Here is a 72,089-nt window from a genome sequence, read left to right as displayed (position 1 = left end):
GCACTCCCGGGCCACAGCAGAGAGCTGGCCTGGAAGAGGGGCAACCGGGACAGAATCCGGCACTCCAACAGGGACTAGAACCCGGTGTGCCTGCGCCGCAAGGCAGAGCATTAACCAAGTGAACTGCGGCGCCGGCCACTGATGTTTTATAATTTTCATTGTAGAGGTAATTCACTTTTTTGATTAAATTTATTCCTCATGTTTATTTCGACGGCTATTGTGATTAGGATTTCTTATTAAATTTCTCTTTTGGTGAATTCATTATTAGCATGTGAAAAAGCTACTGATTTTGTATGTTTATTTTGTAAATTACCACTTCATTAAATTGTTTTTAGTGAAGTGCTTGGTTTTTCTGATTTATACAGTGCAGGAAGATTTTAATTACACTCCCAGTCCTCATTAACTTTGACAACCCACCAACTCTAGCATTATAAAAAGCACCTCTCCCACCAACCTATGTAGGTTCAACTGGAACTACAGAAGTATAAAATACTGTAGAGGAGAAAGGTAAAAACTCTTAAGAGGGAAACATTCAGTTATCTGATTTTGCCCTATGATTTGCTAAAAATCAGTATCAGCCATTTTCATTTTAACAATTACTGGACGGGGGAAATATTTCTATGCTTTTTTAAAAGATTTATTCATTTATTTGAAAGGTACAGTTACAGGGAGGGAGGGAGGGAGAGAGAGATGGAGACAGAGAGAGAGAGAGAGAGAGAGAGTTTTGGGCTGGGACAGGCTGAAACCTGGAGCCTGGAACTCCATCCAGGTCTCCCACGTAGGTGTAGGGTACAAGGATTTACGCTATCTTCTGCTGGTGTCCAAGGTGTATTAGGGGGAAATGGATCAGAAGCGGAGCATCTGGTACTTGAACCAGCACTCGTATGGAATGCTGGCATTGTGATGGTGGCTTAACCCACTGTGCCTCAAGGCCGTCCCTAGAGGAAAATATTTCTATCATGGCTTTTTATCTGCTCACAGCTTCACCAGATAGTTTGGAAATTGAGGCAGATCCTAAAAGACAGGCATTCTCATAGTATTTCTTTGTCTGTTAAGGTCTTCATATGTTACTAAGACTTTCTCAATTGTGAAAAAAATGTTCTAATCACTTCAAAACACTTCTAAGATGTAAGATTTCATGTAAGAACCAATATGCCTTCTATGTGATACTGACAACAATCCCTGATTCTCATTACAAATGCCAGACATGAAAGAGAAAAGACTTGTGCTAGGTTATTTTTGCATATTCCCTCCTAAAATTCTAAAAAAACTATATCTGTATGAAGAATAAGTGGTGAAGAAGAAAAAAACAAGTGTGAATATGAAACTTTGGTATAAGCTTGGAATAAGAAAGTCACAGCACAATTTGCTCAAGACCCTGTTTTTCCGTGGACACTGAAGAGTTATTTTTCTCCGTTTATTGTTATTTGCATCTTTACTGATCTGCCATCAATTGAGTTTATCTTAAGCACTGCTATGATACATTTCAAATGTGTCCTCTCCAAAATTCAGGTGTTGCCGAAGTGATTATATTAAGAAGAGGAGACTTTAAGAGGTGATTAGGCTTGGCTTGCTGCTCCCTTACTGATGGGATTAAGGTCCTTCAAAAGAGTCCCATGCAGACACGTCAGCTAGCTCTTCCACCTCCTTTGGTTTCTGCTGCCTGGCTGGAGGACCATCTGGCCTGCAGGCTACATATGGCCTGCAAAATCATTTGGTCTGTCCTGCCAAGGTAACTTCAGGCAGGACTCAAAATTTCATAAACCTATAGCAGGCTAATTTTTAAGTTGATAATTTTGTATAGCCTGAAAATGATGTTATAAATATCCAAATAACCCTTTGGCAGAAAAAAAGTTCCCCCATCCCTTTATAGCAACATATAACAGTCTAAGATACCTCTATTTTATTTTATTCTGAGTTTATTTTGTGAGTAACCGTGTACCATGTAGAATGAAGATTCCATTCTATTGAGTTTCCCTGGGGTTATCTTGTTGCAAAGGTATTTAAAGGCAGTAATTCAGTGCAATAGAAATGACCTTGATTTGAAGTCAAAAGACTCGTGCTCTTTTTCTAAGCTCTGCCTCTCACGAAGTGGATCCAAGTGTGAAAATTAAGAGCAAATATGAAATTAGCAACATCAATGGATGCTACTGCTTGTTGTGCCCTAACCGCTGACCAGCCTGTACTCATGAAATGCCAACCTCAGCAACTAACTTTCTATTTTAAATTCTACAAGTTAGTACATTCTTCTCTCTCTTGTACTTAACTACAAGCCAATAAGCATTAAAAATAATAATAGAAGTATGCAATTGGGACCAAACAGTTGTGGGCAAAGATGTGTGTACCTGCTTTGGTGATGTGTTTTAGTTGAAATGGTCCTGACATCCAGGCTCAGAGGCAAATGACACCTTGCCAATGTTCTCTGACTCAAAGGAACTACAGCCAATTTCAAAAAGGAATGTGTTTAGGCTGTTCTACTCTAGTGAGCAGTTCATTAGATTTGATATGACTGTGAGAATTAGGCTATGACTTTGCTGGACATTTTTTATAAGACAAACTGCATCCTTGCCAAACCTTGACACATAGATGACATTTACCTAGAGAATTCTTAAATTGATTGAGCTCAGGTTTTTTAATTTTTTTTTACTTTTGGTCACTTTCTTCTATGTATTTATATTTCAAATTTATCTTACATGAATAATTTTTCCTTTGTAAGGGAAAAAGATTTGTTTTAGACAGTGAGCAAATACCGAGTGTAGCACTACCTGTCTCATGCTGATGGGCATCTCTAGAGTGAATGTACACGAAATCCATTGCTGCCTGCTGTTAGAGTCTGAGAAGTAGATGTGTATAACGCTTAACTCAGTCAGGTTTGTAGGAAATGTAGCATTATTCTTTCTATAACTGAACTTAAATTATATTCTGTGATTCCTGTTCTCCTGGGTAGTGAGAATGTAATTTCCATTTAGGAACTTTTCCCATCCTCTCTTTTTACCCATCCAGGGAATTTATCATACAATAATGTGTGGGACAAGGGAACTGGACTTTGCTGCCATATATTTAGTTAATTTCATTGTGATCATGGGTAATCATAACAATATTTTACTTATTTTATTTTATTTTATTTTATGTCAGAGTTACAGAGAGCAAAAGGCAGAGGGAGAAAGAGAAAGAGAAAGAGAGAGAGAGAGAGAGAGAGAGAGAGAAAGAATGAGACTTCCACCTGTTGGATCACTCCGCAAATGGCTGGGGCAGGCCAAAGCCAGGAGCCAGAAGCCAGGAGCTAGGATCTCCTTCCAGGTCTCCCACACGGGTTCAGGGGTCCAAGGATTTGGGCCATCTTCTACTGCTTTCCAGGTACATTAGCAGGGAGCTGGATCAGAAGTGGAGCAGCCGGGACTCAAACCAGCACATATGTGGGACACCAGTGCTACAGGCAGCAGCTTTACCCTTACTCCACAGTGCCGGCCCATAACAGGATATTTTTTAAATGTATAAAAATCAAAATGGCACAGGTGAACTTGGTCAGAATGAAGGACAGCTAATTAGTGAACAAGCACATACTGAGGAATTTGCCCATCTGGTCTTCAAGTGTTGATTCACCCAAACCGCAGTCACATGTTTTATCCACCGAGGAAAACCTCTGCAGGGTTCTGAGCCATTTTCAGGTGCTTTCCAGATGCACGAAGCGCATCATGATCTGCCTGTGCCACTCTTGGTCGCGAGGACTCTTTCTTCTCAGCTCATCTGTTCGTCTCATCGTGTATGCACCTCTCTGGATTCAACTCTAGAACTGTGTGGGAGGGGAAGAAGCTTATCTTGCTCTTCAGTACCCCCTTTTTGTCAAGGTTGAAACTGCATTTGGATCAGGTTCTAGATAAGAATTCAGGACTAGGAGCACAGACAATATTTGGAAATCTATCTCAGTGTCTAACTTCGTTATTTTATATTCTACTCTCTCCTTACTCCCCAATCTAACAATTTTTATTTAATTGAGATAACTATAGACTGCAATCTCATGTATCTTCCACAAATTGATTAGGGCAATGTTTTTATGGCCTGAGTTGTTTAAGGCTCTTAGACTTTGGCTTTTAATGATCAAGAGTTATTTTTCTGCTGTTTTGTTTTTTCGTAACTGATGAGGTGGCAGATGCTGCTGACTGAACGAGACAGCATATGCATATGAAGAATACCAAGCATGGCAAACATATTGGCTACCCTGAGTTTCAATATTTTTCTACTGTATCTGCTCAGGCATCTGACCCACCTGTCAAGTCCACACACGCACATCTCAAGAACAAGAGACCTCCTTCCTCTCTGAAAATCCACCCATGCTTTGGTTTGCTGTATCAGAATGTGACCTGCTATTATGATTTAAAATCTGCATGAATAACTTCCACAGAGGCAGACCTTTTCTCTGAGCATATTAAAATGAAAAGAAAAGAAAGCATTACTTCAGTGCTGCAGGATCACCCCTCTGCAGGTCTCCCTCATAGGGTCTCTCCGGTTCACCACCTTAACTTGCTGCCCCGTGCTGCCGGAAGAAAACCCACACCAGTCTCTGGTTGAGTAAGCTGACTTCTTGAAATCACAGCGCTTTCTGTAGCTGTTTTGCCACTCAAATTCCAATTAGCATGTCTATGCAGTACAACTCTTAATCAGTATGCCTTATCCTCCAGTGAGGTATTTCAAATGCAACAGTACGTGTTTGAAGAATATAATGTAATATGATCTAATTATATTGGCCATTACTATGAGGTTCTGCAAGACTTTACATAGTCTGGTTTTACACCTCTACAGCTTCAGCTCACATGCACTTCATGTGTGTTGTCTTCATCCTGGACACCACCTTCCTCTTCTTTCAATTTCTCTTCACCATGCTTCCTCTTAATATGGAGTGTGTGCTTTGCTGTACCCATGCCCAGAAATAATTTTTATTCTCTGCTTTTTCCAATGCTACTCACATCCAAAATTTAAGTTAAATGATACAAACTTGGGGGAATTTTCCATAGTTCCTAGTTCCTTCACAAGATCTTTCCTCTCTCTCTCTCTTTCCCTCTCTCTCTCTCAAATCACTGGTATACATTTCTCTTTGATCATTTGTTTCCCCTATTTTATCCTTAGGGTTTATCAGAGAGCTGTAATTGGAAGACACTGCACAAATGAATGAAGGAATAAAAAAATCATACCTTTATTTAAAGCTACACCCAAGCTTACCATTTCCGGAAAACCTTACCGCTTCTCTCCTTCCTGTTTTTATCTCTACACATTTCCTTTCCTCTTTAATTTCAGCACCTGCTTCCAGCAAGCACTAGAATCAAACACATAAATAAATGTGTAGGTTTCTTTTTCCTTCCTTAAGACTGGTTACCAGCTTTGGGGAAGTTTACTCTGTGGAGTCAGCTAGACCTTGTTTAATGAGCAACATGAAATCTGCAAGGGTATTCCATTTCCTGTGATTGGGGTTAAAGATTAAAAAGATGGGCTGCAAAGATCCAATCAAAACAACAAGAAAATACAAAACCCAGAGGTATCTTTTTTAGTAAATGCTATTTATTCTTCTTTGTCATATTTATAGTATATCTTGACATTGTAATAACACAGTAGTTAATAGGGAAAATTGTGACTCACTATCCTATGGAATAATATAGAACATTACTCAGATTGACAGAATGTTCTCAAAGGTCAATAATCACAATGCCTGCTCTTGTTCATGTTTTCTGCCTTAACTGTAGTCTATCTTCAGATTAAATATCATTATAAATCTGTTTACATACAAAATTTCCTCAGATGTAGTTCACTAGATAGCAGAAAAAATTGTTGAAATATATCTCCATTTTTCATGGGAATTATATATGCTAATTTAAGCACCCAAGGCAGACTTCAACAAATTTTTGATTAAATTTTATAAGTGATGATGTTTTCTCAGTGTAATTTGTTTTCAACAACTTATTCAGAAACTTAAGAGCAACTATTCAAGGAATATTTATTCCAACCGGTTGTCTCTAGAAAGACATGCTGGTGGCACGATTTAAAAAATTTTTTAAAATATTTATTTATTTATTGGAAAGGCAGAGTTACAGCGAAGCAGAGGCAGAGAGAGAGAGAGAGAGAGAGAGGTCTTCCATCCACTGGTTAACTCTCCAAATGGCTGCAATGGTGAGAGCTTGGCCTGACTGAAGCCCGAAGCCAGGCGTTTCCTCCAGGTCTCCTATGTGAGGGCAGGGGCCCAAGCACTTGGGTCATCTTCTGCTGCTTTCCCATGCCATAGCAGAGAGCTAGATCAGAAGTGGAGCAGCCAGGACTCGAACCACTGCCCAAATGGGATGTTGGCACTGCAGGTGATGGCTTTACTGGCTATGCCATAGTGCTAGGCTCATAATTTTAAAAAATTTTAATTTTAATATTTTTTTTGAGAAGCAAAGAAAGATTGACACAGATAGGGAGAGCAAGTTCCCAGCTGTTGGCTCATTCCCCAAATGCTCACAATGGCCAGGACTGGACTGGGTCAAAATCAGGAGCCAAGAACTCAATCTCCCATGTGAATCACTTGAGGCATCACCTGTCTCCCAGGGCCTGCATTAGCAGTGAGCAGAAGTCCGGAGTCAGCTTTAGGAACTGAACTGAAGCACTCCAATATGGCAGGTAGATGAATTAACTACTAGTGTGAACAACTACCTTTGTGGAACAATTTAAAATGATAACATTGTTCTTTTGATTATAAAAAAAGGAATGAAAAAAAAAACAAAGCATTTATGATTATAAAGTGGATGCAATTTAGACATGAACAGTTTTCTATCTAACCAACCCAAACTTTGTTTTCCAGAGCTACAATTAAATTTGATAAGCTAAGGAGCAAGATATATTTATACGAAATGACTTAATGTAAGCTAAAAAATTCATTTATTCAAAATTTAACAAAAGTAAATAAATGAAAGATATCTTATTTGTGATGCAAATCACAAATGCTATATATTTTGCAAATATTTTGTTTTATAGCATAACCAAGAATCACATAAAATTAAGAACATGAAAACTATCCCATAAATAATTCAATTACAAAAAAATGAGTTAAAAAGACATGAAAGTGCCATCTAATGCACTGTTCAGTTTAATCTTTTTCCAAAACAGGTCATTTCAGAGAGAAAAGCTTTTTTGGTAGTTTATATTTTTTTTTACTTATTTGACAGGCAGAGTTAGTGGTTTATATTTTTAATTAGCCAAACATATATGACACTTGCATAAGTTACATAAAGCAATTTATCCAATAATATTATTCAGTGAAAATTTAAGAATGATACTATTGAAAGCAAGACAGTTTGGCTTCAAAATATTATTTCTGATATTTGTCTTTTTTTCTGAAGCAATCTATAAAGGCAGATTGTTATAAATTATGGATCTTTTTAAAAAAATTTGTCCAGCCACTGGTTCACTCCCCAAATGACTGCAATAGCTGGAACTGGGCTGATATGAAGCCAGGAAATAAGAGCTGTTCTGGGTTTCCCACGTGGGTGCAGGGACCCAAGGACTTGGACCATCTTCTACTGCTTTCCCAGGCCATAGCAGAGAACTGGATCGGAAGTGGAGTGGCCGGGACTCGAGCCAGCGCCCATATGTGATGCTTGTGCTGCAGATGGTGGCTCTACCTGGGCCAGTGCCAGACAGTGCCAGCTCCTACCATACTGTTTTTCACCAGCAATGTATTAGTGATCTAGTTTCTCCAAATCTCTGAAAGCATTTGCTATTGTCGCTATTTTTTATTTTAGCCATTCCTGTAAGTATTGTAGAAATATCTTGTAGTTTTTACTCTGACTTTCTTAATGGCTAATTATTTAAGCATTATCCATCTATATATACTGTTTAGAGAAATATGTGCTCACTTCTTTTGCCCATATTCTAAGTGGATTTTTTTAAACATTTATCTTTTGTTTCTTTGAAAGTCAGAGTTACATGTAGAGAAGAGGAGACACACAGAGAGGAGAGATAGATTTTCCATCCTCTGGTTAACTTCCCAGTTGGCCACAACAGCCATGGATGGGCTGGGCTGATGCAGGAACCTGAAACTCCATCTGTGTCTCCCAGGAGGACAGCAGGGATCCAAGATCTTGGCCATCTTTCTCTACTTTCCAAGAAGCCTTAGCAGGGAGTTGAATTGGAAGCGCAGCAGGTGGGAATCAAACTGGTGTTCACATCAGATGTTGGCATTGCAGGCATCAGCTTAACCTGCTGTGACACAGTACCAGCCCCAAAATGGATACTTTATCTGTTGAATTTTGAGAGTCCTTTCTATATTTTAGACAATATTCTTTATCAGATGTATGCTTTTCAAATATATTTGCATAGTCTGTAGGTTACCTTTTCGTCCTCTCAACTAGATTATTTTACAGACCAAATGTTTTGTATAACAAACGGTTTGTCAATTTTTCCTTTTATGGATAGTGCTTTTGGTGTCAAATTGAAGTCTGTGACTCATCCTAGGTTCCAAAAATTTTTTCTTATTGTTTTTACATGTTATATAATTTTATATTTTAGATTTAAATCTGCCATCTTTTTTGAATAAGTTTCATTAAACAATATAATGTCAGCTCCCACATATGCACACAAGCACAGACCCAAACACTAAAAACCATAATTCTATGTAAACAAAGTGGAAGAAATGTTAATATCTAATGTGTTTACATATGATTAATGATTGTTTAACTATAAAATCTTGCTTTTTTTGGCCTGACGCTGTTTAATTTAATTGGTTTTCTTTTTTTCAATATTTATTGTTTATTAATTTTTGAGATAAAAATCTTAAAAGATTTATTTATTTGAAAGGCAGAGTTATAGACAGAGAGGGAGAGACACAAACAGAGATAGGGAGAGACAGAAACAGAGACAGGGAGAGAGAGAGATCTTCTACCCCCTGGTTCATTCCCCAAATGGCCACAACTGCTAGCACTGAGCCAGTTGAAGTCAGGAACCTGAAATTCCATCCTGGTCTCCATGAGGGTGGCAGGGACCAAGTACTTGGGGCTATCTTCAGCTTCTTTCCCAGGCACATTAGCAGGGAGCTGTATGGGAAATGAAGCAGCCAGGACTTGAATGGGTGCCCTTATGTGATGTGGATATGCCAAGTGTGGTCTAAACCACTGTACTACAGTGCTGGCCCTAAGATAACATATTTCCAGTTTAAATTATATGCAAAGGCTTACTGCTCCATTAAATAAAGAGTCCAACAAACAAAAAGTAAAAAGACTGCAGTTGAGCTGTAAAATTGTTAAGAGCTACATACAATAAAAAAATGAAAAATTTTCAACTTCATTATAAAAGTCAATTTTAAATAATCACAAACTCACTAAAACTATACTGATACAGAATTTCTATCAATTTGAAAAAGATTTTAAAAACAAGTCTTAAGCACTGTGTTTGCTGCCAGAGTGATAAATATAGGCATTTTTGGTTTTGCTTTTCCATTTTTAAAATTTTTTAAGGTTTACATTTTTCATGTATTTCATATATATGGCTTTAAGAACATAGTGTTACTTCCCATCCTACTCTCCTTCCCACCAATTTTCCCACCTTTCCTCCACCCTCTTTTATTCCCTGTTAAGTTTTACAATGATCTACTTTCAGCTTACTGTATACTCATAAGGTTAATCCTACACTGAGTAAAGTGTTCAACAAATAGTAAGAAGAAAAAAAAAATAGTGTCCCTCAATAGAAGAGACAAGGGTTGTAAACAGTTATTGAATCTCAAAAATGTCAATTTCATTCCTATACATTACATTTTTTGTATTCTATTAGTTACCATAGATCAGGGAAAACATATGGTAATTATCTTTTTGGGACTGGCTTCTTTCATTAAATATAGTGGTTTCCAGTTGCATCCATTTTGTTGCAAAATACAGAGTTTCACTCTTTTTAATGGCTTAGTAGTATTACTCTCTCTCTCTTTCTTTCTCTCTCTCTCAATATATATATATACATATATATATATATTTCACAATTTGTTTATCCAGTCATCAGTTGGTGCACATCTGGGTTGATTCTATATCTGAGCTATTGTGAATTGAGCTGCAATAAATATGGGAATACAGATAGCTCTTTCATGTGCTGATTTTATTTTGTTTGGGTATATTATCAGAAGTGAGATTGTTGGATCATATGTTATATCTATTTTATCCTTCTGAGGTATCTCCATACTGTCTTTATGGGAGACTTTTGATTGCTGCTTCCATCTCATTGCTTGTTATATGCCTATTTAGATTTTCAATATTTTCTTGATTTAATCTTGGTAGGTTTATGTATACAGGAATTTATTTCCAGCTTGTTGGCATTTAGCTTCTCATAGTAGCTTCTTATGATCATTTGCATTTCACTGATAGCAGTTCTAATATCTCCTTTTTATTTTTATTTTCATTTTTTGCAGTATTTCTCTCTTTTTATTTGTTATTCTTGCTAAAGGTTTGTCTACTTTGCTTATCTTCTTAAAAAACAGCTTTTTATTGGCATTTGTTTAGTTTGTTTTTTAGTTTCTTTTTTTTAGACTTATTTTATTTATTTGAAAGACAGGGTTACAGAGAGAGGTAGAGCCAGAGAGAGAGAGAGAGGTCTTCCATCCACTGGTTCACTTCCCAAATGTCTGCAATGACTAGAGCTGAGCTGACCAGAAGCCAGGAGTCGGGAGCTTCTTCTGGGTCTCCCACATGGGTGCAGGGGTCCAAGGACTTGAGCCATCATCTACTGCTCTCCCAGGCCATAGCAGAGAGCTAGATTGGAAGTGGAGCAGCCAGGACTTGAACCGGCGCCCATATGGGATGCTGCGCTGCAGACTGGGGCTTTAACCCACTGCGTCACAGTGCCAGCCCCTGTTTGTTAGTTTAAATTTCATTTATTTCTGTCTTGATACTCAATACGTCTCACCTAGTGCTAATTTAGGGTTTGGTTTGTTTTTGATTTTCTAAGTGTTTTAGATGAATCATTAGATCATATATTTGAGAGCTTTTTATTTTTTTAATGCAAGCACTTAATGATATAAACTTACATCTTAATACTGCTTTTGCTGTATCCCACAGATTTTTTTATGTTGTGTTTTTAGTTCTGTTTTAAGGCTTTTTTTTTTTAATTTACTTTTTAATTTCTTCAATGATTCATTGGTTGTTTGGTAGTGTGTTGTTTAATTTCCACGAGTTTATAAGTGTTCTATAGTTCTTATTGATTTCTTGTTTTGATCCTTTGTAGCCTGAGAAGACATATGGTATGATTTCAATCTCTTTAAATTTACTGAGACTTTATTTGTGGCTTAATACATAGCCTGTCCTAGAAAATGTTCCTTGTGCTGATGAAAAAGAAGAATGCGTGTTCTGTAGGTTTTGGTGAAATGTTCTTTCTTTAAGTGTCTATTAGGTCCACTTGCTCAATAATGTGGTTCAATTCTGATGATGTTTTTAAATTTTCTTTCTAGATAATCTGTCCATTGATGACAGTGGGATATTGAAGTCTCTCACTATTATTGTGTTTGAAACCATCTCTCCCTTTAGATAGAACAATCTTTGCTGTATTTATATGGATGGTCTTGTTTTGGGTGCATATATATTTGTTAATGTTACATATTCTTGTTGAATTGGTCCTTTTATCAAAATATAATATCCTTCTTTGTCTCTTTTGACAGTTTTTGATTTAAAGCCTGTTTTATCTGATATTAGTATACTTATTTATGCTCATTTTGGGTTCCTATTATCCTGATATAGACTTTTTAAATCGTTCACTGTTAGACTATGCATATCTTTACTTGTGAAGTGAGTTTTTTGTAGGATTTTTATACATTCAGCCAACAAAATTCTTTTGGCTGGGAAATATAAGACATTTATATTTAAGGTTAGTATTGGTAGATAAGAACTAACACTTATCATTTTGTTGATTGGTTTTATTTTGTCTGTTACTGATTTTGGTAGTGTCATGTTTTCATGATATTTACTCCTAATATTAACTCCTTTCAGAATTTCTTGTAAGGCTGATTTGCTGGTAGCAAATTCTCTGTTTTTCCTTTCCTTTATTTATTTTTTCTTTTTTTAACTTTTATTTAGTAAATATAAATTTCCAAAGTACAGTTTATGGATTACAATGGCTTTCCCCCTCCATAACTTCCCTCCCACTCGTACCCCTCCCATCTTCTGCTCCCTCTCCCATTCCATTCACATCAAGATTCATTTTCAATTCTCTTTATATACAGAAGATCAATTTAGTATATATTAAGTAAGGATTTCATCAGTTTGCACCCACACAGAAACACAAAGTGTAAAACACTGTTTGAGTACTAGTTATAGCATTACTTCACATTGGACAACACATTAAGGACAGATGCCACATGAGAAGTAAGTACATAGTGACTCCTGGTGTTGACTTAACAATTTGACACTCTTGTTTATGGCGTCAGTAATCTCCCTAGGCTCTAGTCGTGAGTTGTCAAGGCTATGGAAGCCTTTCGAGTTAGCTGACTTCTATCTTTTCCTATCTGGGAATTACCTTACTTCTCCTTCAGTTCTAAAGAATAGCTTAATTACATATAATAACCTGAATTGGAATTTTTTTTATTTTAAGACCTTGAATATTTCATCCCGCTTGTACTCTGATTTTCTTTATATGTAACTTGATGCTTTTCTTTTATTGCTTTTACAGTTTTCTCCTTGTCCTTCACTTCAGTATTTTGAATACAGTATGTCTTAGAGAAAATCTGTTATTTTGTATGGTTTGGGTCCTTAGAGCTTCCCAGAACTCGATGTCCGTGTCTCTCTCAAAGTTTGGTAAGTTTTTGACTATTATTGCATTTAGTAGGTTCTCAATGTGTTTTTACTTTCCTTCTCCTTCTGAAAATCTATAATATGAGCACGTGGTCGCTTAATAGTGTCTCACTATTGCACAGCTTTCTTTATTCTAATTGTTTTTATTTTTTTCTGATTGGGTTAAATTTTAAGTCTCATCCTCTAGACCAAATCTTTACTCCAGTTGATCTATTCTGCTGTTGAAGTTTTTTATTTTATTTTTTATTTCACTGATTGAAGATTTAAGTTCAAAAATTTCTTTCAGATACTTTTTAACTTATGGATTTCCATCCCCTTAGTGAATTTCTCGTTAATGCCACCTATTGTTTTCCTCACTCCTTTCAGCCATCTATCTGTATCCTAATACATCACATTGAATATCCTTACAATCACTAGTTTGAATTCCATTTCAGACATTTCATAGATTTTATTCAGATGAGGATCTATTTCTGGAGAAGGATTGTGTTCTTTTTTAATGGGTCATGCTGTCTTGCTTTTTCATGTTTTCTGTGTTCCTATATTGTAGTCTGCTTATCTGCTATAATAGTCCTTTCTTCTTTATGGAGTAGGTTTTGCTGGTAAAAAGCTTATTGTTTACATGCAATGCAAGGTATCACTTGGCTTGTTGCTTTGACTTTGATTCTAGGTGATCCCAGAAGTGAATTACTTCTTTTTGCTTTAATCAATGTCATCAGTGTGTATAAGCAACACAGTGGCCTAGTTTGCAGCAGCTCTTGGGGGTAGAAGTACAACTTTAAGGTGGATGCAGTGAGGTTACTACCCAGGTTTCCCAAGGTGAGAGTTACTCATTCAGCTGCCTAAAACTGAGCAATTCAGATCGATTTCTCCAGATACCCAAGTGAGAGCAAGTTATTCCAGAGATTGCAATACCAACATCAACATTCCCAGCTCTACAAGTCCTACATGGACCTGACACCAGTTCTTACACAGCACGCGTGGTGATGCTGGGGTTCTTGCCTGGGGCGCTCAGCACCCTGTCCTAACAGGTGCAGGGAAACTTCCTCAGGTAATATCCTCTCAGATTTTTTTAAGGGCTGATTCTTGTGATAGCCCCAAGAAGCGGGGGTGCCTCTTTATAGATAGCTGAAGTGTGCAAGTCCAGGGTCCTCATGGGGTCTCTACTGACACCACAATAAGATAAATGGTGTGAACGCAGCACCATACTGATGAAAATCCCACCTCACTATTTGGCCTTCATTGATACCACTGTGGAGGTTTGGGGATACATCATTACAGACAGGTGAATTTGGAAGTCTGGGCTCCCATATTGACTTTGTTTGCCTGGGTAGGAGTAGGGCCACAGTTTTCTCTATGGTGTTTGACTAGAACAGGGAGGTTTTTGTCTAAAGTTTTCTACCATGCTGGGTCTCTCCTTTCCTGGTCCTTCAGCTGGACAGAAAGCACTTTTGTCTGTACTCATTGCATTTACATGTTGCTGGTTTTTTCAGTTCCAGGTCTGGGATATGTAATGCAAAGAATCCTAGGGAACTGACTTTTTTTGTTTGTTTGTTTCTGAGGATTCTGTATCTCCAAGGCAGAAATATTTCATGCTATACCAGCATTGGTAGTCTGAGTGAGATTTACCCTGGTCACCCTATTAGGTTCCCTTTAGAAGCACTTTACACATATACAGATCCCTGTTCTAATATTGCAACAGAATATTCGTACACATTCTTTTTCCCCCTGCATTCTTCTACCTTTCCCATTCTAGATCCAATACTAAGTATATGGTTTTCTCAATAATCCCAAGATGTTTTAAAAACTGAATCTCGGCCGGCACCGCGGCTCACTAGGCTAATCCTCCGCCTTGCGGAGCCAGCACACGGGGTTCTAGTCCCGGTTGGGGCGCTGGATTCTGTCCTGGTTGCCCCTCTTCCAGGCCAGCTCTCTGCTGTGGCCAGGGAGTTCAGTGGAGGATGGCTCAAGTACTTGGGCCCTGCACCCCATGGGAGACCAGGAGAAGCACCTGGCTCCTGCCATTGGATCAGCATGGTGTGCCAGCCACAGCGCTCCGGCAGCGGCGGCCATTGGAGGGTGAACCAACAGCAAAGGAAGACCTTTCTCTCTGTCTCTCTCTCTCACTGTCCACTATGCCTGTCAAAAAAAAAAAAAAAAAAAAACTGAATCTGAGTTGTTCCAGTGAATTGTCATCAGACCTTGGTTTGACAAAAGTCTTACAATTGATCATATTCCAGGCCAGTTGCTATGGAGTACTCTTGGTTCAGTCAAGGGCCACCTCTGACAAATAAATTGCCTTAGGGAAGTGCCCTCAACAACATCCAGTGGACAACGCAGAACCCTGACCCCCTCCCCAAATCTTCTCTTAATATACTAGATAACTCTTTGGATTTATGACTGGTTTTGTTTGTATAAAAATAAAATTCTGGGGTACGCATTTGTTACAGCAGTCAGGATGCCACTTGTGACATCTGCGTGCCATTTTGGAGTGCCTGAATTTGCACCTTGGTTCTATTCAAGAGTCCAACATGAAATGCACACCCTTGGAGGTAGCAGGAAGTGACTAGTTTCCTTCCATCCACATGGGAGGCAGGATTGAGTTCTCAGCTCCCTGGCATTTGGAATGTGAACCAGTGGAACAGAGATCTCTCCCTCTCTCCCTCTCTCCTTCTGTTCCCTCTAAAATTAAATAAATAAATAAATAAGCCAATAATTTAATACTGCTTTCTTTAACTGTTACATTTGCATACAAGCTACTCAGCTAACACCTCAGAAAATAGAACCTGAATCATGGGTCAATATTTATCAACAAAAATCTGGTTTTGACATTCTGGGTAGGAAATAACTTAGCTCCTTGAAGAACCTAAGACTCTATGCAATAAGTAGTAAAGAGTTTGATTTAACTCAACTTTTATTTTTGAAATAAAGTTCAACTTCAATATAGAACTAGGGTTTTCCTCTTGGGTTCAATGTGTTGTCAGAAAAGTGACAAAGCCCTTGGCTTTGAAGCATATCCTGGAGGGACCTCATAAGACCCTTGAGAGTTTTTGTAGGTAGGGGAATTCCATGTCTCTGTTATTATGGCTCCACTACAGTGCTTTTCTGAGCTGTCTTCGAAGCACATAAAAGCAAAGAATGTCAGGGTCATGCCTAGCATGACAGGTAAGAGAATGGTTCAGAATTCAGGTGGATTTTTGATTTTTGATAGAAATTGTTTCCCTGGCCCTACTTAGAAACAACAGTTTCTAACACAGAGGACATATTTAAGTTCATTGTATACTCTCTCACTTTTTATATAACATGATAAATACATTATAAACAAACTGTTCAGTGACAAGTAGCTTTTAAAACACAAGAAAAAATAAGAAAATAATATTAAGCATATTTCCTTCCCTAAAACATTTCTGTCATATCCAACAGCTGATTGTTATGATGTCGTTTTTTGGACTTGTTTTTGTCATAACTAGAGAAGAAAGGAAAAATTGATTATGAATAAATGTGATGAAATTATATCATATTACTAAAGCCCAAAGGCCAGTAATTTGAGTATATTTAATTTTGGAGAAGTGGTGAAATTTCAAATTTCAACAGGATCTTTTGTTTTCTCTCTTCTTCCAAATCATTTCCTTTTTCTTACTGAACATGAGGTATTGATTATTAAGCAAATCTTCATTTAGTTTTCATTGAGCACCTCCAAAAGTTGGTGACACATGAGCAGGTGTTCTTAAGCAAAATGCACCTAGAGAGAGCTAAGCCTTTTCTGTTTGTCTACTTTATGGAACATTCCTTTATAATTGGGTAAGCTTTTAATCCCTCTGATTAGAGCACATTACCCAAATTGAAGGAATGCAGATTAAACAGCATATCTGAACTAGATGAATTACCTGCTGATGAGAACAGAATGACAAGCAATTACTATGCTTTTTCATTTTTATTTGTCCAATTTTCTTTCCTTGTTTAATTATCTTGGATAGAAAATAAAGCCAGTGAAATTTTCAAGACAGAAATTTATATCATTTTAGGTAGCTAATATTAAAAAACAACAGCCAAATAAAATAATCAGAACACAATGTCAACATTTAAAAGGTCAAGCTGTATTGGTCTATGAATATCTAGTGTACCTACTATCAGAGCCATGTGAACCACAGTGAATCTGGGGCAGTTACTCAACAAAAGCTCCGAAAGGGTTCATGCCACATGTATTTGCCTTTCCCCCTTCCTTCTGGCTTTAAGCACACCTCAGGGCTATAAATTCCTGAGAAATTAAACACAAGTTGTCCAGCAGCCTGCATCAGAGTAGAAAGTGACTGCCAACTGCCGCTTTGGAGGGACCTGTGGCTTCTTTGATATCATTCAGCCACACAGAAGAGACGGGGCTACGCTAGCTCTGGTGCGTCTGAGAGCTGAGACTATGATTCATGATCCATTCCTCTTCATCACTCCAGTATCTACTACGGTGACTGCCACATTGTAGGCAAGCTATTAAATTTTGGGAAAAGCAAATAGAGGTAGGAAATAAATTAGCTTTTTCATTCCATATTATAATACTTTTTTCTCTTCTGATGCCTTTCACTCATCAAGGAAGGTTACTTAATATAAATGCTAGTGTAAAATTAAAGGCTGGAAAGTAAGACTTTGGTAAGAAAGCACTAGGAATGATTTATTTCTGCCTGTTCATTTGAGATGGTGTTTCCAAGTGACCAGATTATCGGAAAATAGGTATTTGCTGACAGTAATAGGTAACATTATTAAAACACTAACAACTCTTGGGGCCGGTACTGTGACTCACTTGGTTAATCCTCTGCCTGCAGTGCCGGCACCCCATATGGGTCCTGGGTTCTAGTCCCACTTGCTCTTCTTCCAGTCCAGCTCTCTGCTGTGGCCCGGAAAGGCAGTGGAGGATGGCCCAAGTGCTTGGGTCCCTGTACCTGCATGGGAGACCAGGAGGAGGCACGTGGCTCCTGGCTTCAGATTGACACAGCACCAGCCATGGCAGCCATTTGGGGGGTGAACCAATGGAAGGAAGACCTTTCTCTTTGTCTCTGTCTATAACTCTACCTGTCAAATAAAATAATAAAAAAAATTAACAACTCTCATTCTTAAATTTCTTATTTGTACAGTCCAAAAGAGGACCGACATTCAAACAAGAAAAGGTAAAGTGAAGCAATTATTCAAAATACTAACTCACCATTATTATATAGGAGGCATGAATTAGCCTATGACACTGTAGTACCAGAAAATTTAGATTACTTTATTTGTGTAAGTCAAGTTAATTCTCGTCCTGCTGTCACTGGTTGAGGTGTTGTGAAATTCAAGTATGAGTGTGTTTTAGGAGACCACCTCCCTCCTCAAAGGCAGGCTTGCGTTGCCCAGAACATGAGGCTCCTGCCATCCTCACAGCTCCCTCTGCCTTATGTGCTGATCATCTTGTCCCACAGGGGTCTTTCTCAGCATTCTGACATAAAGGCATTGAACACTGGGTATAAAAGCTGCCTCCGTGGATATTTCACAGCCCACCTCCAATTTGAGAACCTAGTATAAATGGGCCATATATATCTGGCCCTTGGAGATAGTCCTGAACACTCATTATATCCCCATACTTAAAATATCTCTCAATGCTCCTCCTCCATTTCCCCCTCCCCTTTCTCCCTCCTCCCCTTCCTCTCTCCCTCTCCTTCTCACTCACCCACCCACCTACCTTCAGAATATCAAGATTTGCTTTTTCCATCCCAGCACCAATGTCTCCCTCCTTGTCCTCCTGTAATTCCACTCCCAGAGAAACATCTGAAGACAGAGAAATGTCCTGGGGTAAAGTCAGAGGGACTTGATATTTTATTTTAGAGTGCCAAGTACCTTGAAACAAAGGGACTTAGAAGACTTAGAAGTGCTTTAAAGGCTTCCTGGGATAAGGAAGTAAAAATGTCCTCACCCCACCAGAGTAGCAACTGCCAAGCACTAACATTGTAATAAATTATTTAACTATTATTGCTGGGACTTCATATAGAAAGTGTTTCTTGGCCAAGATTTCACCAACAGATTCCAGTCATAAAAAAGACTTATAACATTGTGACCTTTCTAGTAAATTTACCATGACTCAGACCCAAGCCCTTTTGTGTTCAGAGTCAGGGCTTGAATGCTGAATCAGGGACAGAAGCCCATGGGATTGTAATTAAGGGATCAAAGTGTCCACCAATTGTTTTAAAATTGGACACTAGACCAGATTCTTCTTTGAACCTGATCAGTAAATTCTCTCCCTGTGGACAATCTGTAAAAGGAAATCAAATGATGATGTCACTTCATGAGCATGAAGTCAGATCAAAGGCAGGCCAGGCATTTCTTAACCTCATGCGTCAGTTTCAGTAACAGGGAAATGATAAACCCAGAACCTGGACCTGGGTCAGAAAGAGAAGTCTCTGAAAGTGTCTCTGTGAGAGATGCCCACTCTCCACGATTATACCATTTTTTTGGTTTTAATGCTCATCTAACTCCGCCTCCCTTTTGATGGACATTATGTGTATATGGGAGCCGGTTTGAGTCCCAGCTGCTCCACTTCCAATCCAGCTCCTTGCTAATGCACCTGGGAAAGCATCAGAGGTCTACCCAAGTGCTTGGGCCCCTGCACCTATATGGGAGACCCAGATGAAGCTCCTGGCTCCTAGCTCCTGGCTTCAGCTTGGCCCAGACCCAGACACTGTGGCCATTTGGGGAGTGAACCAGCAGATGGAAGAACTCTCTCTCTCTCTCTCTCTGCTTTTCAAATAAATAAAAATAAATCTTAAAAAAACTAAAATAAATAAAAATTAAAAAGACAGTGAAGACTCCATCTTGTGTATACATTTCATGAATGCATCTCCCTTTTCTCTCCTCCTCTTTCAAAGATAAATATAACTCAGAATCTGTTGTTACAACTTCCTTTCATTTCTATGTATTTTTACTGCTTATATATGTATCTATAAGTAACATATAGAAGAGTTCCATGTGTTTTAATAATCTATAAATTTATACTTTTGTTGCATATTTATTTCTCTGTATCATTTTTGCATACATCCATATTGATAAGTGTAGCTCTAATTTATTCATTTTCATTGCTGTGCTTATTACAGTATATGAACAAAATAGAGCATTTGTATTTTCAAGGAATATAAAACACTCAGTAAAGGTATCAAATTAGATTTTATTCTGAGGACTGTAGTAGGAGAGAGAGACTCCAGTGTGAGTGGAATTCAACTAATACAAAGGTGATTGAGATTTTTAAAGGAATATGGGAATTTTTTAAAGACTACACATAAAGTAAGGGGGAAAACAAAAAATGGAAGTGGATATGGAAAATTAAAAAATGGGAGATTAGATAAATAATTACTGATCATGGTTTGGCAAGGTGGGTGAAACAATGTACATTTTGTGGTTTGGCACCAGTGCATTTTCTCGAACACTCAGAGACTTGCATTACCTTTCTAAACATGGCCCAGTGTGATGAGAGCCGTGCTGAAGTTTGGTCAGTCCTTATCCAAGTGTTTGGATAAGTCCTCTATGCTACATGGGAGTGCACAGTTCATGGTATTCACTCTCCTGCTGTGGGATATTTAGACCACTTTAAATTTATCTGTTTTATGAACACTGCTGCTGTAAGCATTCTTGCACACATCTCCTTGTTTACATGTTTGGGAATTTCTCCGGAGTATGAACCTAGGAGTAAAATTTGTAGGTCAAATGATGTGTACTTCTTAAACAGACATCTTTAACTGGACAAACAATTCTCTCAATTGGCAATGATACACTACAATCTAAGTCTCAGTACACATGTTCCAACTGTTCCTCATTCTAGCCCAAATAGGTCTTGTCAGGTGGTAAAATCTAAAGGAAGTAAAATGTATCTTCTTATTTTACTTTATTTTTCCTTGGTTATTAGTGAAGTTGGCCATGTTTCCTTATAGCTATTAGAGTTTATATATTTGTGAATAATCTGTGCATATTTTTGTTCATTCTTTTGGCATATTGCTTGCCTTTTACTTTCTGATGCAAGAACTTTCTTCAGATATTTTCAATTCCAATCCTTAATTGGTTGTATGATGGAATTTCCAAAAGTTTATGGAAAGTGGAATTAAAAGAGCTTATTTCGTTGCAAATTTTTGAAATTCATGCAGTTTTTTTCATAATGCACATTTTCATGAACTTTTTAAAGGCCCCCTCATACAATTTGCAAATAATCCTCTCTCAGTCTACAGCTGTGCTTGTCTTTTTGTAAAAATAAATGTCTAACAAACTGAAGATATATTATGTTTTTTGGCCATAAGTTTTTCCCTCCCCCACCTCCACTGAGTTTATCTTTTCATTATTATGTCAAATATATCTTTAAAATTTTGGGACACAGTTTCCAATTTGCAACTTTTCTTACTCTTTTAGTCAATTCTCTGATAAAAAAAATCTTACTTTTACTTTGAGTTTATCAAACTTTTTCTCCATGGTTTATGGTTTTTGGGTCTTGTTTAAGGAATATTCCATGACACCAAGAACAGACAATTCTCCTTCCTGCATTTCTTTTAGATTCTTTAATTTTTTCTAACACATAATTTCCATTTCCTCTATAATCACAGGCTTAATTCACCATTAAGTACAATAATCATCAGGTAAAAATGTAGTAAGACCACAATTCCACAGGAGTGTAAACAAGGGCTAAAAATAAGTCAATACAAGATGTCCATTTCATTCTCAAGAATTTTTTATATTCTATATTAACTACCACATATCAGAGAAAACATACGATATTTGCCTTTTTGAGACTGGTTTATTTCACTAAGCATAATGGCTTCCAGTTGTATACATTTTCTTGAAAAATAACGGACTTCATTCTTGTTTATGGCTAAGTAATATTGCATAGTGTTTATATACCACATTTTCTTCCAATCTATGGACACAGAAGTTTTTTTTTTTTCTCATTTTTTTGTGTCTTCTATTTTATTCATTGTTTGGAAATTTTCATTGTAGAGATCTTTCGCATTCCTTGGTTAGACTTATCCCAAGGAATTAAACTTTTTCTAGCTACTGTGAATGCAACTGATCTAAGTTCTTTCTCAGCCAAAACAGTATTGGTATATAAGAATACTACTGATTTTTGTGTGTTGATTTCATATCCTACACTTTACCAAATTCTCATAGTCTCTTAGTGGATCTTTTAAAGGATCATGACATCTGCAAACAGAAAATATTTGACATCTTTCTTTCCAATTTTTATGCCTTTGATTTCTTTTTTCTTGCCTAATGGCTCTAGCCTAATACTTCCAGAACTATATTGAATAATATTGTTGAGGGTTGCCATCTTTTTTGGTTTCAGATCATAGTGGAAATGCTTCCAACTTATCCCCATTCAGTATGACTCTGGCTGTGGATTTATCACATATTGCCTTGATTGTATTGTTATATGTTCCTTTTAGATCTGATTTTTAAAATATTTTTTATCATAAAAGTTTGTATTTTATCAAATTTTTTCTCTGCAACTATTAAGGTAATCATATGGTTTGTATCCTTCATTATTGATGTGATACATCACATTTACTAATTTGCATACATTAAATCATCCCCAAATTTCTTGGATAAATCCCAGTTGGTTAGCATAGACAATATTTTTTATGTGTTTTTGGATTTGGTATGGTAGCTTTTGTTGAGAATTTTTTGCATCTGTATTCACCAGGGATCAGTCTGTAATTCTGTTTTTTGTGGCATCTTTCTCCGGCTTTACATTTAAGGTAAAGCTGGGCTCATAGAATGAGGCGTGGAAGTGTTCCCTCCCTTTCAAAACTTTTTAATTGTTTAAGAATAGTTCTTTCTTAAAAGTTTGGTAGAATTCAGGACTGAAGCCATACAGTTGTGGGCTTTTCTTTTTGGGGAGGTGCTTCAACTGATTCAATATCCATCTTGGTTATCGATCTATGAAGGTTTTCTGTGTTTTCACAGTTCAATTTTGGTAAATTATATGTGTCCAGAAATTTTTCTGCATCTTCTAGATTTAGTAATTTGTTGGCATTTAGCTGTTTGTAATAATTCCCAATGATTCTTTTTATTTCTGTGGTATCAGTTATAAAATCTTCTTTTCTAGCTATGATTTTATTAATTTGAGTCTTCTCCATTATTTTTTGGTTAGTTAGGCCAGTGGTTGATCATTTTTTTTAAAAAAACAGCTCTTCATTTCACCGGTTTTTTGTGTGTAATTTTATTTCTATTGTATTTGTTTCATTTCTAATATTTGTTTTTTCTTTCTTTCTATTACTTTTAGGCATTGCTTTTTCTTGTTTTTCTAGGTCCTGGAGATTCATTGTTAGGTAATTTATTTGATGCCTTTTTAATTTTTAATGTACGTGGTCATTGCTCTAAAGTTTCCTTTTAACACTACTTTTACTCTATCCCATAAGTGTTGATGTGGCTTGATTTTCCTTTGAATCAAGGATCTTTTTTAAATTTCTTCTGTGACCCACTGTTCATTCATGAGCATGTTGTTCAGTCTCCATGTGTTTGTATATTTTCTAGAGTTTCTTCTGCTGTTAATTTCCAAATTCATTCTGTCATGGTTAGAAAAGATATGTGCTATGATTTAACTTTTTTTAAATTCATTGAGGCTTCTTTTATGGCCGACGATGTAGCTTTTCCTAGAGAATGTTCTATGCACTGATGGAAAGAATGTGTACTCTGTAGCTGTTTGATGAAATGTTCTATAGATATCTGTTATGTCCATTTGATCTATAGTGTAGATTAGCTGTATTGTTTCTTTGTTTTTTGTGGGGTTGATCTATCCATTGATGAAATTTGGATTTAAAGACCCTGATTATTATAGTATTGAAGCTTAAGTCTCCCTTTAGATGCACTGGCATTTGTTTTATAAAACTGGTGTCTAGCATTAGTCTTATCTTGTTGGATTGATCCCCTAATCATTACAGAGTGATCTTCTTTGCTTCTTTTAAAAGTTTTTGTCTTAAAGTCTATTTTGTCTGATATTAGAATAGTTATTCCTGTTCACTTTTGATTTCCATTTGCTTTTAATATCTTTTTCCATCCTGTCATTTTGTTTGTGTGTGTGTCTTTATTGGTGAAGTGTATCTGTTGTAGGTAACATATACATAGATTTTTTTTTAATCCGTTCAGCCAATATGTATCTTTTAATTGCAGAAGTTAGGCCATTTACAATCAAGGTTATTATTGATAAATAATGACTAGGTCCTGCCACATTTCCATAAATATTGTGGTTTTGAATCTCCTTTGTTCCTTTCCTAGGAGATATTCTGTCTTCATGTTCTTTCATAACCCTGATTGTCTTTCCTTGTTTCTATCTGTAGTATCATTTGTGTGTTTTGTTTGTTTGTTTGTTTTTGGACAGGCAGAGTGGACAGTGAGAGAGAGACAGAGAGAAAGGTCTTCCTTTTGCCGTTGGTTCACCCACCAATTGCTGCTGCAGCCGGCGCACGGCGCTGATCCAAAGCCAGGAGCCAGGTGTTTCTCCTGGTCTCCCATGGGGTGCAGGGCCCAAGGACTTGGGCCATCCTCCACTGCACTCCCCGGGCCACAGCAGAGAGCTGACCTGGAAGAGGGGCAACCGGGACAGAATCCAGCTCCCCAACTGGGACTAGAACCCGGTGTGCCAGCGCTGCAGGCGGAGGATTAGCCTAGTGAGCCGTGGTGCTGGCCTGTAGTATCATTTGTAAACCTAATCAGGTAGTGACAAATTCTTTCAATTTTTCAATCGCTTTTTGTCTTTGAAGCTCTTTATTTAACCTTCATTTATGAATGAAAGCTTCACTTTTTTTTATGAATGAAAACTTCACTGGATAAAGTACTCTGGGTTGGCAGGTGTTTTTTGTTGTTAAAACTTGGACTACGCTTTTCCATTCTCTCCTGGCCTAAGGTTTCTCTAAAGAAAAGAGATCTGGTGTTTCTCTTTGAAATTTTTACGGTATTCTCTGTATGTCTTACTTTTGAAAGTTTGACTATCGTGTGCCATGGTGAGGATATTTCTGATCACGTCTATTTTGGGATATATATAGTTCCCGTATTGGAATATCCATATCTTTCTTTAAATTGGGGACATTTTATGCTATTATTTTACTGAAGAGGTTTTCTAAACAATTCTTTTTTTCCATATCAAAGGCCCTTCTAAAGTTCATTTAGTTGGTCATTTGATGATATTCCATAGACACTGAGTATTATTTTCAGTTTTTCTAATTTTTCTTTTCTTTTACTTCTTAGTACTGTCTGGCTGAGATATTTCAAAAGACTTGTCTCTAGGTTAGGTATTCTTTTCTTCTGTTTCCCATATTTTCTTTTTAAAAAATTTTATTGATATGAAGAGTTCAGATTATAAGTAGTTCACTGATACATTTCTAAGAATATGGTGATACTATCTTCTTTTCCTCTTCCTTTCTTTAACTTTTGAAATAACATATTTTAAATTTATTTTATAATCTTAGCCTTATGTTCCATTACATAAAGAGATCAACAAATTAAAAGTAGAATGACCATTGTTATTCTGGTGTATAGACAACAGCTATAAATAATAATCAAATTCCAAAATGTCAATTTCCATCATATATAAATTAAACAGCTTTTTATTTGTCCACTTGAAAGTCAGAATTACAAAGAGAGAGAGCAAGAGGGAGGGAGGGAGAGAGAAAGAGGGAGAGAGAGAGAGAGAGATCTTCCATTTGCTGGTTCACTCCCCAAACAGCCACAATTGCCAGGGTCAAAGCCAGGAGCCAGGAGCTTTATCCAGATCTCCCATATGTGTGCAGCGGCCAAGCACTTGGACCATCTTCCACTGATTTTCCCAAGTATGTTATCAGGGAACTGGATCAGAAGTAGAGCAGCCTAGGACTCAAACCAGTACCAATATAGGATTCTGGAGCTGCAGACAGGCCCAACACATTATGTCTCAGTGACAACGCCTTAAGTATTTTTTTTTCCTGTATTCTTGAAATCAGACAAAGCATGTCATTTTCTGGGTGGAGTCTGGCTTATTCCACTAACTATAATGGCCTCCAATCACATCTATTTTATTGCAAAAGACAGGATTTCATTCTTACGTCATATATTCTTTCTTCTGCCTTATGAAATCTGACTTATTGAATACTTCATTTCTAATATTTCTTTTTGAATATCTCTGCTGAATTTCTCATCCTTTTTTCCTTATTTCATTTAATTCTTCGTGTTTTTGAGGAACGTTATAACCATTCTTTTGAATTATTTTGCAAGCATTTAGTCAAGCTTCCCTTCTTCACGCAGTATTGCTGTACTATGGTTCTCCTTTTGAGGAATCATATTGCCATTCTTGTTCATATTTCTTGTGTTTCTATATTGATTTTTGTATATCTGCAGAACTATTGATTCTATCTGTTTTGGAGGAAAGTTTCTTTCTTTTCTTTCTTTGTTATTTAAGGCTTTATTCCTGGAAATGTGTGTCTGAGTCTTGGTAGATTCCCTAAAGCTTACAGTTGGGCTCCAGAAGTGCTGGGTGGAGCCATGGAGCTTTGGTCACTAGGAGTAGGGCAAGAGTCCTGCTTGATACTCAAGATGGGCATGGTTGAGTGCTTCTGTCTACAATTTGTGGAAGGAGGGCATGTTGGAGGCAGCTGATGTGTTTGCAGTTCTTGTTTTTCTCTGTGACAGGGTGAATTAGGTGATTCACAGCTTAGAGTAGGCTCACAGAGCCTGTCCACTTCGCACACCTATACGTGCACGTTTTCAGAGCACTGACTCACTCTGTAGTGTGTCTCCTGACCCCACTGTAACACCTGTGCCCAGGATGCGGGGAAATCTGAGTCTCTGCAATATGACTGGGTGGGTGCACAGGAATTCAGCTGCAGGACTTGGGTCCAGAACTCCCGCAGTCACAGGGGTGCAGGGAATCTGCCCTCTGGCCTGTCAACTGACTGCTGTCTGCTGAGTAAGAGCAGGGATCCTCGGTAACTCTGCTACAGCAAAGTGGGTCTGCTGCTTTTATGAGGGGAAGGGAGGGAGGCGATATGCCTTTGCTTTTTGGATCAAGTTGTCACTCAGACCCCTGTCAGCTCCATAGGCTGGGCTTGAAGTCAGTGGGGACTGTTGAATTTTCCCAGAGTTAAAGCTGCTGGTGACAAGGGCCATGACACCCTCTTCCTATGTTATCTTGGCAAAGTGGCATTTCTCAGCCATGAGCCAGTCATATAGATGCAGGAGTGGCTGGCAGTTCAACCTGTGGCAGCATGTCTGTTCTCTCTCCTAGTTGCTTTCAGAACCTCTGCTCTGTTTGTCAGTTCTCCACTGAAAATTTTTCTCATTTAGTCCACTGGAAACATGGTCCTTCCTTTGTTTTCCTGGTATGTTCTGTGGCTGAGGACATTGTAGCTTCTCACTATGCAGCCATGTTGGATCTCTCCATTTCTTTATTTTTAGAGAATAAATATTCACTTTTCTTCTTCCTTTTCAGTTACCTTATTTAAAACTTTTTTATTAACATAAAATATCCGTGCACTTTTGTGGGGTATGGCCTTATATTTCAATACATGTACACAACATGCCAATCAAATCAGGCAACTAGTCTTGCCATTTCCTTTCTTTGTGTTTAGAACCTACAAAATAATTGCTATGTTCCTAAAGTCGTACTTATGAAATGCATGAAGTTTTTATTCCTTACATAAAAGGTTTCTGGGAAAAATATTTTTTTTGTTTTATTTGAAAGCCACAAAGAGACAGAGATCTTCCTTTTATTATTTCATTCTGGAAATCCCTGCAATGGCTGAGACTGGGCCAGGATGAAAATCGAAACCAAGAATGCAATTTTGGTTTCCCATATGAGTGAAGGGACCTAAGTACTTGAGCCATTACCTACTGTTTCCCTAGGGTTCACGTTAGTGGGAAGCTAGAATCAAAAGCAGAGCCAGAATGTAAATCCAGGTACTCAGATATGGAATGTGTGCATCCCAAGCAATCTTAATTGTTGCAAATTGCATAATCCTCTTCCAGTTCTTTATACAGTATATTTGTGTTACCTATAGTTGCCCACTGTTTTACAGAACACCAGAAGTTTATGACTATGTTTTGGCACCAATTACTCAACCTTCCCTTACCCTCTTTCCCAAACTCTTGTAATACATGTACTAAGTTCAGCCTGACATTTTTTTTTAAATTTCTACATATGAGACAGAGCATGTGGTATTTGTCTTTCTGTGCCTGGCAAATTTCACTTAACATAGTGATTTTCAGTTCCATCTATTGTACTGCAAATGTCACAATTTCATTGTTTTTTGGCTGAAAAAATCTCATTGTATATATAAACTACATTTTCTTTATTCATTCATTTATTTATGGATATCTCAATTGATTTCATTGATTCACTATTGTGACTAGTGCTGTAATGAACATGAAATTGCAGATATCTCTTTTTTTCTTCAGCAACTTTAATGATAAAAATCTTTCATGTTCTCAAAAAATGGAAAACCAGAAGGCAACAGTCTGGCAGTACAAAAATATACAGCTGGAAGAGATTACCACCAACTAGATGTGACAACTAAACCCCAGTCCACATCTTGAAAATAAAAGCACATTTAGACAGAATACTAAACCAGTGGTTCTTATATGCCCAAGGATGTTCACCACTTAGAACACTTCCAAATTCACAGGGCTGGACCATCCTGGAAAGTTAAATGAATGATCCTGGAATCTGGCTGTGTTTTGAATCATCTCTATAAAGATGTCATAACTGACTAATCAGCGCTGTACTAAAATGAAGCAGTGTTCTACAATAAAAGCTACCAGGATTTCTCATCCAGATTATGGTTTGAGTGTGAACCACAACAGATCATCATCTAATGAATGGAGGTACCATCTAGGGATCGCATGATCATTTTAACATGACCTGTAAGATGTATGTTTAAGTTTATAAATGGTAGTTAAAGGCCATCTGTATCCAATAAAAACTTTGTCAGGCTAATTTTATTTTCAACTTTTTGCTCAAGTTGTAGATATCAGAAGCAACCACAATGGAACTGAGAATTATAGAGCAAATACTTTCAAAACATAAAAACTCCTTAGATGCTTACATATCACTAAGTAATAGTGATTTTCAATGAACATCTGTAAACATACACTGTAGGTCAAATGATTCCTGTTTTAGTATTATACGCAACTCAGAAGGTGGCTAACGTGACCTGCGGTTTCTAAAATCACAGGAGCTTTAAAACTTCAGCTAATCTAGGGGCCAGCGCAGTGGTGTAGCAGGCTAAAGCAGCTGCCTGCAGTGCTGGCATCCCCTATGGGCGCCAGTTCAAGACGCGGCTGCTCCACTTCTGATCCAGCTCTCTGCTATGGCCTGGGAAAGCAGTAGAAGATGGCCCAAGTGCTTGGGCCCCTGTACCCATGTGGGAGACCTAGAAGAAGCTCCTGGCTCCTGGCTTCAGATCGGCACAGCTCCGGCTGTTGCAGCCAATTGGGGAGTGAACCAGCAGATGAAAGACCTCTCTCTCTCTCTCTCTCTCTCTCTCTCTCTCTCTTCTCCTTCTCTCTCTGTGTAACTCTGACTTTCAAATAAATAAATAAATCTTTAAAAAATAAAAATTTCAGCCAATCTAAATATGCAGTTCAAGGTTTCAACAATTTTCATGTTCCATATTTACCTAGCATAAGACATAAAATTGTGTTAGGGCTTCATCTTAGTGACGCAAGTTAGGGTAACTCGCTAATGAGATCTTTATTTCAGTTTACTTATTTGCCTATCACCCATATTCTATCCATAATCAATCGTCCTTTATACATAAAAATTTCCAATTTAAGACTCTTAAGTAGTAGTATACTGTCCCCCCTCCCCGGAAAGCCCATTTTTAAGTGTCTTCTGTAACTTCTTAGCTATCTTGGTTTATTAGCAAAAGGAACAGGTTTTATAGGCTAACCAGAAATGTCAAGGCAAGAATGAAGTCAGAGGTCCCAGTCAACCATCAGGCAATCTGAAGTCTCTTCCCTGAACTACCACAACTGCTCAGACTCATCCTCAACCTTCCTGACATCAGTTCTCTTCTCCCTTATTATCAGTGTAAAAAGTTAACGAGACCTTCTGGAAATAACTTGTATTTAGGGATCTGTTTTTTTTTTTAACTTTTATTTAATGAATATAAATTTCCAAAGTACAATTTATGGATTATAATGGCTTCCCCCACATACCGTCCCTCACACCCACTACCCTCCCCTTTCCCACTCCCTCTCCCCTTCCATTCACATCAAGATTCATTTTCGATTATCTTAATATACAGAAGATCAGCTTAGTATACATTAAGTAAGGATTTCAACAGTTTGCTCCCACACAGAAACATAAAGTGAAAAATAATAGATGATTTTTTTAAAATGATGATGAAATCAGATCAGATCTATTGTCATGTTTAATCCCAGTGAGAGTCAAGTTGGGAGTTGAGAATTTCTTTTTTTTTTTTTTTTTTTTTTTTTTTTTTTTTTTTTTTTTTACAGAGGATCAGTTTAGTATACATTAAGCAAAGATTTCAACAGTTTGCACCCCCATAGAAACACAAAGTGAAATATATTGTTTGAGTACTCGTTATAGCATTAAATCTCAATACACAGCACATTAAGGACAGAGATCCTACATGAGGAGTAAGTGCACAGTGACTCCTGTTGTTGACTTTACCAATTGACACTCCTGTCTATGGCATCAGTAGTCTCCCTATGCTCCAGTCATGAGTTTCCAAGGCTATGGAAGCCCTCTGAGTTCTCCGACTCTTATCTTGTTTAGACAAGGTCATAGTCAAAGTGGAGGTTCTCTCCTCCCTTCAGAGAAAGGTACCTCCTTCTTTGAAGACCTGTTCTTTCCACTGGGATCTCACTCGCAGAGATCTTTTGCCAGAGTGTCTTGGCTTTCCATGCCTGAAATACTCTCATGGGCTTTTCAGCCAGATCCGAATGCCTTTAGGGCTGATTCTTAGGCCAGAGTGCTATTTAGGACATCTGCCATTCTATGAGTCTGCTGAGTATCTCACTTCCCATGTTGGATCACTCTCCCCTTTATTTATTCCATCGGTTAGTGTTAGCAGGTACTAGACTTGTTTATGTGCTCCCTTTGACTCTTAGTCCTTTCATTATGATCAATTGTGAACTGAAATTGATCACTTGGACTAGTGAGATGGCATTGGTACATGCCACCCTGATGGGATTGAATTGGAATCCCCTGTTATGTTTTTAACTCTACCATTTGGTGCAAGTCAGCTTGAGCTTGTCCCAAATTATACATCTCTTCCCTCTCTTATTCCCACTCTTATGTTTAACAGGGATCACATTTCAGTTAATTTTTAACACTTAAGAATAACTGTGTATTAATTACAGAATTAAACCAGTCATATTAAGTAGAACAGACAAAAAAAAAACTACTAAGAGGGATAATGTATTAAGTTGTTCATTAACAGTCAGGGCTATGCTGATCAAGTCACCGTTTCCCATAGTGTCCATTTCACTTCAGGAGGTTTCCTTTTTGGTGTTCAGTCAGTTGTCACCAATCAGGGAGAACATATGGTATTACTTAGGGGACCCAAAGAACTCTACTAAGAGACTATTGGAACTCATAGAAGATTTTGGCAAAGTAGCAGGGTATAAAATCAATGCACAAAAATCAACAGCCTTTGTATACACAGACAATGCCATGGCTGAGGAAGAACTTCTAAGATCAATCCCATTCACAATAGCTACAAAAACAATCAAATACCTTGGAATAAACTTAACCAAGGACGTTAAAGATCTCTACGATGAAAATTACAAAACCTTAAAGAAAGAAATAGAAGAGGATACCAAGAAATGGAAAAATCTTCCATGCTCATGGATTGGAAGAATCAATATCATCAAAATGTCCATTCTCCCAAAAGCAATTTATAAATTCAATGCAATACCAATCAAGATACCAAAGACCTTCTTCTCAGATATGGAAAAATTGGTGCTGAAATTCATATGGAGGCACAAGAGACCTCGAATAGCTAAAGCAATCTTGTACAACAAAAACAAAGCCGGAGGCATCACAATACCAGATTTCAGGACATACTACAGGGCAGTTGTAATCAAAACAGCATGGTACTGGTACAGAAACAGATGGATAGACCAATGGAACAGAATTGAAACACCAGAAATCAACCCAAACATCTACAGCCAACTTATATTTGATCAAGGATCTAAAACTAATTCCTGGAGCAAGGACAGTCTGTTCAATAAATGGTGCTGGGAAAATTGGATTTCCACGTGCAGAATCATGAAGCAAGACCCCTACCTTACACCTTACACAAAAATCCACTCAACATGGATTAAAGACCTAAATCTACGACCTGACACCATCAAGTTACTAGAGAACATTGGAGAAACCCTTCAAGATATTGGCACAGGCAAAGAATTTCTGGAAAAGACCCGGGAGGCACAGGCAGTCAAAGCCAAAATTAACTATTGGGATTGCATCAAATTGAGAAGTTTCTGTACTGCAAAAGAAACAGTCAGGAGAGTGAAGAGACAACCGACAGAATGGGAAAAAATATTTGCAAACTATGCAACAGATAAAGGGTTAATAACCAGAATCTACAAAGAGATCAAGAAACTCCACAAAAACAAAACCAACAACCCACTTAAGAGATGGGCCAAGGACCTCAATAGACATTTTTCAAAAGAGGAAATCCAAATGGCCAACAGGCACATGAAAAAATGTTCAAGGTCATTAGCAATCAGGGAAATGCAAATCAAAACCACAATGAGGTTTCACCTCACCCCGGTTAGAATGGCTCACATACAGAAATCTACCAACAACAGATGCTGGAGAGGATGTGGGGAAAAAGGGACACTAACCCACTGTTGGTGGGAATGCAAACTGGTCAAGCCACTATGGAAGTCAGTCTGGAGATCCCTCAGAAACCTGAAGATAACCCTACCGTTCGACCCAGCCATCCCACTCCTTGGAATTTACCCAAAGGAGTTTAAATTGGCAAACAAAAAAGCGGTCTGCAGCCTAATGTTTATTGCAGCTCAATTCACAATAGCTAAGACCTGGAACCAACCTAAATGCCCATCAACGGTAGACTGGATAAAGAAATTATGGGATATGTACTCTTTAGAATACTATACCGCAGTAAGAAACAACGAAATCCAGTCATTTGCAACAAAATGGAGGAATCTGGAACACATCATGCTGAGTGAAATAAGCCAGTCCCAAAGGGATCTGTTATTTTAAAATAGCCTTATAGACAGAACTCTGAATGCAATGACTTATCTTTCATATTAAACACAAGTCAGTACAGCATACTCCAAAGCTATTTTGGAGGAGCACATTTAAGGAAACTAAGCCACGTGACTTTGCATTATGATTTAATATAATCGCACAGAAATTGTGAAGTCACAGTGTCTCTCAGTTTCTAAGAGGAAAGTGATGCATGCCGCCATATTCAAATCTGCACTGTTACATTTGAACCATATTGTAAATGTTACAATGTGATGGGTCAGTTTAGAATTACCATGCAACACCTCAAATTACAAAATGGAAGCAATTTTTAAAACTTTGTGTTAAGATTTCATGCTAAGGATAAAAGCCTTTTTTTAGACGGGCAACTTATTTTTTTTTTAAAGATGTATTTTATTTATTTTAAAGACAGAGTTACAGAGTGAGGTAGAGCCAGAGAGAGAAAGAGAAAGAGAGAGAGAAAAATCTTCCATCCACTGGTTCACTCCTCAGATGGCTGCAACGGCCAGAGCTGAGCTGATCCGGAGCCAGGAGCCAGGAGCCAGGAGCTTCTTCCTGGCCTCCTATGTGGACACAAGGGCCCAAGGACTTGGGCCATCTTCTACTGCTTTCCCAGGCCATAGCAGACAGCTGGATAGAAAGTGGAGCAGCCAGGACTCAAACCAGCGCCCATATGGGTTGCCGGCGCTGCAGGCTGCAGCTTTAACCTGCTTCGCCACAGCGCCAGGGCAACCTATTTTGGGTTACAATGTACCGGCTTTGCTGCTATAAAATGTAGTTCACTAAGTTATCACAGAATCTGAACTGGCTTCAACACCTACAAAATTAGTAACTATTAACAATCACTTTGGTGATGACCAAAAATCTCCTTCATTGCAAGACTAATCAGTTTTTTCTTTCAGGAATTATATATAACCAATTGTTTTCCATGGGATAAGAACAATGGTAACAGTGGGCTCGACTGACTATTACACAATTATGCTAATATTTATTAATTCAAAAGCACTTTATAAGAAAATATAAGTATGGCTTCCAAATAGGAATGTTATACTTGGACTTGGTACCAAGTTCATAGATTTGAGTTTGCAAGGAAAAATAGGCTTTCAAGTTAAACAACAATTTTTAACCAAAACTTTAATCCCAAAGATACTCACAAAAACATATTACAAATGACAGCATGAAAAAAATAATAATCTTGCACAGTAACTCAAAGTTCAGCTCTACAATGTACTCTTAAACTGGCAGGACATTGGTATTTTTTGAAACTTCAAATTTCCCAATAAAGACTGCTACACAAACAGCTATGTATTCTATATTGCAATTATGTAAGGAACTTACCACCTAGGCAAATGTAAACTTTCTCAAAACTTACTAAATTCTAGACCAACTAGACAACCTCTGTCCAAGGTAAGACCAGCTGGGTTTTTCCAAAAACCTTTCATCTATTTTAATGGTGCAGCTTTTATATTTACCTGCTTCTAAAGACTGCTTGTTTACCTATAGCTTTGTACTATATACCAGCTAAGGAAAAAAAAGCACATTTTAGTTCAGTTTTTGACAGTGCGGTTTTTACAATATTAAAACATCACACTTCGTTTCGCTGAGCAGGATTTTGAGGTCATCAGTCTTTGCAAGACTAAAGCTCAAAAGTAAATTCAATCTTGCTTAAGGGAACATCCTAAAGTAACAATTCTTGGTATCACATGCCTCATATGATCCATTTCAAACCATAGAGAATGACAGCTTTTTGTGTGTCACTGTTCCAAGAGACAAATCTGAACAGCTAAACCATCTTCAAAATGCACCAAGCTTATGAAGTCTCAAACAAAACTTGAATTTTCCGTACAAACTCTTGTCAAATGAAGTTGTTTCCTGTACACCACTGCTCTTGTAAATGACTCTTCTATTTTCTTTCATTCGCCATAGATCAGCTAGAGAAGGATCGGGATGGCTTGTGATTTCTCTCCCGAGACGGCGATCTTTCTCGTCTCCTACCTCTAGAAAGGGACGTGCTCCAGCTGCGAGAGAGGCTTCCGCTTCTTGGAGATCTTCGGGGAGGTGGAGGACTCCTCCTGCGATAATCATCTCGAGGGCGACGACCCCAGGAGGGAGGTGGGCACGATTTCTACTTCTTTTTTCCACCATTCGACAGTTCCACTCTCACACAGCAGCCACACAGCGTTCCATCTAGCTCTCCGACGGCATCAGCAGCAACCCGGGGGTCTTCAAATTCAACAAAAGCGAAGCCAGGAGGGTTTCTGGCAACCCACACACAATAGCCAAAGGCCTGTTCGATTCAGTCTTGTTGCCAATGGACAGGAATCACGATGCATTTCGAAATCTAAGGTTAGGCGTGGGGAGGCTCAACTCCACAAGCTCCCAAGGATCTTCCTGCTCTGCGCTGCCCCGCTCCGGCCTGGCCTGGCTCCCGCAGATACTCCCTCTCCCTCCCTCGGTGTCTGAAATGGCCCAGATATCTCTTTTATATGCTGATTTCATGTCCTTTGAACCTATGCTCAGAAGTAGCATAACTGGGTCATATGAGAGTCGCTGTGCTTTCTGTATAGCTTCTATAATGTTCTCCATAACGGCTATACTGACTTTCATTCACACCAATAGTTTATGTAGATTTTACTTTTTTCACCTCCTTACCAGCATTTAATATTTTGCTTTTTGATAATAGCCATTCTGACTGAAGTGAGAGGATACCTCGTGTGCTTTCAATTTGCATTTCCCTGATGGCTGGCTATGCTGAGTATTTTTAAATATATTTTTCCTTTTGTACTTCTTCTGAAAAGTGTCTGTTCAGACCACTTACTCACTTTTTTACTGTATTGATGATTTTTTGTTTTATTTTTCCATCCTTATATATTTTTTTGTTTCTTATGTATTTTTTTGGTTCTTGTGTGTTCTGGATATTAGTCCTTTGTCACATGCATAGTTTGCAAATATTTTCAACCCATTCTATCAGATATTTCCTCACTCTGTTTATTATTTGATTTGCTATGCAGAAGTTTCTTGGATTGATATAATTCCATTTGTCTATTTTTACTTTTATGATCTTAAAAATACTGTTGCCTATTCTAATGTCTTGCAGTGTTCCCACATTGTTTTCTTAGAGTAGTTTCATAGTTTCAGGGTCTTGTCTTAGTGGTAGGCTAATTTACCTAATTTAAAATCTGTTCTGCTGCTATCTAACAAAATTTAAGAGAAAGACACTGACAGATCAGATTGTAAACAAGTAATGTGACATTTCCAGGACAAAGCTAAAATATAGTTAGAAGAATATTAAAAAAATCCACCACCAAAATTATACAAGTAATGCTCACAATATCTTCTGTTCAGCCAAAAATTAAGAAGAATTTAAAGAAACAGAAAAATACAGCCCATGACAAGGAAAATATCAGTTGGTTGTTTCTCACTTAGAATGACAGACATGACCAATCTTGAAGATAAAAACATTTTAAAAGTGGTTATAAATGTATTTTGGATATTCAAGAAACCAAAGGGGAGATTAAATATGTTTGCTAGAGGTAACAGATTTTTTAAAAAAAATATATTTTGGAGAACAAAATAGGGACATTTAGGAATTAGTTTAAGAGCATTTTATAAATTTAAATTGAGCACATACTTTGACCCAGCAATCTATCCTAAGAAGAGTCATAGTATGAATATCTTTTAATACAGCAATTCCCTTTCTAGGCATTTAACCAACAGAAGAAATCAGACAAGTACCCAAAGGTGTGTAAAGAAAAATCCCCATTAGAATGTTATTTGTAAAAGCAAAACAACAGAGTTGGAAACAAGTGAAATGTCCTCCAAATTTATTTAACTAGATTCTGATGTGGTAGTCATTAATGGGATATATGATTTATATAGACACTAACATTATGATACATAATTGTAATCAGGTACAATTAAATATGATAGTGCAAATAAACCCACAAAATATTTTTAAGTAAAGAAAGTTTATATAATATGTAAAATTTAATCATCCACTCCTTTTTTGTTTCAAAAACAATCAATGTGTGTATATGGGCATGGCCAGAAAACTATCTAGAAGGATATAAAGTTGTGCGCTGTGATTATCTCTGACTAGTGGGCTTGCTTGCTTGCTTCCTTCCTTCCTCTCTCTTTCTCTTTTTCTTCCTTTTTTTCTCTCTCTTCTTTCCTCCTTCTGTTTATCTTTCCTTCCTTTCTTTCTCTTTCCCCCCTCCTCCTTCCCTCCTTCTCACTCTTACCCCCCCCCCCTTCCCTTTCTTTCCCTCTCCTTGCTTCCTTCTTCCTTTGGAGTTTTTTTTTTTTATTGTTGTAAGAGTACTCACTAATTTTACAGTAGTTTTTAACTTAACAAAACTATTTACATTTGGTAAAAATACCTGTTTTTGTATCCCCTATACCTTGTGATCACAAATTTCTTTCAATTATGGGGTGTTTCATACTGCTTAGGAAATGGAAATATGGTTATAAAAAATTGTTGGTCTTTATTTTTCTTTTAATGTGATCTTAAACATTATTTGTCTATTTCCCTAATAGCTATTGTTGGTGAATTTGTGCTTTTGCTGTCAGAGTCAATTTGCAAATTGCATTTTATTTTATATTTGCTACTTAGACATTTTTAAAAATGAATTCAAATGACTAATTTTCATGGCCTTACCCTTGGCATACATGAACAAAGCTCTGGATAAGAAGTAAGCCATCATCACAACAAATGATCAGATGTCTCCCTGCCAGGTCTTTCAGTGTTTTCTAAACAACCATCCCCAAGAAGAGCCCAATCACTAGGTTAGATCTTCATCCAACTATTTTATAGGTTCTTTCTTAGCACGAATCAATCCAAAGAGTCTAACAGGGTCATCATGAATATTTTCCTCTATTTCCTGGCTCTCTGGTGAGAAACTGTCTACCAAAGTGGCCTCAGTAATGCTGGCATCCATTGCGTGTGATTGCTCATTTTCATCCTTGTCTGAAAAAGTGTTCTGTTTCCTGGGCTTTCTGCGCTTCCCCTTAAAGCTGTGATCGAGTGAGGCATAAAACATCTGTGTTTCAGTCGTTGCCTGAAAAGAAAGATATGTTAGTTTGTTCTTTAACTTTGATGACTTCTGGAAATTTTTATGGTCTATGAAAGTAAATAAGTTGTTGTCTGTGCTTGTTACTTGGTTTTACCACATTTATCACTTAAGATGACAGACTGAAAAGCAATAGTCAACTCAAGACTTCTGAGTTGGAAAAATTTCTTAGATGAAAATTTTAATGGATTTTTATTTATTTCTTATAAAGGTGACATGCACATTTCATATTTATTCACACCTGCACCTACATGTTCCTTCTCTTCCAATAACTCTTGCCATATATTGCTCTTACTAACAATACTTCATTTTATTAAAGTGGCACCAGGCATGATAGAAAGAAATTAGACAAGTCACAAAGTCTACATAATAAGTATTTAATCATTGGTCACTTAATGATATTCAAAGAAGTCCCCAATTTTTCTACATTTTTAAATTTCACCAGTACAAATATAATAGTATCCATCCGTATGAAGGTCATTGGGTAAAGAATTAAATTTACCATCTTCTCCTATTATTTCCTTCTTGTCTTACTATCTCTTGATCCCTAAGGTTAACCTTGGAAATACACATTCACATCCAAGAATGTCAGGTGGTCTTCCCTGGTCCAAAGCAGAGTCAATACTGGGACAAGTAGAACAGGAGAACAGGGTAACTTGGGAAGCAACAGGCTGAATGCAAGACCTTGAATTTGGTATGAAAAGCTTTGGTCTGAATACTGATTCTGCCATATACTGATTATAGGAAATTGAGCAGTTTTAATAAACAATTTGGACCCTCAATTTCTTTGCTTGTAAAACGAGAGTAGTGATACCTATCTCCCAGGATTGTTATAGTTAGTCAATAGAAATAATATATATGGAGGCTACAAGTATTTGAACTATTCTCCAAAGCCAGATGGTATTATAAATATTAAGAATTATAATCTAAAAATGTATGACAACCATTGAATAAACCAAGTATTTCTATATTGAAAATTTAAGTTCAAGCCTAGGTCAAATTATATTAATATGGGGAAGGTAAGGGCTGAGGAAACAACATTTGGAGTAACAAAACTGCTAATTCTTCTCCCTATTAGCACTCATTTTCATGGTAAGAGAGTCTTATGTTTTCTACAAGGCAAAACAGTTGGTTCTACTTACAACTTCGGTTTCTTTGTCTTTTTATTCATAAAATCATCATTACTGGAAAATTGTAATTCAGACCTGACTGGTGTGTTTGTTCTAGTCTCTTTCCCCTGCCATTTATCTCATCTACTTCCTTCAAATTATCTTCCAATTACATAACATTTAAGTTCCATGACCCTTTCCTCTGAAATCTTAGCCTGTACACTAAACTCTTAATTTCATATTCTGCCCTTCAAGATTTTCCCTATTTTACACTAGTCACATTTTCAATTTTGATTTCCACTAGTCCCCTTGCATAAACTCTGTACTCCAGGCAAATGTGACAATTTACTCTTCCTGTACCTCTGTTATAGATTCACCAGGTTTGACTCTGACTAGACAGGTGGGGAAGATGTCAATGGAGTTGGACAAGCACTTGGTAACACAAAGGGGTGAAATATATATATATATATATGTACATATATACACACATATATGTGTGTATATGTGTGTGTGGATAGTTTTCATTTTAATTGGAAAGGGGACACACACACACATATAATGAGAGAGAGAGAGAGACAGAGACAGAGAGAGGTTTACCTGGTGATTCCCTCTCCAAATACCTCCAACAACCATGACTCCACCAGGTTGAAGCCAGGAAACCAGAAGTCAATCTCAGTCACCTACATTGACGGCAGGGACCCAAGTACTTGAGCCATCATCTATTGCTTGCCAGGATGCACATTAGCAGGAATCCAGATTGGAAGCCAGGTACGCAGGCATCCCAAGCAGTGTCCTTTTTTTTTTTTTTTGCAGAGTGATAAGGCTTAATTGGGGATAGGGCATCCATCAGAACAGAAGGGACAGAGAGAGAGCACCCAGTCGCTCAGACTGGGGGACAGCGAGGTTACATGGTTGAGTGGAGAAAATACACCTGGGCAGGCCAGGTGGACAGAGAGGCAGAGACTGAGCGCAGTCTGTTTGGACTCCCTAGCTTTTTAAGGGAGTCTGTTTACCCACCTCCCCCTCTCCTCCAGGACAAAGGATGGAGAGTCCTGGTGGAAGGGCTTGTTGGGTGAAAATTAGCAAATTCCTCCCCAGATTTGCTGGCACCCAGGCAGAGTAGGGGGCTTCCCTTAGGGCACGTCTGAGAAGGTTTTATTACCCCATTTTATCAGGTCAGGTAACCCATTTGGTCCAGAGGAGAGAGAATTCTCCTGGGAGCTTTCCTTGGGGGAAGGGCTGGGACCACCTGGGAGGGTATGGGGTCTGAGCAGGACTTTGAAGAGCAAGATTCTGGGCATCTGGAGCTTCCGCAGCAGGTGCTGGTCTTCAGGCCTGTCTCACAAACACACATAAGCTTAATTTCTGACTTCCTACCTAACATATCCCCCTCAAAAGAGAAAGAAAAACCCATAATCTTATAATGATAAATGGGCAGAAGTCTGTATTCTGTAGCTACTTCGGAAGCTGACAACTGGGTGTAAAGTTGGATATGGGTATTTTTCTCTTGCTGTCTGTGCTATGGTGTTTGAGAGTGGCCTCAGGAAGCATTGTCCTGCTTGGTCCAGAGGGCAATCACCTTGCCTGAGGTAGTCTGGAAGCTGTGTCTTAGAAGCACTTGCAGCCAGATGGCTTGTCTTCTCCCAAGCAGTGTCTTTCTTATTTTTTTTTTCTTTTTGACAGGCAGAGTGGACAGTGAGAGAGAGAGACAGAGAGAAAGGTCTTCCTTTTGCCGTTGGTTCATCCTCCAATGGCTGCCACGGCCAGCGCACTGCGGCCGGCGCACCGCGCTGATCAGAAGCCAGGAGCCAGGTGCTTCTCCTGCTCTCCCATGTGGGTGCAGGGCCCAAGGACTTGGGCCATCCTCCACTGCACTCCCGGGCCATAGCAGAGAGCTGGCCTGGAAGAGGGGCAACCAGGACAGAATCCAGCACCCCGACCGGGACTAGAACCCGGTGTGCCGGCGCCGCAAGGTGGAGGATTAGCCTAGTGAGCTGCGGCGCCGGCCCCAAGCAGTGTCTTAACCACTGCACCAATGCTCACCTCTGGATTTCTTTTGGTCTGCCCATCACTTTGTTCTATCCTTCTTCTTTTTTAAAAAATATACCCCCTTTCTTTTGGGAAATTCCTTCCCACTACCTGTTTCTAAAGAGGCTGTCATTTATAGTGCAATGCAGCAGGTCCAGCACAGGATTAGCACAGGATTAAGTATGCTGCATATGCTGTATCTCAATCATTATTTGCCACCCATTATGCTAACAAAAGAGTGTAACCAATGGCATGTAATTTAAGAAGAGCCACTTTGGGACTGCTACATACATTCAAGGAACAAAAGTCTTTTTTTTTTTTTTTCTAGGATCAGGAGGAAAATCATCTGAGGCTTCCTCTAGCTTGCCAGCTCTCAAAGGAAAAGTTTGTTGATAACGGAAGAGAATGAAATCAGTAACTTCATAAAGAGTAATGGAGAGCACCCCCTTATTCAATTACCTCAAAGCAAAATATATGCTTAGATACCCATTATATGAGGCAATAATTTCCGTCTGATGATAAGTTGATTTGAATTCAGTTTCTGTACTTATTACTGAAATCTTTCCAAATACCATAATGGAGATCTAGAAAACACTTGGCCAACTTCATGAAATGTTCAAAGAATCGGACTCTTGAGAATGGGCCATGAATCTGTACATTTAATAGTCATGTGAGACTTTGACAGCACTGTTACAGTTAAGTGCATGGGTGGAAGATATCTAGCCAGGGTGAAAGAATGAACATCTAAGGAAAGAAATAGAAACAACAGAGGAGGGGAAGAACTATTTAGAAATTAGAGGAACAAACAATGGAACTAAGGTATTGTTCTGTGGGTTTTTTTAATGTTGAGAAATTTGTATATATTGGTAAGCAAATAATAATGATTAATTTAAAGACAAACATGAAAATGGAGAAAAGTTAAATAACAAAAGATCCAAAATCTACAAAGAATTAGGGGAAATAGTTAGGAGCATAAGTGAAAGTTTTATCTTTGGAAAGAAGAGAGGATGCCTCTAACATGGAAAGAAAGGGAGAGATCGACTAGAGATTTGGACCTGAAGGGAGGAGGAAAAGGCTCTTACTTGAATTCCTCAAAGGTTTTAAGCTGCAGGAAACCTTGTGGACTCGTTCTATTACTAGTCTTTCTAATTCATCCTTCCTAGTTAATTAACTGAGATTCTGAAATTACTTTATCTGAAATGCACCCATCATGTTTCAAAGGGCAGGGAAGTTATTTACTGTTTTCAACAAACACTTTATCAAGATTTTGTATGTAATATTTTAGATTCCTCATGCTTTTGTGACTAACCAAAGTAACAAAATATTATAGTAGCAAATGGTATTTTTTATGATTTTGTTCACTACAACAAAATAAAATTGAGCAAATATAAAGTAATTACTTCTAATTTATGAAATTAAATTTATGAGAATAGTGTTAAAGAATGAAGACTGATTTTAGAAGCATCTTTATATATTTGTGTGTGTGTGTGTGTGTGTGTTAACAGGCAGACTTTTAATGACTTTCTAAGGTTCTGCAGTATTTACATGAGTACAAACCTCATGCAGCTCAAATAAAGCCAGCTTGTATAATTCTTATGTATAAAATAGTAACTTCTAATTAAAATTCTTAATACTTTTATAACTAAGCTGTTCTGAGTCCCTACATTTTAGATGATAGGGCTGTATTTAACCTGCGTTGAAAGGTTTTCTTTTTATTATCATAGATTTAGCAGATAATATTATGTAGGTTTTCACACCTTTTATCTAAAAATATATTTTATAATTAACTGAACATCAGATGACAGATGTACCTGTCACTTGGTGACTTTATATATCACTCAGACCTTACCACATCTTGGTTTCTTATAAAATATTCAAGAATTCTAATTTCTCAGAGGAATCACATAAGGAAAAGAGAAAATTCTCTTAATAGGAAGTTTCCAAGATGTGATCCATTTAGGGAAGAGAATGTCTTCTGTTACATAGGACTATAATTTGGATTCTGTCTCTGTCCTTAGTACCTCAGTCTTCTGGGACAAGTTATCCATCCTTTGCAAGAATTTACAAAATGGGAACAATGAGTCTGCCTTCCTTATATGAACATAGGGTGATCATGCACATGATCCAAGGCCTGGCATAAACAGCTACTTGGGAAATGCTGACCCTATGACTATTTCTATGGAAGTCATGAGAGAGAACATAACTGAAGGACAAACCTGGGAGGAGATGGAAGAAGACCACTTTAACTGAAATTTAGGACACTCCACAAGCATTAAGCTAAGAATTTTGAGTGACTTTTCATAAAGTCAGTGCTTTATCTAAGGATATTGAAGTCAGTGTGGTAGGAGGAGGAGAAATTATCAATTTCTTATTGGATTTGTTTGTCTGTACTTAGGTTTTAGTCATGCCTATCCCTATGTAAACTATGTGTATATTTCATAATCTCTTAAGACCATAGACATTAGGACTCGCATTAAAATTTACTCTCATTTGCCTTGTAAAACACAGCTAAATTGCCTGACTACTCCTTCGCTTCGCCTCATGAATGCCTGACTTATAGGTCTTGTGAGCATTATACACAGGCCAGCTTTATAATTATCTTTGTGATACATATAATTTTTAAGCCTGGAAGGAAAAGCTGAATTGAGTATTTAGGAATCATCCCACCTTTTCCTTCAAATTTATCACCTTTGTAACTGTACACAATTTGTACTCAGGTGTGATTTGAGCTCTATTTACTAGTCTCTATGTTTATCTTTAGAACTCAGGTCCCAGAAGCTGATGCCTGATTTGGACCGCAAAATTATCTAACAGTCCACTTCAGATGTATGTGTGTGTCAGAATGCAATGCTTTGTGCCCTGAAACAGTCATATGTCCTGACCTAGACTGACAGTGACTCTTGATGCAGAAGAAAAACTCACCTGTGTAGATGGGGGCACTTCTTGCGTCTCATTTATAGATCTCTCTGGTCGGGCTTTCATTTGTTCATAGCAGTTTTCATCTATTGGTTCTTGGGAGCCAAAAGATTATGATTTACAATTGAAAAAAGAAAATTGCCAGCACAAATTAAAATACATTCCCCAAATAATATTTAACTTTAAATATAAAAAAGCCTTCAAGAATTTTGTAGTAGAGGCTTTCTGGTGGAGATGTAAGGAACAAAAGAAGTGCAAATCCTCACCTGCAAATCAGATGGTAAAATGTTTAGTGCCACAGCATTTATGTGACAAAAAAGAAATCCCTGCAATAAGGACTGGATAATATATTTTTAATACTATTGCAAGACATGATGGTCTTAACTTAAACTACCACTTAGATGTTCTAGAGATCCCATGAGTTAAACACAGGACTGCCTGTGTTTTTTGCTATTTAGGAGTGATTGTATATTGTGCATGGTGCATAAAACAGTGCACGTACAATTTTGTAGTATCCTCTGTGGGTAAGAAGTTTTACTTAGGGGCATTTTAAAGTCCAATATTTTAATTTGATAACAGAGAGTTTAAATAACGAATACCTCTACTGGAAATCCATGACTGGACAGCCTAATCAGGTTGTGCTAAGGGTCTGAGGTCATATAATGCTGGTCCTAACTTTTGGGGGTTTTTGTACAGAGTCCATCAGCCAGTAGATCTATATGCTTATTTCATCCTTTGGGGACATGCTTATTTCTTCACCCAGCTATGCTCATTTAAAAGGGAAAGACAGAGAGGTAATGATGCATACAATGGTCAGTATCCTGGTAGAAATGTAGAGTCAGCAATTTGATCCAAAGTCCATGAAAAGTGCATATTATGAAAAAACTATGCATGAATTTCAACATTTTTGCATCAAAATAAATATTTAATTTAATTATCCACAAATATTTTCTGGATTTAATTATTTTAAAGGCAGAATGACAAAGAAGGAGAGGGGAAGGTGGAGAGAGAATCTTCCATCCATTTATTCATGTCCCCAAATGGCCACAATGGACTGAGCTGAGCTAGGCTGAACCCAGGAGCGTGGAACTCTAGCCAGCCCTGGAATCTGGGTGGTGGCAAGGTCCTTAGTGTGTGGGCCCTCTTTGGCTGTCTTCCCAGGTGCATTAGCAGGGAGCTGGATAAGAAGCAGAGCAGGCCAGATGTGAACCAGTGCTCTGATATGGGATGTCATCTTTGCAAGTAGTCGCTTAACCCATAGTGTCACAATTTCAGCCCACAAACTTTTTGAAGTACCCTCAGATTCCTGAAAAATAGTTTCAGATTCCTTAGAGTATAGCAATTAGGGGACAAGTTATAATGGAAGGAAAGACAAAATTAAATAAATTCTTGAATCCCATAGAATTTCTATATTGTTAACTTAGTAACATTTCATATTTTGAGATAATATATTTTAAGTTTATGTTATAGTCAACAGAATATTGGCTACACTAAATACAGTGTTCATCAAATAAAAAGGGAAAAGACCATAGTCTAGCAAGAGAATAGGAATAGGTAATACACAACAATCAAAGGGAAAGATATCCACTTCACTCATATAAAGTAAATTTTAAAACAGTCATGAAACCATTGAGACTATAGTATTATGTAATGCTTATTAATTTTTTTTTGGAAAATATTTAAAACAAAGCTTGGCAAAACACCAAATTTGCAGCAAAATCGAAACATCTTCAGAAAAATTTAGTACATGACTGGAAATCTCTGTGCTCTAGTCTTAACAGGTCAACGGAAAATTACTCCAGAGTTCCCCAGCATGAATTTTGTGAGTGCTTACAGAGAAAAGTTGTGAATTTCTATCATCAGAACTCCAGTGTTGTCTGTTTTGAGGAATGTAGGGTGTTTCACTTTTAGGTGACTAAATGATAGAAGCAACAAAAGATTCTTGGAATTGTTAATTGAAGAGAATTTCTCCTTTCAGGGCCATCAGTACAGTCCAAAGTCCTTTGCTAAAAAAGAGTAGGTAAAAATACCCAGAAAGCCTGAGGTTTTCAATGTTCCAAATTATTCACTGTAGATTTCCTTTTGTGTACAGAATAGAAAGCACTGATTATGTGATCAGTTTTTTTGTCCTAGAAATAGCTTTATTTCACAGAATTCTGTATGTGTCAAAATTCACTGTAATAGATTCTTCCTATATTCTCAATACTACTAGAGTTAAATAAGGAGAATATAGAAAAACAGGGTGTTGATTAATCTGTAAATTGTAACACAATCTATAATTCATGATTTTGGAAACATATGAAATATACCTGAGTTTATGGTTACCACTGGGATATTTAATAGTGATCATGATTTTTAAAAATCTATCTCAAATTCTTTGGAAATTAAGTGGAGTTTACTTAATTTATTAATAAATTTAATTTGTGGAGAAGTAAAACTTACCTGGGATTATATTATCTAAGTTACCATAAATTGGTGTGTCTTCAATATAATCTTCATCAACCCTAGAGTAAGAAAAATAATTGATCTTATTAGAGTCCAATTTATACACAATTAGTTATTGATCTATCACCAGAATTCAGTATTGAGTGAACTATTGCATGTTCTTGTTCAACCTCAACCAAACAAGATAGATGTGTGTTCATGTGTGAATGAGTGAACATATGCTTGTATATATATGTATGTATACCCATGATTGAATTTTAACTATTGAAGTAATAATAGTTAATGCTTATTCATCTCTCCCTGTGTTTCACATGCTTCTTGAAGTACATTTCATATGTTTGTTCATGTAATTCTCAGACCAATCCCAATCTGGTAGGCTATACATCATCACCACTTCACTGATGGGGAATTTGAGGCACAAAGAAATTATATAACTTGATCAAGATCACAATACTAGTAAATAGCAGCCCTGGGATCAGAATTAAGTTATCTGTGCTCTTAACAGTACAACTATATTTTCTTTTTACTTACCCAGAATACTAATGTCACAGTTTCTTAATCTTATGTTTTCTGGGGCCAGCTCTGTGGCGTAGCAGGCTAAGCCTTCGCCTGCAGTGCCGGCATCCCATATGGGTGCTGGATGATGTCTCGGCTGCTCCTCTTCCCATGCAGCTCTCTGCTATGGCCTGGGAAAGCAGCAGAAATGGCCCAAGTGCTTGGGCCCCCTACACCCTGGCTCCTGGCTTCGGATCGGTCCAGCTCTGGCCATTATGGCCATTTGGGGAGTGAACCAGTGGATGGAAAACCTTTTTGTCTTTCCCTTTCTCTGTCTATGACTCTACCTCTCAAATAAATAAATAAATCTTAAAAAAAAACCACTATGTTTATTATAGCAGGCATTTAGCTTAGCAATTAGCACAGTTTATCCTACCCCAGAGTGCCTGTTTGAGCCCCAGTTCTAGCTTCCACTCCAGTTTCCTGCCAGTTCAGAGCCTGGGAGGCGGTGGTGTTGCCTCAGGTGGTTGGGTTCCTACCACCCTCATGGGAGCCCTGGATTGAGTTCCTGGTTCCTAACTCTGACCTCAGCCTAGCTCCAACCATTGGGAACATTTGAGGAGTAGATAAGAAGATGGAGGCAATTTCTCTCTTTCTCTTTCTTTTACTCTCTTCCTGTATGTACAACTCTCAATCTCTCTCTGCCTTTTAAATAAATAAAATGTACTTATTAAAAAAAAGCTAGAAACTATGTTTAGTTTATCTTAGACACAGGTTGGCAGATTCAATAAAATTGAATGTCTTTTTATGTCCAGGTACTAGTTTAGGTATTTTACATATATTATATGAAAGGCCCAGAGAAAGTATACAAAATTAATATTATTTTCCATTTCCTAAGGGATAAGCCTGAGATTCAAGTATATGAACTTATTTTAGGCTTATGTGTAATGTCAATAATTACTATGAATTATGACAACTTTCTTCCGTGCCAGTGCTCATTTGACCACAAGACAATCCTATTCTATGTACATTCTTATCCCTATTGTGCCTATAAGAATTTTCAGTTCTCCATGATTCTGAAAAAAAGATATGATATATGTAAATAATGTGAAAAACAGTTCAAATGATACCTGCATGAAATGGTTTGGAAAGTGTAGATTCTGTGTGTATTTTGCTTATCTGATAACAAATGAACTAATTCATAACCTTTCTTTCCATCTAGTAGTTAAATACAGCTTAATATTGTGATAGAGAGTCATCTCTGCTTATTTTTTCTCTTGATTAGAAAAAAAAATAGCTAAAGGTAGAGAATTTTTAATAAAACAACCCATCTATTTTTCTTATCCCACATAGATAGCATGTACAACTGGCAAATGATAAATCATGTAAAAAAAAGTGAACTTCATTTCATTCCTTATAAATGAAAATAAGATGTGATTTTTAATGTAGTGTCCTATGAATACAGGCAGGTCTCAAATGATTAATCAATGCAAATAAACTATTATTCAAGAGTAGTTTTTGATGAACAAACTAAAACATGTATTTTTACTTAGCAGAGCCTGATACCCCCAGTCTATTGTAAAGATGTTGAAAACTTAATCAATAAATCTTTGGCAGTGCTTTATGTGGAAGATAATAGTAATTAACTTGAAATAAATAAACAGCCCTATAAATGAAACACTAGTGCACCTCTGAGTTTGGGGTCAGATCGCACTCTCCTTTTCTATGAATACATCTGAAATGGTCTTCTAACCAATAACTGCACATACTGACACTCAAAAATGATAAAAAATGTATAACAATTATATCTTAAAAGTATGTTTCAAATATTGTGCTTTCATTTATGTTTTTCTCTAGTCTCTATTTTAAGATTTTTATTTTATTGTGAAATCTTTTTCAAAAAAATCCTTAAAGAGTTTATGGATTCAAATAACTCATTTTAAAAATTATTGTTCCTGCCCGGACTTAAATTCTCCATTCACTTGTCTAACTTGTAAAGCAAGAATATTAAAGTAGTTGATTTCTGTGGTTCTTTTTGGTTCTAAAATTCTTTGATGTAAATGTAGGATTCAAAAAATTTAAATAATACTTAAAAATATTTCTACAAAATTAAATAAGACTGTCTCAGTGGGCTGGAAAGTTGAAGATTAAGAAAAGTGTATGTTTAGAGGTTTATCATAATCATAAGTTTGTTTGGGCTAATGTTTATTTTATTTACTTAATGGAATTTCCTTGAATAGATGGGAATATGTCTGGGTCCCAGCAGCATAGAAAAGTTATTTAAAGTCCTGAAAGAGGGTAAAATTGTTTATGGAATGAGTTTAGGTAGAGAAGAGGTTCACTACAGGAGCCCTTGGGAACTCTGGTGTTCAGGTTCAGCTGTTAGTAAGAGAGAAGGGAAACAAGAGAGGTGGCTCAAAGCCCAGAGAAGCAAGCATCCCAAGTGAAGAGTGTCAGTTTGCCAAATGCTATAGATGGACCCAGGAAGATGAGACAATGATTTGACCTTGGACAGTTCATTGGTGACCTTCACAAGAGCTGACTCTGGATTAGTGAGGACAGAAGATCAGATAGAGTAATCCCAAGAAAGAGAAGCAGGCAAATATGGACAGAATGTAGGTGGATCCTTCAGGTTTCGCCATATGGGAAGCAGAACAATAAAGAAATAGCTGTAGAAAAACTGCTTTTAAGGGAGCTTTTTTGTTTTAGCTTTTGGGTATATGTAATATAGTCTGCTTAAGGTGATTTTTGTGTATCTCTCTAGTCCCAAGTATGACCAGAGAGATATTAAGATCACCAAGAATAACTTGGAGGTTGCCAAGGACTTGTTTAAAAGTGTTTTCAAGTCTGACAAATTAAAAAAAAAAATACGGTCTGCTTATGCATTCATATGAATGATGCAAAAGGGATAGAACAGGTAATGATGCAGGGAGAAAAGGGAAAGCTGCCAGAGTGAGATGTTCCTAACTATTTGATTATTACAATTTTGCCATCTTTGATGGGACTATGTCATGGATGTAGGTGCCTTGTACTTGAGGTGAGAGAGCACCAAAGGCTGACGTTGTGGCGCAGTGGGTTAAATAGCTGCTTGTCCTGGCTGTTATGCTTGCCATCCAGCTTCACACTAAAGCACCTGCGAAATGATGACTCAACTGCTTGGGCCTCTGCCACCCATGTGGGTTTCCCAGATGGAGTTCGCGCCTCCTGGCTTCAGCCTGGCCTAGATCTGGCTGTTGTAGCTATTTGGGAACTGAATCAATGGCTGGAAAAAATCTCTCCCTCTCTCTTGCTCTCGCTCTCGCTCTCACTCTCCCTCTCTCGCTCTGTCTTTCAAAAAGTAAATTTTTTAAAAAGAACTCTAGTCCAGAGGAAAAGTTCAAGCCCCAGCAATATTTCATGTGGCTAGAGATTAAGAAGTAAATTTCAGTGCTGTTCTTTGAGAAGCAATGATATATAGCGCAGTGAGGTTGTACTACCAGTAACTGAAGCACTTAAAAAGGAGGAAAGATTTCTAGAGCAGTGATACAGAGCTGGGAAGTGACAAAGAGGTAAGCAAGAATAAGATTTTGGAGCATATTAGCACTTCCCAGGCACTCACAGAAATACTTAGGAAGGGGGTAGACTTCTTGCAGTAACACAGGATAACTTGTACACAAAATCAAGTAAACTGGAGGCTGGAGAACTTAAAGGCACTTTGATTACATGTGTGGCAATGGTCATACAGAGGGCTTCATTTGCATACCTACTTTGGAGTAGATGTCAGAGAAGACGACCCAGTGCTATCATCATGAAGATGCTCAACCCTGAGAACACTTGTGAAGTAACCTGAGACTGAAGGTCTGCTCCAGGGGGCTAGTTATATTTAATTACTGTATTTGGCAAAGAAGGGAAATGAAAAGGATTCCCATCCTGCAGAGTTCCAAAAATCTAATCAATTACCCTGAAGTGGAAGGGTAGCTGGACTGAGATAATGTTTTCTGGTTAAAGGGACTACAGGGCCAGCCAGGAGCAGTCAATGCAAAACTGCAGGGAAGTTGTCCTTATTTCTTTAAAACTATCACCATAAAATTTTTGAGAGAGACTGAAAGCTGAGCAGGCATGATAAACTTAAATTATTGTAAATCTGAACTGCTGTTGTAAATTAGGCAATGAATATATTGCAAGTGAGTAGGAATTTTCTGAAACCTTAGTTCCATCCAATAAGCAGCAACTTTTTCAACTTCCCTGTTTTTTACTTTACAGTAAAAAAACTGAAGTTCACCAGTGCACATTTTATGAAGCTATAAATCTACAATTGAACAATTTGATTAAAAACCAGAATTCTCTGGATCCCTGACCCATGCTATTTCCACTGCACTACCTTCCTTATTCAAATCAAAAGAGAAGAATGGTGTAGAAGTATATTTTAAATGAAAAATAAAGTGGCCATGGGAAAATACCATAAAGTATATATTTGGGTTTATGGTCTGTTTTTGATGCTGTTCTATTCTTAAATTCATTGTATTTCTGATCTACTATCTATTAAGGGCAGGGATTTGGGGAGACATGAAGACAAGATCAAATAAGCCAATTGTTTCCTGTCTAGTCTAGTTGTCCACCAGAACAAATATTGAATAGAGGTAGGAGAACATGATGGAGAACCGATTATTCCAACGTGATAGAAGCTTGTCTCATTTCTGTCTAGCCACAAACCGTTCTGAAACTGAAGCAGCGTCAGTAAATCTTGCCCTTATTTCTGTTTGCTTTGTTTTAATGTTTTAAATGTTAATGACTGAATCTAGCTTTTTGTTTGTTTGTTTCCTGGAGCCTCCATGTGCCCCCTTGTAAAAGTGATGCTGATTCCCAAATCACACAATCAAAGGAAATACACAGCTTATAAAATACATAGACTTATAAATTAAAATACCAGTACCTTCTCTAGATAAAATCTGTATTATATCCTCAAAATTTGCCTGAGTGGAAATTTATTACCATAAAATGTTAAATCCTTTAGAGTATGTCTATATCTATCAATTCCTGTCTTTCTGTCGTTGCAGGACAAGCAGAGTTTGGTCAGCCCAGTTCTCCCTTGCTTGTAATTTTCAAGAATAACCATAGGTGTGCTGGGAGTGCAACATTCTGGATTAAAGATCTGGCTGTGATTGGTCCAGTCCGCTCTAGAAGCACAGTTGTGCTCCTGAGGTGTAGACACAATGTGGGCAGCTTTCTCTGGTCGCTCAGCAGAAGTACAAGTGCAACAGGTGCAGATAACGTCCCATTCACCACCTAACTTGGTTTTCCTGAGCCTTGGGGAACCAGCTTACAGTGAAACCTAGGCTTCTGTTGCCCCTTGCTGCCCGTCTGTAAGTGACCAACCTGCCTCATGCAATTCACTGCTTGTGTGAGTGTTCTGTCTCACCAGAGTCAAGTGAGCCTTCACCGTGCAGTCCAAAGTGTAGTGTGTGGACTCCCATTCTTGGTGGTTGGCAAGTAACGGAGTTTCCCACTGTCCTTGCAGTGGGAGTCCTCACTTGGGACTTGTAGTCAATGTACTTTTTATCTAATTGTTTAGCATAGTGCTTGTTTATTAATATTTATTCACTGAATGGTTTTATAAAAGAGCAAGCCTCTTTTCCGCACTTGCCCTATGGCTAAGAGCCTGCTGGCACTGAGATGAGTAATTTATCAGTTTACCCCTCTGGCTCTTCCCATCCTAGTTCCCAAACCACCAATCTGGTCTTTAGCTAAATGAACTTTCCATCACATTATATCTAAATTGCCTTACAAATTACAAGTATCAAACCAATCACCAAAGAGATTCACTTCTACTTTGTAGATATTTAGGACTTTATTCACGTTTGTTTTAGCAAACTGTAAGGTGATCATCAAATCATTCAATATGAATTAATGACTTGAAATTACCTAATGTTAAAAAATCTGAGGGTGGGGCCGGCACTGTGGTACAGTGGGTAAACCTGCCGCCTGCAGTGTCAGCATCCCATGTGGGTGCCAGTTCATGTCCCAGCTGCCCCACTTAGGATGCAGTTCCCTGTTAATGGGCCAGGAAAAGCAGCAGAAGATGGCCCAAGTGCTTGGGCCCCTGGACCCACATGGGAGACATGGATGAAGCCCCTGGCTCCTGGCTTAGGCTTGGCTCTGCCCTGGCCTTTGCAGTCACTTCACGGTTAACAAGCAGATGGAAGATTGTCTCTCTCTGTCTCTGCCTCTCCCTCTCTGTAACTTTGACTTTCAAATACATCTTTAAAAAAAAAAGTCAAAAGAATCTGAAGCTAAGCGTAATCATAAAAATAAAAATTTGGTGCATTTGTGTATGGGAGTGCCTGCAGCTCAGATCCTGAATCTGCTAGAGACATTTTCACACGTGAAAGATTTTTTTAAAGCATTTTAGAGGCCAAAAGAGGCTCCAATTCTTATCCTACACAGTGCAAAGCTCTGCTTTTCAAAGCCTTTTCAGTCTAGCAATTTCAACATCCCTCTAGGAAATTTTTTGATTTAGATTTTTTTCTACTTCTAAAACAAAAATCTCCAAATTAATTATATGTTTGGGTCAGGATATTCTGTCCAAGAAAATGAAATTTCTGTAGTAGAATTTACACCATAAACTTTACTTTTTTTTAAAAAAAAGTTGATACTGTAAAATTTCTCTGCAAATACCTCAGAAAGTATTAAATAAAATAATTTATATCTATAATTGTATATTATTTTATAGCATATATGTATTACATTTTCCTGTTATCATTTCCCTTACAAACAGCACATTGCCAAACAGTTTTGTTTTTTTAATGTGTTTGTATACAAATCTTAAATTATACTTGGTAATGCTAGATTTTTTTGTACTCCGAATTCTGAGACATAAATCTGTATATAGTTAACTGCATTCCAACAGGCTGATCTGAGTCCTAATTAGGATATATGCTCCTGAAATGAATGAGAATTCTGTAGATGCCAGCATAGAGTCTCATTTCATTCTTCATCTGGCTCTCTCATTGACTCAGGATGAGTTAATAATTAGGGAAGATAGTAATCTTGTAGCTTTTAATCTTCAGATGGGAATAAAAGTAATTAAAATTCACTTTTAATTTTATTTTAACCCAAGTTCAATATCCTTGAGCTAAATCTATAAGCAATGTAACATTTTTTACCTTTCCTTATTAGTTGGGCATCACGAATCAATTTCAACATACCTGGGAATGTAGTCATCAGAGTATCTGTACATATAATCTGAAAGATATTCAAAATACACAAATTAAAATAATCTTTGATATACATTTGTTAAATCTACAGACCGTTCTAGGGTAATATTAGCCTAAGTGTCAGTCAACATCTTTGATTAAGTCATTTGAGCTATCTCTAATTAAACTAGGGATAAAAACATAACCTATTTGGACCATTCAGATTCTCTCTTGATAGTTTAGAATGGAAATAGTACATCTTGTAAGTGATATGGAGCCTGGAGGTATGGCCATTTTATTCGGGGAAAGACTACGGAAAGAAATGGGGGGCCTCCATTCCTGCCTCCCTGTTGGTGCAGTCCTTTGTGTGGCATGCCCGTACTGTCTGTCCTTCAGTTCCAGGAAACACCTCTGCATCCTTCAAATAAGTTTTTCTCTTCGTTCACACTTGGACAGGGTTTTTTTTTTTTTCCCCTTACCATAAATAAATAAGTACATTAAATTAAAAGAACAACAACCAAAAAAATTGAAAACCATAGGACAATCCTGTGTGTGTGTGTGTGTGTGTGTGCGTGTCTGTGTCTCATTTATCCAACTATCCTAAAAGTGTTAACATTTCTTGGCACGTGAGCAATGACACAAAATAATATCAAGAAGGTGGTTCTGGTCATACTGACCCGCCATCCACATGGTACCAATAGTGGTAAGGAAAGATGAGGGTCCCAGGAAGAACCTGGACAAGGCTTTAAAGCAGTGTTTAGAATTAATCAAAACAGTAAGATGGCTTCTATAGGAAATAATTCCCTTTGGTCTGCAGAGACAAGGCTTACCAGAATTGTTATTAGACCAATAAAACCATGAAAAAACTATGAGCCACAACTCAGTAAGTAACCCACTGTTGAAATTTGAAGTTAGTCGTTCAAAGGCAAAATAAAGGAAGTATTTTTATTTCTAGTTAAATGCATATATATATTCAAAAAGATACGGGAAAACATGGTTTTAATATTTTTTAGTGAAAGCAACAGATTCATAATGATTACAAGAAGAAAATTAAGAAAAAATTTAGAGTACTTTTTTTTTTTTGCTTTTAAAAGTTTTATTTCAAGAGAGACCCCCCCATCTGCTGGTGCCACCCCCAAAGACCCAAAATGGGCAGAAGGAGGGATGAAGCCAGGAGGCGGAGGGAAATGTTGGATCCTAGGTGGGTGGCATGGGGAGGGGATGGGGGTAAGAACAGCAGGAGCAGGAGACTGGAACGGAGAAGTAACCAGGAACTTATACAAGGCACTTAAGAGGTGACGCCAATGGCTTCCACCCTCAGTTTGTGGTTCTCTGCCCCCTCTTGCTGCAATCAGCTGCACTTAAAGATCAACCCATTCTTTTGAGGTGGTTTCACCCCATAGAGTGTCTGGGTTCGATTTCTACCTCCTTACACCAACCCAGCATGGGGCCTAAGCTTCTGGATTCTCTTTTTTTTTTTTTTTTTTTTTTTTTTTTTTTTTTGACAGGCAGAGTGGACAGTGAGAAAGAGAGAGAGAGAGACAGAGAGAAAGGTCTTCCTTTTTGCCGTTGGTTCACCCTCCAATGGCCGCCGCGGCCGGCACGCTGCGGCTGGCGCATCGCGCTGATCTGAAGCCAGGAGCCAGGTGTTTCTCCTGGTCTCCCATGGGGTGCAGGGCCCAAGGACCTGGGCCATCCTCCACTGCACTCCCGGGCCATAGCAGAGAGCTGGCCTGGAAGAGGGGCAACCAGGACAGAATCTGGCGCCCCGACCGGGACTAGAACCCGGTGTGCCGGCGCCGCAAGGTGGAGAATTAGCCTACTGAGTCACAGCGCCGGCCCATAAGCTTCTGGATTCTAAACAGAAGCATCTGTGTGAGCTTGGGGCTAGAATTACTGGCACTGAGCCACCCTCCCAGGACCCTGGAAAACACCTTTGGGGTTACTACCACCCCCACAGCACGGCAGCACTACAGGCCCCCTGCTCAAACCAGACCAGATCTTGGTATTACCCCATAAGCTCTGGGAGGCACCTGCCTGGCACAGGCAGGGCCGGGTAGCTGCCCCCTCCCTAGTACATAATGCTCAGTGGAGCAGCCTGTGAGGAGGTAGGATATCCCGGTGAGGCTTCCTCAGCAGTGGGGTACAGTTTTGATAATGAAGATCCTTATTATGAAGAAATCTGTATAATCCACTCAAGAAATATTGATGTTGAACAGGATTGAGACATATAGCATGATATTTGTTATATTTGAATGCTTCTTATTCAAATTGATATCAAATAAAACCTATTCATAGAAAAATAAGACCAGTGTTATCTGAACCTCTGACCATGACTCAGCAACTGTAACCAAATGGTGATCTTTCAGATTTAACAAATGATGAAGCACTGTTTGTTGGTAAGGAACTGACAATAACATTTTCACAAAATTAAGTCACCAAATGGCTACAATATTACTTTTAGTTAGATTTCTGTGCAACAAAGTTCAGTTATACGCAAGAGATGTTACTAATCATTAAAGAAACATTAGTGGAACAATTTATGAAAATAATCACAACGGCAGATGGACATGTCACACATCAATTTGTCTGGAAGAATTCTGTGAAGGACCAAATGAGGGAAGATTTATTTAGTAAATTGCTATGGGACCAAAAGTGAAGAATATAATTCATTTGGGATATGTCAGAAATACACGTCATCTAGTCCACAGGAAGTGTCCTACCATGAGTTGCACATAGGAGATGCAGTTATTATCAACTTTTTTCAGATTAGTTGTGTGAATATGAATGGACATGGATGCTGGGAGAAGGCCAAGAGAACACAGTGATGGTACACAGTGGCCAGTTAATAACAGTCCAGGAGAATCCAAAGCTTTGAGAAGTTAAAATAATATCAGTAATCTCAGAAGAAAAAGTAGCTAATACAGGTCAGAAAATTGTCCATTGGAAAATAAAACAGGAGGTGACATACATGTTGGTTTCTATGTGAAGGGAATGCTTATTCTCAGGTGATTATTATGATTATTATTCAGATTTGTCTGGAATTAAACTGCATGTACAAAAATTTAGTCAAATTGTAGCCTAATACACTATGGGAAAAAATCAGAGTAAGGAAACAAAAAACTTCAGATTTGGGACCACATCTGCCAGGTATTTGCCATAAGACAACAACTTTAAAACTGTGATTCTCAGTTTTTCAACAAAGTAGGGATATAATGTCTATAAGAAGGAATAGATGTGGAAAAGTAAATACAATAATTCGTTAAAACATTTTATAAAATGAAAAAAAATCCTTATGGATATTGTACATCATAATACATGTGCTATAACAAGCCACAGTTTTGCTGTGACTATTTCAACTGGGAAGTTTCTTCATTAAATGAGTTAGCTGAATCAGGCTGGCACTACTAAGAGGGTATTTTGAACTTAAAAAATTCATAAATAAGACTTGATTTGGAATAAAATTACTAAACTCTCACCTTTGACAAGAACAACTAAACATTAACTTGAAAGAAAAGACAATGATAATTTGAAAACAAAAATAGTGTCACTTTTAAATTAGAATAAGAAAAAAATGGAATAGAGTAAAAAAATCCTCCAAAACATACTAATACTTTTAGAGGAGAATATAGATTTTTTTCAATTGGAAGGGTAGGAAGTACAAGTGTTAGTGCCTGAAAAGTGTACTTGTACAATACACAAACGGATAATTCTGCAAAAGGCAGACACAGATGAATGGATCATGAACAGAAAACAAAATTAGAAGTAAGAACAGAAAGCATTGTGGGAAGAAAAAGGAACAGAAACAGCTCCATAAATGATACAATATAATAATGTGATGCTCATATAGAAGGAAAGGAAATGAAAACAATGGGAAAAAAATAAGTAATGGGTAGAGGACATTACATTTCAAACCAGCTCTATTGAAGAAGCACCCTGAAATTGGATTTAAGAAGTTCAAGAATATCACATACCACGAGACTTTTAGAGTTTAAGTGTGTAATCAGGAGCTGAGAGATCAGTATTGAGTGATTTTAGTTTTATACTATAAAACTTCTTCCTAGAAGAAGACTAATAAAATATGATCTCTTTCAATGGGGGCAGTAATGAAAGAGTCGGAGGTTATAAATGAGACTAAAGGTCAGCAAGCCCAAGCTCCTAAAAAGATCTTGCTCTGTCATAAGGGTTCATATGTTTATTTAAAAATACACTCTGCCTTGTAATTTTCAATGCTATTTAGCAAAGTTTAAAAATGTGCTTTGAAACGAAGCAGTTAAATGCGTAGGATTGCATGTGAGAAGAGGTAGGTAAGTTTTCAAAATTCTCTCCTGTGATTCATATGCAAACAGTTGTGGTCAGGTTCACGGTTGAGAGGGTATGATGCAAATACATCTGCTTTTATGTTTTCTCCTTTCTAGTGTTCATCCTTCTATGCACAATTCACTGCAACAAGAAACAGCCGCTCATTGTTGGAACTCCATCATAAAATCTTTCTGATACATTTTCATCATGAAAATATGAAAAATGACATGAATTTCTACTGAATAGCAGATACACAGATAGGCCTTTCATGAATGACAAGCCATGCACTTATTTATTCTCCCCAAAACAGAGAGGGAGCACTGGATAAAGAATATTCTTTGGATTTAAAGGAGACAAAACTAGTATATACCTATCAGAAAATGAAATAAATACAATCCTCCTAAGGAACGGAATTGGACAAAGAATCACAAACAAATGAAAGATTTATTTTCAGGGGAAGAAAGAACCATATTTTAAGGCTCCTACCTAGCTGCTAGAGGAAACATCAAGGAGAGGCTTATCTTGTCTATCTGATTGAATGTGTAGATACTGTACGGTTGCTGGGATAGAGATTTTCTTTTGTAAACTATTTGATACACCAGCAACACTTATTCACTGACTCTTTGCCAAGGTGGAGTCATATCTTGCAGGTTTCTTAGCCACAAAGTATAGCACAAGTTGCAAACATGAAAAAGTTACAAGAGGCCAGATAGAGGGGCATTGCATTCACAGCCCAAGCTGGCTGCTATTGATAGAATCTCTTCTAATCTGTCCAGGAAAAACAAGACAGGCAGAAGGCTTCAGGAGGCCTGAGAAGGAGCCCAACAGTTTGCAAGATTAATCCCACATCTGCATAGACTCTGTGAGGGAGAACCATGGTATTTGTTCACATAACATGGAAAGGATGGCAGCATGATTACAATGTGAAGACATGTCACAAGTTGTGGAAAATGGAATTAAAATATAAGTTAATTTTGGTGCAAAAAGATAGAAATACATGCATACATTTTTCGTACTATGCATTTCCATGAACTTTCTGAAGATAGCTTGTAATTGTGGAAAGATGTCAAGAGAACTTGGGGCAGTTGGGAAAGGGCTGTAGCGAGGAAGCACAGAGCTGGGATGAAGACAATGAAGACAAAAGGCATTTCTATAGCATTGATATTTGCTGCTTCAAAGTAAACCTTGTGTAAGACCTACGGTTGTGTGGTCCACCTAAGGAGAGCCCATGACTGCCCAAATAACATGATTTGTGGTCCAATAATCTTTAGCACCAACTCCACAAAAACCTATAGAAAACTCCCTAAAAAACAGACTTGAATGTGACTTACATGACTTTACAGACTTAAATAATACAGAGAAGGGGGTAGAAAGTGAAGAGGAAGCTGGCGAGGACCTGGAAGGCATAGTGATAGTGTGGGTGCCGAAGAGGCCAGACGAAGTAATGTTAACTGAAATAACAGATTTTGAAATTAAATGAAATGACATGTTGCCACAATAGGCCCTTAATAATTATTTGTGGAAAGAGGGAAGGAAGCCCTAGGACTTCATAGAAGTTGATGTGGGCTGTAGCAGCCCTATGACCAATGCACTAATTTCCTTACACTGTGCTAAGGTATGCACATAGAATTCTCAAAATTCTATAGTCTAGATGGTATTTTCCAAATGTTATAAAGAAACTGAGATTCACAGAAGTTATGATACTTGACTTATATCACAAGATTTTCCAGCCAAATATCAATAGCAAAGTTCTAATTCACATCAGGTTGACTTCAAAAGTTTTGCTGTTAAAAAGTTGAGGGAATTGAAATTGATATGCAAAAACATCAATAAATACAATGTAATATTTCCTGATTTTTAAAAAATTTTAATATTTTCTACCACTCTACTTTTGGGCAATAAAGTCATATATAGTTTGTCTGAGGCAGTAAGAGCTTACACACTTGAAAAGCAAAGAAGAAAGAAACCTCTTCATAAAAAGCAAAATGAGCAGGTTTCTCATTTTTATTCAGGCTATTGTCTTTTACCACTGGTCAGCTTGCCATTTTAAGTAAACTACTTCATGAGGTTGTATAATGCAAAATGGTATGGACACAGGTAAATAAATTCCAATGCAAACACTACCAAAAATGAGAATTGTAAATCCTTTTCACGTTGAGTTGTAAAAAACTAAAAAACGAAGGTATGTTGAGTACTTCTGGGGCAGAAGTAATAAGTCAGTAAAATTAGCCAGTATTGATCTTGACCATGTTGGTTCCTAACATCTTTATTCATCACAATTCAACACAATTAAAAGGCTTAAAAACAAATGACTACTTAGATTGGAAATCAAATTTGCTAGTTGAAATCTGAATTAGACCACTGGGCTCAGATTAAACATGTCAATCTATCATTGCCCAGCCTGACAAAAAAGTCTTAAGAGTAACCACAGGCACTTAGTTAACAAAATAAGAGTAGAAGAAATTATTTTGGACAGAGAATCGGAAAAACTGGATACTTACTCTTGATTTTGCTATTAAAGTGTTGTATGATCTCACTCACTATGCCACTCATTTTTCAGTATCTCATTTTTTTCACACCTGTATTACCATAATAACTTCCTCATTTTTACATGTTATAAATACTTAAGAATATACTCCCAAGAAGACCAAGGACATTCCCTGTAATGTGACCATTGTTCTAAGTTAGATTTATGCAACTTTTCTTGGGCACATGTCTAACTTAATTTTGTTAATTTGGTTTCATTTCCTTTGTTAAATGAAAATGCATGTACCCTTTCTTTTATATTCTTTTCTTACTAATTAAGTGTTCTACTCCTAGGAGTTTCTTGGCTTTAGAATGTGAAGACACCTCCCAGAAGTAGTTGAGCTCTGATTCTTCCATCTTTCTATCCACGTACTTCACAGCATGCAAAGGCTGGGCCAATTGCTGGGCATTACAACTATTTCAGTCATGCTGCATGTGGGCAAAATCTGCATGGTTGATACTACTGCTCAGTCTGTTGAAAAATATGGCAGTAGAGGTTCCTCTTGACTTACCTACCTAGCCCCTGGGAGTGTTTGTTAAGAAGTCCAGGGTTCAGTCATTTGCTGTGCCAGTCCTGTTTGGAGTCCATCCCTACCTGAAATCCTATGAGGAACCTGAATGGTGCTGGAATATTGAGACGGCTTGAGTGGAAATTTAAGGAGCCACTTTCCACTTTTCCCATCATCATCACAGAGAGCCTTAGTGGTTACTCCAGAATATACCACAGTTTCATGTCTTGTTCAATGAAAGCAGGAAAAACCTGTTACCAGGATAATCCTTTCTAACTCTACACTGTCAGGCTGAGATAAGATAAATTTGGGAAGTTTTTTTTTTTTTTTTTCACTTTTTTAATATGATCACAGATTAAATTAAGACAAGCCTCAAGGTGAAAAAAATTAAAAAGATTTTCTACAAATAAAAGCATTGTATTGAAAGTTGCTTCATAAAATTGCCTACTGCCATATGTTTTTAGTGAGTTTACAGCCTCCACTGAAGCAGGTATCATGTGGCTACTTGTTAAAATGTCTTACCTTGTCGCTTCTTTTCCACATAGTGGGAAATGTTGAAGATCAGCGATATAACCAGAGCCAAACCCAAGAAGGCTAGAAGTCCCCAGAGAAAAAAGGGGCACCCAGAGTTTCCTGGAAACAAAAGTAAATATACCAGGTATAAGCAGCTGCTCACTCACTTGCTTTGTTCTATCTAAACCCACAATGAAAGCCATCACATTTATTCACAATGAAGGACCAAATCCTCTACCAGGAAATGATTAACATTGACAACCCAAAGCTTCTTACACATTTCAGAGTGGGTGTTGGTGACCTATTGGATATTAATTTGTTTCCCAGGAAATGTCAGGAAGAATCTGGATTAGGCATATCCACCACCATACATGTAAAAAATGCATTTCCTTTTGGAAGTTTGATCAGTATGAGTATAATCTCTACAAAAAATGAATTTGGAAACTACTGCCAGTTGTGCTAACCTGTAATAGGTCCAGTGGCAACCCCAGGAAATATATGCTTGCATGAATGCAGACTGTTGGTCACATCAGAGTCACGTGAATAGAAGCAATCTCTTGACTGACCTCAATTTTGAGAAGAATAAATGAGAATGTGTTCTCATCTCTTTTTTTTTCAAACTGAGAGACCTAAAGTTTTTATTTTTACTAATAAAATGCAAGCCATTTTACTAAAAGAACAGAACATTAGATGTTTTCTTGTGTTCTAATATGGTTCTCTCATAGACCAAGAGTATCATTTTCAAATTTTTGTTCATTCAAGTTATTCTAAGAGAAATAGTGGTTAAATAGTATCGCTTAAAATCTAAATTATTGTTTTTGGCAGATGTTCATCCATTGTTAAAACTTTAAGCATAGCAATTATACAGTGTAAAGACAATTTTGCAGAAAACTATAATATAACGTAAGTTCTCCAAGAATACATTTTACAGCTTATCTATAGTAGAGTTGAGCAGAAATTTGCATTGCCCAAAGTTAAGCACTTAATGAATTTATTAATAATTAACTTTGACTAAAATGTACTTGTAACCCTGCTTTAAAAATAGTGCAGTCTAGAATTATTGTATCAAACCCCTATGGCATACATCTTTGGACTTTGATTATTCACTTATCACATGCTGAAAAAAGGCAAAATTGATTTTGTTTGTACAAAACTATCAAGATCTAACCAGTAGAAAGAACTTTGAGGTCTTTATATTTTGGGACATGTCCCAGGAATGTTTGCAAAGTTTCTTAACAGAATTTTGAGACTGCTTCGATTTCACTGACCCTTAAAGCATACAATCCGCCCTAATGTAGCAACAGAAACTTAAACTTCAGATTGCAGTTAGAAATAGAATCTAAAATAATTTGTTATTGTCCTTTTTATTCTCTTTAATTTTCCACATTTTCAGAGCCAGCACTCTTGTACAATAGGTTAAGCCTCCACCTGTGGTACCAGCATCCCATATAGGCATCAATTCTAGTCCCATCTGCTCCATTTACAATCCAGCTCTCTGCTAATGCCCAGGGAAAGCAGTGGAAGATGGCTCAAGTGCTTGGGGCCCTTGCATCCATGCCGGATACCTAGAAGAAGCTCCTGGCTTTGGATCGGCCCAGCTCTGTATGTTGCAGCCATTCTCTCTCTGTCTCCCTCTCTCTCTAACTCTGCCTCTCAAATAAATGAATAAATCTTTTTTAAAAAAGGATAAAATTTTCCACATTTTCTGCCTTTGTTATCCAGGCAAAATATGGTTTAAGAAAAAGAATCATCCATATGAAACATACCATTGAACTAATTATTTAATAGGGATGCAGTGGACTATAGATAGTATTAATACATCATTTGGTGTTTCAAGTAGAAACTCCTGGGAATATTCTAAAGAATTGTTATATTTTTAGGCATATAGCTCATGTAGATATTATAATTAATCATTTGTTTTTGATAGATATTCTACTTTAAGCAAATCTCTAAGATTATGTAATTTGCTTTTTTTTATCTATTCATATCATTGGCTCTTTGATTTCTCTTTACCTTGACTTATTTACTTATCTTTTATACTATTATATGAACTCTAATACCTCTTTTTCTGAGGCAGGTGTAAATAAATACACATAAACAATAAATCTCTAATGTTTATCATCCTTGGGAGACCCAACATAATCTATCTCCTTTCTAGTGTTTTCTCCTTTCCATTTCCCACAGCTACTAGCATTTCGTATACACAGTTGTAGTTTGGACAAATTAAACATAGTATAAGAAGTCATACTTCAAGGAAGTAAGCAGAAAGTTGCAGTGTCATTTTAAAAATTGCACTGAGTCTAACTATAAATCATCCTATCATTTTGAAAAAATTGTATTTCAAATAGAATTTTTACTTTCTTCTTTCCAATTAAAGGGGAGAGTTAGAGTAGTTTTATTAGTCCATTGACTTGCACCAAAACATAATTTTGCTTTTAGGTACAAAGAAGCAATCACATCAATATTGCAAGCCTTCATTTTATACTAACATCTTTAAGGAAAGTCCCAATAATTGTAATAAACCGTGTCAATAGTACTAGGGCAAGAACATGGGTCAGGTTGTACATTCCTTTAGTGCAGTGTTTTATCATTTACTGTAAGAGTATGATTGTCTCACATAATCAGGTAGAGGTCATTTCAAACACAAGCTAAATTCTAATGTCTGTGAGGTTGTTTAGTAAGGACCAGAGTTTATCTCTGATTTTGAGAGTCTACATGTCCTAACACTCTCCTTTCCAATATTTTTTCTCTTGTAGTGTAGTGTGAAGCAAGTTTTCAGCAGGAAGACTTCCATTTTCAAGTTTATATTTCATGACTTTTTAAAATTTTTTACACTTAAAAATATTTTTCATTTGAGAGATCTTCCACTTCCATCTGCTGGTTCAGTCCCACATGACCACAACAGCCAAGGCTAGGCTAGAGCCAAGAGCCTGGAACTCTGTCTAGGGCTCCCACACAGGAAGCAGGGACCAAACCCTTAGGCCATCATCTGCTGCCTCTCAGAGCAGTAGCAGGAAGATGGATCAGAAGCGGAGCAGCTGGGTCTAGAATAAGCACTCTGATAGGGAATGCCAGTGTCACAAGCAGAGGCTTGACCTACTGTACAATGGCTGGCCCCTTTTACTCTTTTTTGATTGCCAATAATAAACAGCTCAACTTTGCAAAACAAAACAAACACACAAAAAGAGTAGCTACTTCCTAGCTTTCAGGGATGGGGATTGTCTGGACAGTGGGCCATATATAGCTTGTAAAATCATTTGGTCTGGCCCTTCCAAAGAAAACTTCCAGTGGGACCTGAAATTCAATATATCTGTAGCAGGCTAATTTCTAAGATGATAATTTTGTATGGCCCACAAGTAGAATTATAAATATCCAAATGGTCTTTTAGCAGAAAAAAAGGTTTTCCATCCCCGAAATGGTGAAAAATGTCAGCTTGAATGGTAGATCTGCATATACTCACACATTCACATTCCCACGATTTCATACCTCCCCTTAATCAATAATTCTTCAAGTGTTATATGTGTGAATATATATATATCCATATTTGTGTGGTATCTACTTAGTACAGACAGTGCCTCTTATAAAATTGGATGTGCAAAATGTGTGAAAATTCTTGTCAATAGGAGCAATCACTAGTATCATTGTTCATTGATTAAAATTACTTCTATTTATATATCTTTTATCAATTTAAAAAGAACTCTCATGCAATCTATATGTAGCTATTTAAACTATTAAAAGTCCAAAAGTACTCAAGAAATTATTAGCAATAACATTTAGGAGAAATGTGATTTATGTTTCGATCTTAATTTTAAACTGCCACAGGCTAATGGTGGCTGATTTAAAAACAGTATTTATTTGAGAGGTAGAGTTACACATAGAGAGAGGGAAGACAGAGAGAAAAGTCTTCCATCTGCTGTTTCACTCTCCAAATCCACATGGGCCAGAGCTGTGCTAATCCAAAGTCAGGAGCCACGAGCTTCTTCTGGATCTCCCATGCAGGTGCAGGGTTTAACACTTGGGCCATCTTCCACTGGTTTCCCAGGCAATAAGCAGAAAGAAGAGGAATAGCTGGGATGTTGGCACCACAGGCAGAGGTTTAGCCTACTATGTTACAGTGCTGACCCCCCGTAGATTCTAATTTAATAAGACCTATGACTCCATTAATACCAACAATAATTGGCAGGCACTGCATTTGAAATCTACAGTTGCATGTATTCTGGGAAGAAACCCAGCTAAGAAAATATAATATCTTCCTACAGGCAGGTTTGGTTTCCACAGAATCCTTTACTTCAGCAATCAACAATAGAGAAAGCGATAAATATAATGCCTTAATTATTTCTATACAGGCCGTCTTTAAGACAAGTGTGTGAGTTTAGAGTGTATAGTTTAGTACAAAGCTGTTCTTACTTGAGAACTCTATTACAGAAGGGAGCATCTTTGCATTTCAAGAATGTCTATATACACACCCATCATCCACGTCAACAAAAGGCATTGGAATCATAGACATTAGCACAGCAGGGAGCTCGCACATCACATCCAGGCTACCAAGTAAATAATATAGTTATCAAAAATCTGAAATCCACCAATCTTTAACAAATATCTTTTATGAACAAAGAGTTGTTTGAGAAATGAATGGTGTATGTCAGGGAGTAGACTATGATGGGAAGAAGGATTATAGCAATGCCAGCTTTGGAATATCTGTTTTTAGTGCGGAGAAAGGAGAGCAGACAAATACTAGTTGTGTGATTGGTATTGTGCAAATCACTGAATCTCATTAAGAACTGGAGTTCAGTTCTTCACCGGTGTGATGCTTTCTTTTTTTTGTTGTTTATTATTTTTAACTTTTATTTAATGAATATAAATTTCCAAAGTACAGCTTATGGATTACAATGGCTTCCCCCCCATAACGTCCCTCCCACCTGCAACCCTCCCCTTTCCCACTCCCTCTCCCCTTCCATTCACATCAAGATTCATTTTCGATTCTCTTTATATACAGAAGATCAGTTTAGCATACATTAAGTAAAGATTTCAACAGTTTGCTCCCACACAGAAACATAAAGTGCAAAATACCATTTGAGTACTAGTTATAGCATTAAATCACAATGTACAGCACACTAAGGGCAAAGATCCTACATGAAGAGTAAGTGCACAGTGACTCCTGTTGTTGACTTAACAAATTGACACTCTTGTTTATGGCATCAGTAATCACCCTAGGCTCTTGTCATGAGCTACCAAGGCTATGGAAGCCCCTGAGTTCACTGACTCTGATCATATTTAGACAAGGCGATGGTCAAAGTGGAAGTTCTCTCCTCCCTTCAGAGAAAGGTACCTCCTTCTTTGATGGCCCCGTTCTTTCCAATGGGATCTCACTCGTGGAGATCTTTCATTTAGTTTTTTTTTTTTTTTTCCCAGAGTGTCTTGGCTTTTCGTACCTGAAATAGTCTCATGGGCTTTTCAGCCAGATCTGCATGCCTTAAGGGCTGATTCTGAGGCCAGAGTGCTATTTAGGACATCTGCCATTCTATGGGTCTGCTGTGTATCTCACTTCTCATGTTGGATCGTTCTCTCTCTTTTTTATTCTATCAGCTAGTATTTGCAGACACTAGTCTTGTTTATGTGATCCCTTTGGTTCTTAGTCCTATCATTATGATCAATTGTGAACAGAAATTGATCACTGGGACTAGTGAGATAGCATTGGTGCATGCCACCTTGATGGGATTGAATTGGAATCCCCTGGTATGTTTCTAACTCTACCATTTGAGGTAAGTTAGAAACATACCTGTGTGATGCTTTCTAGTGTATGGTGAACAATCAATACTTAGTGAATTTCATTGGAGAAAGTATACATATTGGAGTGAGCACCAGATATTTCAGAGTATACACTACACTGGATTTCTTGTTGTTTTTACAATTAAACTTTTGAGATTGGTAAACTTCAAACATACTATTGGGGTTGAAGTGCTGCCAAAGTCTAGGTGTAGATGAATCTAAGCGTGTATCTGGCTACACTCAGATTCATATATGCACTTACTGTTTCTTACAGGTGATGCACCTTGGTAAGACTGAAGGTGATATAGTTTTGTGGAACCTTTTACCCAACAACTACTATGTTTCTTTTGACATTTCAAGAAAACCTATTATTTTTCTTTCTTCCAATTCAAAAATGCTGAAAAAAAATGAAATAAAATGTCAGGATGACTGCCCAATAATGATGTCTATGATTAAATAGCCCAGCACTTTGTGGGCATTGATTTCTCAGAACTGAGACCTATAAGTGACAATCTTTCTGGAATTATAAAATCATTGCCAAATATTACCTAAATTAAATGGTGAAACATTGTCTTTGATCCATCTGCCATTTGAAATGCACCTGAGTTTAGTGGAAGGTTAAGCTTTTGATTATAAAGAAAATTGAAAGTATGTCATGGTAAAAATTAAAAGAAAAATAAGAAAAGAAGGAGGGAGGGTGGAAAGAGGGAAGGAGGATAAAGTGCTCATCAACCTGTAAATAGGAAACAAATAAAATATTTCCCATTTTATAGATAAACCTTTTAAAAAATGGATTTCTAAGTTAGTCCTACCAAGTCTGTAAAAGAAATACTTTTATTCTGAAACAAAAGCAAAAAAAAAAGCAATTTAGTAGGCTCAAGGTAAAATAAAACTGAGTGAAGACAATGAAAATTATTTTTAAAAATATATAAACTACATTGTGTATCATTGTTTAAATTAATGGTATTCCAAAGGAATGTTTTTCACCATTTGATTCAGCTAATATGATTTTATGTGACGGCAGAAACACAATGGGAATTATGATATCAGCATGTTTATTGATAATGCAATGACTATAGGCATGTAGACAGAACAGAAAGATCTGTGTTTTTCATCTCATACATTGTTTCAACTTGTACTTGTTGGAGTGTTCAAATTTACTTTCCTTTACACTTATCTAAATACAGAATATATTACTGTATATATCTCCTAGTTAATATTAAGTTTTGCTTTACTTTGTTCTGGCTTTTCAGATATGTGAAGCTTTAAGAATAAATACTTTTTATTATTTGAATCTCTTCTGTGGAGTTGAGAAAGGTTTCAATTGACAATGGAGGAGCGCTGAATTACATATGAAGGGGAAACCTGCACTACAAAATGTCATGGAGGACATTTTATCACACGTCTTCTACAGTTGGAATTAACTAGTCCTGGAAATAGCTTAATGTCATAATCACTGCCTTTGGCCTTGTCACCCTTCCAGAGTTGCTCGTTATCATTAGATCACGGCAATCGTACTAGTACTGCAATGTCTATTTTTGCATAAGACAAGCAAAATTAGAACAATTCTTTTGTTCTTTTGTTCTTTGCTAACTTATGAACTGGGAAAGACAAAGAGAGATGTGAAAATCAGATGTCAGCTTATTTGCCCTGTGTGACTTATCCTTTCAGATCTATAAAAAAAACTGTGAAGCAAATTCAAAAACATAATAATATATAATATTTTCACTTAATAAATGACCCATACAAATTAACAAAAAAAGTGCTATAAGCACAATAATTAAGCAAAATTTATAATCAGACAACTTACAAATGATAGAATTACCATTTAAAAGCCCATGCAAAAATTTTCAGCCTTATAATTAAAGTAATGCATATTAAAACAATGGGTAAGCATGTTGTGCTTATGAAATTAATAAATATTTTTAAAAGAGACCAGCCTGTGAATGAGAGAAACTTCTAGGACAACAATGAATCACCATCACTCTTGGAAAAGTAACTTGGCAATGAGACTTAAAAAGTTCATAATCCAATTCTCGACATGTTTCCCAAAAGACAACCATTCGGATAGAAAAAAGCTGTAAGATTGTTCATCTTTCTGTCATTTAAAGTATTATTAAGTTGGATAAAACTTAAATGTTCAAATATTAACAAATGACTAAACAAATTATAATTAACCAAATATATGTCATTTTGTGCATTTATTAAAATGATTAGGAAGAAGTCATTATAAAATAGGAAATGATTATGTTTGTGAAAAATCTGAATATATAAGTTTATGCATTCCAGCTATTTTAAGCAAACTATATATACTACAAAGAAATACAAATAGGAAGGAAATACAACATAGTATTTTGTGTTTTTAAAGTAATAGGAAAGTTTTTTGTTTTTTTATGTATATTTTACAATTCTCTCACCTTATACAATATACATGCTTTCTCTTAGAAAAAAGATGTTTGCTGAAGAGCTAAAAAAGTCAATAAAAGAATACAGAAGGAATGAGCCATCAGTGAGAATTCATAACAGCACATCAACGAGGGTCCAATCCTCACTATCCTTGCAAAACTGATTAAATTTTACGGGTCTTTTCAAAATTCTCATCTCCCAGAATGTTGGCAATCAGGTTGATTACTGGGAAAGATACTGCAGTACCTAATCTCTGAGAAATTAGAATGTAATTACCCCTATCCTGCCTCATATCTAAACTAAACTACAGGGGAATATGCGTGGTCAACAAAAGCTGCTTTTCAAATAAGTACTTCAAATGGCATACTTATCAATGAACACTTACTGAACACCTGCACCTAGCTTTGTATTAAAAAACACTGCCCATTTTTTCTTTCAGGAGAATATAGTCCATCATACTCACTAATATTTTCCAAATGCATTCAAATTATACTAAAAGTTATCTCACATTTTAAAAAGTATGCTAATTTACATCCCAAATATTAAGTGTATTTTTGTTAAGACTTGAAAACTATAAGTGACATTTTTAGGCATAGGAATGAAAGAAGAAAATTAAAAATGCCACTTACCTGACATGCTTCTTCTTTTTAAATCAGAAAAATCTCTATGTAGCCATCAGGAAAATGCATTGATTAAAAATGCTCCCACAAACTTTTTTTCTAATGTAATGTTACAGTTATATGCAGCATGGCAGTAAAACTTATCTTTATCAGTGCTTGTGTGTTTTTTTCTTGCTCTTCTGTTTCTTAAACTCTTTTGTATGTACTTTGTTCAGTTACAAACAGGAAATGTGGTGATGGAGGTTTCTAGAGTTCTGATCTGAAACCAGTAGACTTAACATTGTGTAACGTGGGAAAAAAAAATCCTACAAGTCTCTGTACTCTGGTATTTGAATTTGTGTCTCTGCGTGAATCTATTTTAAAAATAAATAACTAAATTAAACGACAAATTAGACTAGAAGAAATCTTTCATATGTCTGGAGAGAATCCAGGTATCTCCTCACAAGTAAATTCTCATGGAAAGACAATTGCATATGCTAGCTGATGAGGGAATACTAAGGCCGTTCTGAATATGCTCAGCTTTGAACATGACGGTCAGAAAGGAATGATAGTTTTTGATCACTTGCTGTGTACTATTGCCCTCTGTACATTTTGCTACCAGGAGATTTGATACCTGCCTTGTTTCCAACCAACCCTGTCCCAGCCACTCTGAGGCTGTCTGGGCAATCAGGAGCCACCTGGCAACAGTCTAGTTCTCAACTGCCATGCCAATGCCCGTGTCAGTTCTTTCACATCTTTTTTTTTTTTTAGAACTTTTATTTAGTAAATACAATTTTCCAAAGTACAGTTTATGGATTTCAATGGCTTTTTCCTCCCCATAACTTCCCTCCCACTGCACCCCTCCCATCTCCCGCTCCCTCTCCTATGTCTTTTTTTTTTTTTTAAGATTTACTTATTTATTTGAAAGACAGAAAAACAGAGAGATATTTTCCAATTGCTAGTTCATGCCTCAAATGGTCACAACAGCCAAGTCGGGAGCCAGGACTCCATCTAGCTCTCATATGGGCAGAGGGGCCCAAGCACTTGGGACAGCTTCTGTTGCCTTCCCAGGTGCATTAGCAGAAATTCAAATCTCAAATCAGCACTCCTATATGAGCTGCTGGCATTGTAAGTCGCAGCTTAATTTGCTACACCACAACTCAAGACCTTCAACATCAGTTCTTAAACGTTAATGTGTGTAAGTATGTTATGCACCCCTAGTTAA

General features: G+C 37.3%; 1 protein-coding gene across 1 annotated transcript; it reads right to left on the bottom strand.

Annotated features, from left to right (window-relative positions):
* Positions 1–36,802: 36,802 nt before the first annotated feature.
* On the bottom strand, positions 36,803–71,141 carry TRAT1 (T cell receptor associated transmembrane adaptor 1). The gene is made up of 6 exons (XM_051819076.3): positions 70,895–71,141; positions 62,100–62,210; positions 54,253–54,289; positions 46,571–46,632; positions 44,135–44,223; positions 36,803–38,063 (listed from the first exon to the last, which is right to left on the bottom strand). Exons 1-6 carry the CDS (start codon positions 70,899–70,901, stop codon positions 37,809–37,811), a joined length of 561 nt encoding a protein of 186 aa, XP_051675036.1. The 5' UTR covers positions 70,902–71,141; the 3' UTR covers positions 36,803–37,808.
* Between the last annotated feature and the right edge of the window lie 948 nt (positions 71,142–72,089).

Source organism: Oryctolagus cuniculus, chromosome 4 (assembly GCF_051225735.1).
Source record: "Oryctolagus cuniculus isolate XC-2025 breed Fujian yellow rabbit chromosome 4, ASM5122573v1, whole genome shotgun sequence".
Lineage (NCBI taxonomy): Eukaryota > Metazoa > Chordata > Mammalia > Lagomorpha > Leporidae > Oryctolagus > Oryctolagus cuniculus.
Note: the sequence above shows the minus strand (reverse complement) of the source record. Positions and strands in the feature narration are given on the sequence as shown.

Bases quoted from the DNA above. Each gene is read 5' to 3' on its own strand.
- TRAT1 (XM_051819076.3), bottom strand. The intron at 46,633-54,252 runs GTATGTTGAAAT...TTCTTACTCTAG, and splicing joins TCTGATGACTACATTCCCAG to GGTTGATGAAGATTATATTG. The intron at 44,224-46,570 runs GTAAGTTTTACT...TTGGCTCCCAAG, and splicing joins CTTAGATAATATAATCCCAG to AACCAATAGATGAAAACTGC.